The sequence below is a fragment of the Pelodiscus sinensis genome, chromosome 1, assembly GCF_049634645.1.
Source record: "Pelodiscus sinensis isolate JC-2024 chromosome 1, ASM4963464v1, whole genome shotgun sequence".
In the NCBI taxonomy this organism is placed as follows: Eukaryota; Metazoa; Chordata; order Testudines; family Trionychidae; genus Pelodiscus; species Pelodiscus sinensis.
Genome location: NC_134711.1, coordinates 219,019,383 through 219,091,471, shown reverse-complemented (window position 1 = coordinate 219,091,471; position 72,089 = coordinate 219,019,383).

Genomic DNA, 72,089 nt, shown 5'->3' with positions numbered 1-72,089 from the left:
AACTTCCTAACTGTCTGGGTGGTTAAACACTGGAATAAATTGTCTAGGGAGGTTGTGGAATCTCCATCTCTGGAGATACTTAAGAGCAGGTTAGATAGACATCTATCAGGGATGGTCTAGATGGTACTGAGTCCTGCTGTGAGCACCTCTGCCACTTCTAAGTTTCCGGTTATTATTTCTCCCTTCTCACTGAGCAATGGGCCTACCCTGTCCTTGGTCTTCCTCTTGCTTCTAATATATTTATAGAAAGTCTTCTTGTTACCCTTTATGTCTATAGCTAATTTGAGCTCATTTTGTGCCTTTGCCTTTCTAATCTTGCCCCTGAATACGTGTATTGTTCACTTATATTCATCCTTTGTGATTTTTCCTAGTTTCCACTTTTCATATATCACTCCTTTTTTATTTTTGTATCATGCAATATCTCCTGGTTAAGCTAAGGCGGACTTTTGTCATACTTTCCATCTTTCTTATGCAGCAGAATAGCTTGCTTTTGGGCCATTAATGATGTCCCTTTAAAAAAACTGCCAACTCTCTTCAGTTGTTTTTCCCCTTAGTCTTGCTTCCCATGGGCCCTTACCTACCAGCTCTCTGAGCTTACCAAAATCTGTATTCCTGAAATCCATTGTCTATATTTTGCTGATCTCCTTTCTACCATTCCTTAGAATCATGAACTCTGTGATTTCATGATCACTTTCACCAAAGCTGCCTCCCACTTTCAAATTCTCAACCAGCTCCTCCCTATTTATTAAGATCAAATCTAGAAAAGGTTCTCCCCGGATAGCTTTTTCAACCTTCTGAAATAAAAAGTTCTCTCCAATGCAGTCCAAGAACTTATTGGATAGTCTGTGTCCCACTGTGCTAGTTTCCCAACATATGTCTGGATAGTTGAAGTCCCCCATCACCACCAAATGCTGCGCTTTAGATGATTTTGTTAGTAGTTTAAAAAAGTGTCATCCACCTCTTCTACCTGAGTAGGTGGTCTGTAGTAGACTCCTAGCATGACAACACTCTTGTTTTTTATCCCTTTTAACCTAATCCCGAGACTCTCATCACATCTGGTTCTTACGTCCATCTCCACCTCAGTCCAAATGTGTACATTTTTAATAAATAAGGCAACACCTCCTCTCTTTTTCCCCTGCCTATCCTTTCTGAGTAAGCTGTACCCTTCTATACCAATATTCCAATTGTTTGTATTATCCAAGTCTCTGTGTTACCAACGATGTCATAGTTGTGTTTATTTATTAGCACTTCAAGTTCTTCCTGCTTATTCACCATACTTCTTGCATTTGTATATCTAAGATACTGATTTGACCTTGCCTCCCAGTTCTACTTTGTCCCTCTTTTTTCTCTGTTATTATAGCCCACTTTCCCTCCCATTTTGGACTCATCTCCCAGGTCTCCATGTTCTTCACGTATCTGTAGGCATTGGTCACCTGCCTCGTCGAACCCAGTTTAAAGCTCTCCTCACTAGGTTAGCTAATTTTCTTCCAAATACGGTCTTCCCCTTCCTCAAAAGGTGAACCCCATCCCTGCTTAGCGGTCTTTCCGTTGTTGAGGAAGCCAAAGCCCTCCTGGTGACACCATCTTCAGAGCCAGGCAGTCAGCTCCAGATTACACCTGTCTCTACTTGGGTCCCTACCTTTGACAGGAAGGACTGAAGAGAATACTACCTGCACTCCATACTCTTTCACCCATACTCCCAGAGCCCTGTAGTTACTCTTGATCTGCTCAGTGTCACACTTGCAGTATCATTAGTGCCCACATGGATGAGTAGCAGGGGTACTAGTCAGAGGACCAGATAATCCTTGAAAATACCTCCATAACATCTTGGCTATGGGTCCCTGGCAGGCAGGATACCTCCTGAGATGACATGTCAGGGCAACAGATGGGTGCCTCCATCCCTCTCAGAAGAGAGTCTCCAACCACCACTACCCTATGTTTCCTCCTCGTAGTGGTGGTAGCAGACCTCCCAGCCTTGAGGGTATAAGGCTACTACTCCTCAGCTGTAGGGGGTGATTCCTTATCTCCTGTATCAAGAAGAGTGTAACTGTTTCCCAGTACCACAGTGGGAAAGTTGGGAGCAGGGGTGGAGCACTGCCTGCTGCCAAAAGTAACCAGCTGCCAGTGTCCTCCCTGAGTCATCTCCTCCTCCATCAGTGGCGTGTCAGCAGTCTTGTGTAGTGGGACAGCTACCTCAGCTGTTTCAACACGAATACTGTCCAAGAATTGCTTGTAGATTCGAATGCTCCTCAGCCTAGCCACCTCCTCCTGTAGCTCTCCCATCTGCTTCTTGAGAGATCCCACTAGCAGGCACCTTTCACATTGGATGATCTCTGCAACCTAGATTTCAATAAGTGGGAATTGCAAGCCACAGTCCCTACAAAACCACACCAGGAGCTGGGTAGAGGCATCCATGGTCAGATGGTCTGTCTGGCTACAGGCAGAGAAGACAGAAGCATTGCTGGCACAGGCGTTGCGGGCTGATTAGATAGATTAGATAGATGGATAAAATGTCACCAGTGTTCTAGGAATTCTCTGCAGTTAAGGTAGGGAAGTATAGTGCAGAGAACCACTCAAATTCTGGAGTAACTATCTACTTATATTACATAATGCCAGGAAGTATCTTCTGTGTATTTTTAGCTTATAAACATAGTTAAAATGTGGCGTTGAGTCAGAGTTTGCCACCCCAACAAGGCAAAATGGAGCTGCATTGACCCAGAAGCAGCTATCTGAGGTTGGCCCAGTATAGATCTCTTCTCGTTTTTAGAAGTTGCATCACACACTCCTTTCTGCATGTGGTTTTCTTTCCTGGTAGATGTAGAGAGGGAAACCTCTCCCATATGAGAAGATTAGCACTACTGTAGGCAGGGACTGTAATATACAGACAAACCAGCACTTAAAAGGCTATCTGTAGTTAAACTATTGTATCTTTTATATGAAATGCTATCCTAATGTAGCTGTTAACTATGTTGTATGCATTATTAAAATGATGTATAATTCATTGTGGCCTCAAATTTACTTATATCATAAAATCAGAATTTTAAACAGAATATGAAACTCATCATTAATGAGGAAAACCCTAAGTACAATCTGTTCGCTCAACCTGCAAAATGGGGCATATTTATAAAGTAGTCACCTTTGTAGCATATTTATGGGAGACACCTGTACCACCAGGATTAAAATACAACTTTTCTGATACCCCCCTCCCCCAATGTAGAGCTGTTTAAGCCTTATAATTTTTTTGCAGCAGAGACTAACTTGATTATATGTCATAAAAATACGTTTTTCATCTTGACACTATTCTTAATCAGACTTCATGTGAAAAAAAGCATCTTTATACTTGTGGCATTGAACCTGTTCTACTGTGATATGAGGATTTATGCAATTATCATCTTATTGTCCATTCCCACTTAAATGGATGGTATCAGCACACAGTTAGTTCAATAACTAATTTAACCTCCAATTTAATGCCTTTGAGGTTTTATCATTCAGATTGCTTTTAACTTCTGGAGATTCAAGTGTTCTCCCACAGCGTGGTATGCATGCAGTTCACATAAAAGTAATTCCATTTTACTATAAATATACTTACAACATTAACAAGCTCATTAACTAGATGCATGGTGATCCACAATGTTTTGACCCAAACTTCTCCATCATCTGAGTGTAGGTGAAACTAGAGTTGTGGTCTCGGTCCATTTCTCTGATTAACCTCTTTTTTTACACAGTCATCATGATCAGACATGCAATGCTTGGGTGAAACAATCTTCGTTTCTTAAGAATCTCACACCTTACTAAAAACATGCATCTAAAATAAAAATAGAAAAGAAGTACTTGGTCCTGAAATCTCAATTACTTGTATTCTGGCAAAAAAACAAACAAACAAACAAACAAACAAACAAACAAAAAAACTAAAAAAACAAAAAACCCTAGCTGACAATTTTTTATATTTCAGAAATGTCTCACTTTCTGTCAAAATTGAAATGTTTCCAGCCATTGCAAGCAAAGAAACCAGTTACAAATGGCAGACATCTAATTATGTAGGGTTAATTTTATTTAACTCCTTGACATTCAGGTGCTCACACCTTCAATTTTGCTTAGTCATCATTTAAAGCAATGTTAAGGGTGATAATGCATCACTCCCATTCCTTTAGAGATAAGACCAGGTTCTACAGTTGAATGTTCATTCGAGTCACACTGAAGACAATGAAGTCATATGTGTGTGGGTGAGGCTGGAATTTGATAAGTGCTGTGAAAAGAAATGAGTGAATAGATTCCAGCTTCTGCTTACTGACAAATACTCAAGGTACTTTCAGAAGATGGAAGGAGAATGCTACTTGTTTCTGTCACTGCATGTCATAATAACTTATTTTCTGGGGGCGACTGCATGTCACAATAGCTTATTCTCCTCCCTTACTTGCAGGCAGGATTGTGTTAAGAACAAAATACACAATATTTTCTTATTTAATATATATTTTACTGGTAGAATTCCTAGAAGTAGCTGATGGAAGCAAGGTTGTCAGATTTAGCATGTCACACATAAGTCAACATGTGGAAAGTAATTTAGAATAGTGGCAACAACCCAGGGAGCATTATGCTTGTTTGCATGTGACACAAAGGCAACATGATGAACAACAACTTTCGAAAATGGGCTTTTTATATATACACTTCTGGAAGAATGCTACAATGCATTTGGATTTTTTGAAGAGGAATTCATTTGGGTATTACAAATGTTTATACCATAATTATTGTAGAGTGTTAACAAATATATACACAAGGCCATTTCCTGCTGAAACTTTGCCTATACTCGTCTCTCTTGAATTTTAGGCTAGGTCTCTAGAGGCTAGATAAAATACCATGAAGACTTAATACTCTCATGCCCTGAAGGAGGGAGTGTGTCATGTCACTCAATGGTGGTCTCTCTGGATGATTAAAGCTAAACACGGATAAATTCCAAAACAGTGTCATCCAGTCCTCTTCCCTGGACTAAAATGCCCTTATCCAATCTCTGTTTATGATCTATTTGTATGTATGAAACATCTGTCTTAGGCCATTGAGGCTATGTCTACACTGCAGTGCTATTTTGGGATACCGGAGATATCCCAAAATAGCTATTCTGCATCTTTTGAGCATGCCTGTTATGTCAAAATATAATGGGCTTGCTATTCCGACGTCCCTGTAAACTTCATTCTACGAGGAGTAAGGGACATTTTGGAATAGCAATTTAATTTGAAATAAGTGCTGTGTGGACAGCGCTATATTCCAAAATAAGCTACGCAATTTGCGTAGCTCAAATTGCATAGCTTATTTCGAGCTACAGGGTGCAGTGTAGATGCATCCTGACTGAGGAATTTACATATAGATTTATTTCTATGGTTAAGCCCTACACAGTTAGGTTAATGCTAAGTAAAGCACCTGGTTTTACAGAGAGGGGAATATAAAACAGTATTTACCTTTATTTAAGAAAAGTATTCTTAGCATAGCTTCCCACTCTTTGGGGATATGCTACATAAGTCACTTGTTGCTTCACTGCCCAAGAAACCATCTCAAACACCAAACTTATGTCAATAAAGTTGCATACCGTGCCACACCTATCATGGCTCCCCACGATTTAAGAAAATTGGCTTATGAATAAGAATATGCATAACTTGAAAATGCTTTATAAAAACAGGCCATGTAACCTATCATTCAAGAGCATATGATCCCCTGAATGTGTATATTCTATTTTGTACATGACCTGTGAATGATTTTGTTTCTTCTGTAAACCCAAATTGTGTTTGGTTCTACAAAGACAGGTGGCCATGCCACCTGGTACTGGCACCCATTTTGGATCAGGTATTTTCCACTCAAGTTGAAAAAAGTTTGAACTTGAACACAAAGAATTCCTGCTTTGGACAACAAGAATATAAAGGGGGAAACCAAACAATACAGTGGTAGCCAGAGTCCTGTAGACCCCACCACCACCACCACCACTTACCATCCAAAATACCTGCTGAAAACAGATAAGACTGACCAGGGGGAAGGATTGTGGCCATGACATTAGGCCTGTCTCAAACTAGGACAGATCCCTCTGATTTTTCCATTTGCTTTTTATTTCTGTTTGCAGCCATGCAGTAAGAGGCTTGAGGAAAAGTTTGTTAATGCACATTGGGATGTACCTGGAATCCTCCATAGAAATCACTCAGAAACTTTCCTGAGGGTACTCTGTTATCCTTTGCTGAAGGTTTATAGGTAGAGCAGTTTTGTTTCTTCCCATTGTTGGGAATTTTGCTTTGCCAGTTGGCAATTATTTCTGCGGGAACCAATGCAGTACACACATGAGTAGTATAATACAGAACCAGTCTGAAAGCACTTTGGCAAAGTTCTGGCCTCTCGTGCTACTAGCAGATAACATTAGCCTCAGAGACTTGCTGTGGTCCTTTACAAGAGGCAGGCTCCACAGCTTAGTGAGCCATACTCATCACAGGTTTTGGGGTGAAACCCCTCTGATAGTCCTGGTCTCCCTTCTTGGGACAGCTGTGTGTTGTCATGGGGGAAGGTTTGCGGGGAACCCAAGCCCAGTCACTACTCCAGGTTCTGGCACAGGGACCCTAAAGTAGCAGCGTCGTCAAGGTTGTTTTTCCTTCCAACTTGGCAGCTTTTTCCCTGGGTCGTTTCCTCAAACAACCCCTCCAAAATGTTTCCTCCTGTTATCTGTTAACCAGCTCTCAGCTCACACACAGCTTCTTCTTGTTCCACCCTTTCTCCTTCCAGTCTGTCATTCTTTGTTTACCCCTTTCCTTACCTAGGAGGGGATTTTTAAAGCAACTCCATTGGTTGTAATTGGCTGCAGGTATTGAGTGACTTGCCTGAGGGAGCAATCTAATTAATTAGCACCAGGTATGTCTTTACTGTATTGCAGCAGACTCAAATAGTTTTCTCTGGAAAGAGAAAACCACTTATCCAGTTCCCTGTATACCTGCCTACCACCTGAGTGTGGCAGGCTGATGGCTTAGGTCTGTCACAGTGCACACATGCAGAAAATGTGCCCTCAGTTGTATCCTCAGTTACACTTAGTAGTGAGATACCAGCTTTGATCACCCACGCTATAGGAAATGGGGTGGGGCCTGTATTCAAAACAGTACCCCTAGGCACTTGTAGTGATCCCCTTCTGAAACCACTCTGACACTTTATCTCATCTTGTATCTTTCTCTCTTGGCAGAACTCACCATTTTTAGTGTTGCTGCTTTTGCTGTATACTTGCCAAGAGAAAATGAGAAGGAGATGTACATGACTACAGGCAGTCCCCGACTTACGCGGATCCGACTTAAGTCGGATCCGCAGTTACAAACGGGGCTGCCCCGGAGTACACGGACTGTGGGACCTCGCAGTCCCGCCGCCCGTGTACTCCGGTCGAGAAAAGCTGCTCCACGTCTCCCTGGTCTGCAGACCAGGAAGACGCGGAGCAAAGCCGCTGCCCGAGCCACCCCCTTCCCCCCCCCCCCCCGCGGCTTTGCAAAGCCTCGGGGAAGCCGGCAGCGATGCAGCCCAGGCGCGCCTGGGCTGCCTCGCTGCCCGAGCCCCCCCGCGGCTTTGCAGCACCCCAGCAGCACCCCAGCTGCTCTGCCCCAGGCGTCCTGATTTAGCCGCTGCTGAAACTGACCAGCGCTGACTACAGGAAGCCCGAGGCAGAGTTGCTGTGCCTCGGGCTTCCTGGAATCAGCTGCTGATCAGTTTCAGCAGCAGCTGACTTGGGGACGCTTGGGGTTCTTAAGTTGATTCTGTATGTAAGTCAGAACTGGCGGTCAGTTTCAGCAGTGGCTGAATCTGGACGCCAGTTCCGACTTACATACAGATTCAACTTAAGAACAAACCTACAGTCCCTATCTTGTACGTAACCCGGGGACTGCCTGTATTATAATTCAAGACTGTGTATGCAATCAAAATAGTGTATTTTCTGTATTTTTTTCCTTCTGCAGAGGTGGCCTTGAGGGCTCACTCCTACACACTGGTTGAACAGCTGCATAAAATGAGGAAAAGTAGGAGGAGTCAGAAGGTCATGTTGTAGGAAGTACTGTAATCATCTCATCATACAGGGAGCAAGTGTAAATTATGGAGAGAGACAGTAAATGTAAAATTAAAGATGAATTGCCAGGGGAGATAATAGAAGGGCAGCAGTAGATAATAGATGGGCAGGAGAAGATGATGAGACTTACAGAGGATCAAATAGAGATGCTCAGGTCTCTGATAGCTCTACAGTCTGAATACATCCACATACAACTCCTCCGGCAGCCCACTTACAACTGCCTTCCATGGCTTCCTCAAATTACCCCCATGTTCCTTGCATATTCCAAATCCACCACAATACCCCATGCACTCAGTTTCTGTGTTCATGGCTTATAATGACAGTTGGACTTACTCACCACTGTGAGAGACTTGTTTCACAGAATGCTTCTCAGTGTCATCTCCCTTGTAAGAAATGTTAATCTGTACATTGCTACTTAATACAAAATTAGGCTTATATAATGGTTCTTTATTTCTGTCCCACACAGAGAGGTTGCAGCAGAAATCCACACACAGTGGCAATTGGTACATCTGCTTACTACAATTAATGCTCAGGCAGCAATAATTTTAAGGGTAGATCAAGGTAGCAAGTAATCAATGTGTAGTTGAATATACCACAGAAAAGCACACCCTTGGGCTATGTCTACACTATGGGGGTTTTGTGGAAAAGCAGATGCGCTCTTTCAGAAGCCCTGTCTTCCTCGTTCCATGAGGAAGAAGGGTTTTTCTGAAAGAGGCTTTTCCAAAATTTGGCCCAGTGTAAATGGACCAAATTTTGGAAAAGCATCTTCTGAAAAAACTATCGGAAAATGTATGCAAATTGCGGCGCACAATTTGCGTACCTTTCTCTGATCGATCAGTGTAGTCTAGACATAGCCTTGGGCTCATTGTCAAAATTGTCATTCAAAGCCTCCCTGATTCTAGTAGCTCTGCACTGAGTCTCCCTAATAGCTCTGGTACCTAGCTACTTAGCACACCACCCTAAGGGAAACATCTCCTTCTTGGCTTTATAAATCTTGTGCAGAGTACAGCAGGCCGCTATTGTAGCATGCTAAGATATATCTTTCCTATCCCATCCCTTTCTTTCCATATTTTAATAGTAATGCAAAGCCTACAGGACTTAATTTATCCTGTATGAATTAGCTTTAGCAACAGCATTGTGATAAAGTAAAGCGTTAAATCATTTTTCTATTTTTCTTGTTATTTTATGCTTGATATGTATGTATGTATTGTGTAAGTTTTATGAAGATTCTATGGCAAAACTTTCAGCTGGACCGGACACAGATGGACTATGACTCAATATTGTGTGCATATAGATAAGTCCAAAACTGCAGAGCCCAACAAAACTTTATAAAACAGATTTCCTGATACCTAACCTCAAGACTACCTGCCTTTTCCTTGTGCTGGAAATCAGTCCAAGGAAACATCAAGTGGTTCTCCTATACATATTCATAGATCCCCCTCCCCCCGATATCTTCTCCAATCAGCTGCAGGTAGCCACAGAAATCTCAGGGTGCAAAGTCCAACTTTGGTTAGGAGGCTGGACATCCTGGAGTGCCCACTGTTCTTTCTTGAGGTCAGAGAACAAGCTTTATTCTCTTTTCAATCTCTGTATCTCATCTTGCTTCATTTATTGTGTCTAAGACTTGCTTCTAAGTTTTCCATACTCTACCTGACACCAGCGTCCCTCAGGCAGAGGGAGTCTGTTCCTTCTAAGCTCGGCCTTTGGAGACAAGATTCTGTGAGTACGAAATCCTATTAGATAATTAGATCTGTATACTTAGATAAGTCCAATCTATAACACAAATTTTGTTAATTTTATCCACAGAGGAGATTCAACTAATCTGTATACTCAGTGCTATATTCTTTGTTGTGTTTGCCACCTTAACACCTGTACTAATAAAACTTGTTTTAATTGGATAGCCTGATTGAAAGTGTGACTGTTGTTGGGGCCCCTAAGATGCTCTGGAGGTAGAACCAGTTTGTAACCTGGGTGGGATAGGGAGGGTGAATCTTTGATCCGATTGGTGAACCTTACCCACATACATTTCACTATAAATCTTCCTGGGCTACATGATGGTCAAGGAGATATTTTCCTCACTGAGGTCTAACCTGCCAAAAAGGCAGTGACAACAAGCCTTAGTTTGCCAAACACACATTCAACCATCATTCTGCATCTGTGCAGTCTATTGTTGATGGGCTCCTTACTGCTGTCCATATTTCCAGTGTAAGGCTTCCTGAGACGTGGCACAAGGGGAAGGCTGGGTCTTCTGGGATCAATATGAACATTTCCATACCCCCTAGTGAAATCTTCTGATCTGAAAAGAAAGTATTTTCATGGAGATCTCTTTATGCAGGGCAGTGTTTCTGAAAATGTGTTTCCGACCACCCAATGTTGATGCCAGTGAAACATCCCAGTGATCAACCAGTGCCTGCAGTGCCATAGAGAATTAGCCCTTTCTGTTGAGGCACTCCATCATAAGGTGGTCTGGGACAGAAATTGGGATGTGTGTGCCATCTATCACACCGTCACAGTCAGGAAATCCCATTGCAGCAAAGCCATCCATTATTTCCTGTACATTGCCCACGGTATGTCTACACTAGCCACCCAAGTTCTAACTAGGGTGGCTAATGTAGTCATTCGAACTTGCAAATGAAGCCTGGGATTAAAATATCCCAGGCTTTATTTGCATGTTCCCGGGCGCTGCCATTTTTAAATTCCCGGTAGTCCTGCTATGAGGAGTAACGGTTGTCCAAATTAGGGGCTTTAGTTTGAAGTATCTAGCCCGTGCCTCATGTAGCCGCGGGCAGGGAGTCTGAACTACCAGGCATTTAAAAATGGCAGCGCCCGGGAACATGTAAATAAAGCCCGGGATATTTTAATCCCGGGCTTCATTTGCAAGTTCAAATGACTACATTAGCCACTCTAGTTCGAACTAGGGTGGCTAGTGTAGACATACCCCCAGAGTCACAGTCCTTCACAGCAGGAGGCAATTCATGTCCCTGCATGCATCACCACGGTCCCCAGTGTAGACTTCCCATCTCCAAACTGATTTGCAACTGACCAACAGCAGACTGGAGTTGCCAGCTTCCATTCTATAATCACATGCTTTTCTAGCTTGAGTGCAGCTCTAATTTTGATTTCCTTGTGCCAGAAGGCGGAAGTGTACACAGATCAGCGAAGGTGGCTTTGCACATCCAGGAATTCTTCAAAAGCTGTTCATCATTCCATACCTGCATCTAAATCTGATCCTACCATTCAATGTTTGTTTCCTGAGTCCAATATGGTCCACCCTGCATAGGTGCTCCATGAATGCCAACACCAACCTTGAATTATTTCTTTCCATGGCACATAGCAGAGCACTCACCATGGATTGCTGCTCAGATTCACAGCTCATGAAAAACTGCAGGATCAGTTGTGTTGTGTTTAAAATGCTCATCATTTGATTGGAGAGCAGTTCAGATTCATGCTTTCAAGCTGGCAGGTGCAAAATTTACAGAGACAATATAAAAATGGGGAAAACTGCATCATGGAGTGGTAAGTTCATTCCCACGATGCAGGGGAATCCTTTCCCAGAACTCCTAGCAGTAGAAGGTGAAGCCAGGCTCCCAAGGGCCCTCATATTGCTGGAGCCTGGGCATCATGGGCCCATACAACTCGCCGCCTATGCATTGCACTGAATGATGACATGAAACCTATCATCCTAGTGGTTACTAAGGGATACAACCCATGTTTTTCTTCCCGTGAACTGCCGGAAAACAGCATTCAATCCATATCTCTGTATCATAGAGTTAACTGCAGCTTCTACTATAATGTTATCATTCAGTGGACTAAAGTTACTTGTGTGTTTGTGAAACTTGAGAATGTAGTTTATCAACCTAGGTATTTATAGCTGAAAAATGGAGGAGAGAAAGCTGAACGTATTTCAGAAAGTCCAAACAAAATCCCTGTCAAATATTTTGAACTATGGTAAAATGCTGGTGGGTTTTAGAAAGAAATAGGCAACATGTGACTTTTATGACTAAATGAAGTAGCTTTTAAAACTGAGGTCTCAATTTCTCTCAATGAACAGTATGGAACATAACATGTATTATATAAGTAACTATTCATAGTCCAAATTTCTTCTCCTTGAAACTATCACACAGCGATGTGGTACCAATTAGCCAGTGGGCTTGTGTGCATAAACTCCATTCCTCAGCTCCTCTCCACAAAGCTGGCTAGAGGTTTGGATCCTTTCTCTTTGGGGACTACAGCTCATTTCTACTGAAGTAAGTGGCAAAACTCCCGTTGGCCTCAGTGATTATATGCTCAGACTCTGAAGAGGTGTTCCCTAGAGGTTTTGGATCTTAAGAGTCTCTCTGACTGCTATGACAGTTTCATGCAGTTTTTTGAAAGGATGTCATCTTTTTATGTGTGCCTTGTTTCTTTTTCTGGAAAAGATGGCTGACACATACACACACATACTGATAGATGGGAAATGTGCATGCATCCTCCTGGGACTAGTGAGCACTCAAAGATGACCAATTCCTTCTCATAACCAAATATCACATGTGTGTTCCAGGCATTTGAATTTTTCCACTGCTGGATTCTTTTTAAAATTAAAAAAAATAATAATGAAATCGGCCTCCTTTCTGATGATAGCTCTTCCTTAATCTCTGTGTTGTGCCAGATATAAGGGAAATTCTTTGACATTTGGCCCCAGCAACAAGGTTGAGATTTGCCTCCCAGAATCTATATATGCAATTGGAAAGTGATAGAACTGCAGATAAAGAGTCTGGAAAGATATATTTCCCATATTCAGAGAGAGGGCTGTTAGTCTAAGGTACATCCCAGAATCCTGATAAACAGTGCTGATAGAGAAAGTGTTCGGATTTTTTTGATAGGCAAAACATGTTGCTCATAGCCCCCAGTGGCTAAGTGTAGAAGTCCAGCATATTTGGCCTGCAGAAATTATTAGAATATCCACTGGAGCATGGTGTTTGTATTGTCTTCACACTGGGAATTTATGAAGCCACAAAATGAAGCAGGTGTAAGAATTCAAATATCAAAGTACTAGAAAGAGCAGATAGGCAAACTGGGTTTTTGATGTTCAAACAACCTATGGTGCCATTTCTGTGAATGATTCAGTATACTTAACATTAATCATCTCCATACTGTTCATACTAACTGACAGTATATTCAGTTTGATAATCTTACCGATAGAATAGGCTCTCCCCTACACACACAGACATGCACAGGTAACAGTAATAAATCCAATCGCTTAGTTTTGTACAATGATTGTGCAGTCTGTCACCAAGGCAGGGAATAGAATGAAAGATTAAGTAGCACTGAACAGTAACAACTGGACCGTTGCTGCTGGAGCTTCATGAATTGCAGCAATCTGGAAACAAGGTGGCTCAACTATATACACAACAGCATGGGTCCTCGTTCTTCTTAAGATATTTTACTGATCCCTATCCTAACAGCATGGAAGTAGTTCTCAAAAGGTGGTTAGTATCAGCAAAAGTCTCTAGAGACAGTGCTATTGACTTCTATGTGTAAAGAAATCAAAGCAAAGATGTTTTAGAAGGTAAGATGTTTTGAGGATTTGCTATATACGTGAAGTTTGCATTTTCTATTCACCTTTAATTATACAGCAGAAAATCTGCTAAAAAATAATGAAGGGCTCAATTCAATTTGGCTATTTATAAATTTAACCAAAAAGCTAGAAGGGAGCAATAACTAAACCAAAGTCTATTGCTGACTGGTTTGAAGAGGGAAAACCTGAAAATATTGTTGACATTTTCAACCCTAAAGCAGACACTAGGCTGCATCTCTTAATTGGGATGTCTGGGCCCTTGTCCTCTCTTACATAGCAGTTAAGTTCATCCATTCAGCTGCATAAATCTCCTATTGCTGACATTTACTTCCTTACCAAGGAGACAGGTTATAGATTTCCTCCTTCCTTCATTTTCTAGATTGCTGTGAAGCTTTCCAACATTCTCACAGAACCATTTTTATATGGTCAAAAAAGGTGAAATGGTATTATGAGCTTAATGTACCAGCCTGGGAAATATAATTCGTTCCTGTACAGTAACAGCACTAGGTGCTAGGTCAAACCTGTTGTCTTGTTAGAGGAGACAAGCATAGCTTTAAAAAAAATCATGCAAACCAAATTCATTTACCAGCATTTTACAGAATGAATTGTAATCAGATTTTATACATAGAACTAAACAAAACAAAAATACGAGCTGGTATCTTGGTGTGGTCTTTCCCCTCCCCTCCCCCTACTTTATGTATACATATTATATGTGAATGCCTGCTAATGAAGAGTTAATGTGATCGAACCTTAAGTATGTTTGAAACCTTCAGGAGTTTAGCAAAACATTATTTCTTATTAAAAAAGTCAATATTTTCTCCTTGTGATTAAATGAATTCTCAGGGTAGGAAAAAACCCACAAATATCATTAGTAATGTTTGTTAAATATGTGTTTTGCCTTGTTAATAGATCTGTTGCTCTGTTCTGCAAATTAAAACAAAAAGTATGATCAGTTGCCTTAGAGATTGGATCGCTTCTATACATCAGTCAATAATGAGGCTCTCTGGGGAATGTGTACGAACAATACAGTTTAATTATGTGTTCAGAATTGTAGTAGGAACACACCCCGCATAAGTGCAGTTCTTCATAGTTCATTCTTATCAATTGAAATGGTCCCGCCACACCTCCCCTCCACTAATCATCACTTGTAAAACAATTCTTTCTGGAAGATTAGGTGAATCTGTGATGGGAAGCTCTCCTGCATGTGTTGCATTCTGAGCAAGAGGGAACATTGGATGAAACATAGCCAAAGAAGCATTTGCTTGCATACCTCTTAAATGTAGGGAACTTTGTGACTGAAATCAGATGTCTCAAAATGAACTTATTTTGAGGAATCTTGTTTTTGTTGGTGCCACAATTCTCTCAATTGCATACAAATCTGCTGTCCTCTGAATTATTGCTGACTTTTTTTTACATAGCAAATAAAAGTATTATGAAAGAAAACTTACAGGAAGTTAGCTACATTAAGCAATGTGATCCCATAGTATTACGTCTCCTGCTAAATCATGTCAGTTTGGGGAATTTGCCATATATCATGTCTACTAGAGGCTTGACAGACTGAGAAATATGCTTGCTTTATAAACCAAACAGAACTTCAGCGAAGTTAGACTGAAATATTCAGGGACAGTAACTTCTCTAGTCTTCTTGCACATCCCTTTCTGTATAGAACTTTCTGAAACTTATTTCCTTGTCTTTCTTAGACTTTCCTGACCCTCCAATAACTAATGTAATAAAAAGCCACAAGCATTCCCGTGGTACCTGAGGGTATATCTACACAGCAAACTTATAAGCATCTACACAGCCAAACCACTATTTCAAAATTAAATCAAAATAGCAGAGTGCTTATTTCAAATTTGGTATACCTCATCCCAAAAGGAATAGCACCAAATTCTAAATAACTAAATCGAAATAAGCGCTGAGTAGGTGCTTATTTCGAAATGGGGGCCTCCAGCCCTTCCCAGGGTGCCCTGGTAGCCACTCTGGGCCAAACCAGGAAAACTCTTCTGCTCCCCCCCAGCCTCGGAGCCCTTAAAGGGGTAGACTCTGGCCACAGTGCCTGTGCCAGCTGCAAGCCTGCCAGCACAGAGCCAGCAGTCGCTGCCCTTGGCCCAGCATGAGCCAGCAACCCATGACACCCAGCCCTCCACTGCTCCCCAGGAGCAAGCTGGCAGCTCCCAGGAGCCTGCCAGAGGTCGCAAAAGGCAGGCACCTTCCTGGTCCAGTGTGGAGATCATGGACCTGATTGAGGTTTGGGGGGAGGCCTCCAATGTCCATGATCTCTGCACTAGATGCAGGAACACGGCCGTCTACAGGCGGATGGCTGTCAGCCTGGCCACCAAAGGCCACATGAGCACCCAGGAACAGGTGCGCATGAAAATCAAAGAGCTGTGGCAGGCCTATGCCAGGGCCACAGGGGGCAGCTCCCAACCAGGAGCTGACCCAGATACCTGCCCCTATTATGATGCCCTGGACCACATCCTGGGGATCAGATGGTCCATGCATCCCAGGTGGTCATCGACCCTGGGGCAGAGGGCCCTACGCAGGGCACGGAGGAGGAGGAAGAGGAGGAGGAGGAGTCGATGGCCAGGAGTCGCAGGAGCCCAGAGGGAGCGTGGCGCTCACCCAGGACCTCCGAGGCATCACAGCAACCATGTCACCGGTGTCATCCGAGGCCGGGGAGGCCTTGATATGTGAGTGCCATCAGTGTCCCCTTATGCGGGGCAGGTGCCGGGGGGAGAGGGAGACCAGGGACCATGCATGTGAGCCTTGCTGACCACAGAGTATGCAGCAACCTGTGCATGCGCTGTGCCACCCTGGGCATGTGGACCTGGCTGGCTGCCACACAGGGGCCCTGGCCTGTTACCCACACACATGTATGTATGAAGGCACATGACATACTTCTGATGCCCTCCCTCCACAACCCCCTCTACACAGACGTAGGGCACATCTTCCCTCTCCCCCACCCCCATGCTAGATACAGCACAGGAGCATAGGTGCAGTCCCAGACCAGCTCACACTTCCGGGGATAGCAGGACATGCCAAACATGGCCTGTGTACAAGCACATCAGCTCCGATGGTGTGGAGACCTACCGTCCTCGCCCTTCTCACCCACTGTGTCCCCAGGGATAACTGACCACTGTCTTTTAAGAGCCCAGTAAGCAGTGGAAGTGTTGGTAAAGCCACTACACAATAATGACCTCCCGTAGTTTGGCAAATTCTCTGGTTCATCAAGGGTCTGGTCCCCAAGGTGCCAGACTAGAGGGGTTCAACCAGTACACTCTCAGGGTATGTCTACACAGCAAAGTTATTTCAAAATAACTTTCCTAGCATCTACACAGCCATTCCATTATTTCAAAATTAATTTGAAATAGCGGAGGGCTTATTTTGAAATTGGTAAACCTCATTCCACAGGGAATATTGCCAATTCTGAAACTGCTATTTTGAAATAAGTACTGTGTAGATGCTTATTTCGAAATAGGGGGCCTCCAGCGCTTCCCAGGGTTCCTGCTGGCTGCCCTGGCCACAAGGCAACTTCTGACCTGATGCCCTGCTAGAACTGGTTCCAACCAACCTTAAATGCGATTCAACATCCACTCAGTGTGGACGTGCTATTTCGAAATTGAAAAACAATATTTCAAAATGTATTTTGTGTATAGACGTGTTATTTCAAAATAAGATATTTTGAATTAACAATTTCGAAATAGCTTATTAGAAATAATGCTGTAGTGTAGACATACCCTCATTCTTCTTGGGACCTGCATATATGCCCTCCCTGCAGGTATACACATGGTTTGGTTATATAGGCAGGATCAGGGAAATGTTCAGTTTTTCATGTCTTTTAGGGGAGAGGGAAATTAGGCTATCTATATATATTTATATAAATCTGTTCTATTTTTTGAAGGGTTGGTTTGTTTATTGTGATTTGTGCAAAATAAAGTCATACATTAGGGTACGTATAGATACCAAGTGTTGCATAAACATTCCTGCCGCTTAAATTAGCTGAATGCTCTAATTTTTACACTGGAATATGCTAGGAGAAAGGTTTAAATAATGTTTTTCTTTTTCACCAGAAAAAGTCATGACTATTATGATTAGAATTTATAAAAATATTTGCGAACAAAATTATAATCAAGTCACCTATTCAACTATTATTTTAGCACGAAGAAAATTTTTACTGTTACAAATCATAAAATAATTCAAATTAGTTACCAAAAGAGTAACAGAAGCTTTATGAGTTTCTGATTCAAATTTACCAGGTATGTTAATTATTCAATAAAATGAATAATGTTTGAAGTTGAAATCCCACAAATTTTAAACCGTTCTTTTACTCTCCTTTTGCAAAGACATTAATACAAATTCTATTACATGTATTTAATTTCTTGACTTTTCCTATAAGTGTAATGTATGCAAAATGGTTTTGCCCAGACAACGACAGGCCTCACCTGCTGGTATATAATATCTCTGACCAAAGTGTTCTCCCAACAGAAGCAAAACAGAGAGTTGGCCTTACTCAGTACTCATCCACTGAGTGCTTCAAAGAATAAAGGAGAAGGTGTATGAAAAACAGAAAAAATTATGAACCTTTGTGATTGGTTCCCCATGGATTAATGTATGAAAAGTATAATTTTATTATATTTAGAATAATGGCTATTCTTGGGCTTGACAGAATTCATTTGAATATATTTTTGCCAGACTAAACATTGAAAAAATGCTTAAACAATCAAGTTCAATTTTCACAGTTGTGGGAAGTTGTGTTTTAGATAAGTATTTAGTGAAAATAGACTCAGGCATGAATTCCCATGAATATCTATGGAATTGCAGGGTTCTATACATTTTGGTGTCAGGGTAAATAATGAAGACTTGTCCGCTCATCAGAATGAACTGGATAGCATGGTAAACTGCACTCTCTTGAACATGTATTTCAACACAGCTATAGACAAAGTCACAGATATAGGAACCAAGATTATAGGTCTCTTTTATAGGATGGTGAATTGAACAATGTAATTTTATTGTGGGTAAATAGTTGAATTTGAGTCTGCAATGAAATGTTTTGTCTAGGAAAGCAAATGTAATCATCCAGAGGAATACTGAATAAAGAAGAGGAAGTCTTACAGCAGAGACCTTTACTGGATCCTAACCATTGCCACAGTGCATTTGTGGTAGACTTCCTGTGATTTTGCCCTGCACTCAGGTCACTTCAAAAGTCTCTCCCTTTCCAGGCTAGGCAGGAGAAATTAAGACAAATAGGCTGATCTAGTAAGAGAGAACAATGACTTCCTCTCAGAGAGCATTGAGATCTGATCTCTCTTCCCTCAGGGAGGGGCATTGAGGCAGTGGTTGTCTGGGACCTCATGCTTTCAGTCAGCCCTTTCTTCAGCAGCTGAGTTTTGAAGGTCTATTCTCTTCCCTAGATTGCCAACAAGTGAATGTGTAGACTAGTGAAACTTCTTGGGACTATTGTTCTTGGGTCATCAAAATCCTGAAACAAATTGCTGGTAAGAATCCATGAGCCTCAACAACCTTCATACTTGTTTCCTATTGGTTGAAGTAGGGCACACTTTAAGAACCATGGATTTGTCAACAAGGGGCAAGAGATGGCCCTTCCCCAAAGTATATCCCACATAGTTGGTCTCTTTCTCAGTCTTACACTTTTGCTGGGTTTGCATTTAGCCAAGCACCCCCATAGGGACTAAGGGTATGTCTACACTACCACCCTAGTTCAAACTAGGGTGGTAATGTAGGCAACCAGAGTTCCAAATGAAGCCCAGGATTTGAATTTCCCGGGCTTCATTTGCATCTTGCCAGGCGCCGCCATTTTTCAATGTCCGCTAGTGTGGACTCCGTGCCACGCGGCTACATGCGGCACGGACTAGGGAGTTCGGACTAGGCTTCCTAGTTTCACGAGGAGTAACGGTAGTTCGGAATAGGAAGCGTAGTCCGAACTACCTAGTCCATGCCGCGTGTAGCCGCATGGCAAAGAGTCCGCACTAGCGAACATTGAAAAATGGCGGCGCCTGGCAAGATGCAAATGAAGCCCGGGAAATTCAAATCCCAGGCTTCATTTGCAACTCCGGTTGCCTACATTACCACCCTAGTTTGAACTAGGGTGGTAGTGTAGACATACCCTTAGTCCCTATGGGGGTGCTTGGCTAAATGCAAACCCAGCAAAAGTGTAAGAACCTAGTTTGAACTAGGGTGGTAGTGTAGACATTCCCTAAGTTAGGGCAGCAACTAGTGCTAGATTTTTCCACAGCGTTGGCCATAAGTGATCATATCACCTAAATAGTCTGCTGCATATGGGTATGTCTACACTACAAAGTTAATTCGAACTAACAGACGTTAGTTCGAATTAACTTTGATAGGCGCTACACATACAAACCGCTAGTTCTAACTTAATTCGAACTAGCAGAGCGCTTAATTCGAACTAGGTAAACCTCATTCTACGAGGACTAACGCCTAGTTCGAATTATGCAGTTCGAATTAAGGGCTGTGTAGCCACTTAATTCAAACTAGTGGGAGGCTAGCCCTCCCCAGCTTTCCCTGGTGGCCACTCTGGGCACCACCAGGGATACTCGTCTGCCCCCCTCCCGGACCCGGAGCCCTTAAAGGGGCACGGGCTGGCTACGGTGCCCGTGCCCGGTGCAAGCCTGCCAGCACCCAACCAGCAGACACTGCACCTGGCACGGCTCGAGCCAGCCACCCGCTGCCACCCAGCCCTCTGCCTCTTCCCGGGACCAGGCTGGTGGCTCCCAGGAGCCTGCCCGGGTCCGCAAGAGGCGGGCGCCCACCTGGTCTAGTGCGGACATCGTGGACCTCATCCACGACCTCCGCACTAGGCACAGGAAAGTGGCCGGCTAGGGCAGGAGAGCTGCCAGCCTGGCCATCCAGGAGCAGGTGTGCATGAAAATCAGGGTGGTCCAGTGAGACCCCTGACCCTGAGCCCTGAGCTTAGAATGTCCGTACTGGGTCAGTCCAAAGGTCCATCTAGCCCAGTAGCCTGTCTGCCGACAGCGGCCAACCCTAGGGACCCTTGAGGGGATGGACCAAAACAATGACCAATCCATTTGTCTCATGCCATCCCTCTCCAGCCTTCCACAAACAGAGGCCAGGAACACCATTTCTACCCCCTGGCTAATAGCACTCCATGGACCCAGCCTCCATGAATTTATCTAACTTCTCTTTAAACTCTGTTATAGTTCTAGCCTTCACAGCCTCCTGCAGTAAGGTTGACTATTTGCTTTGTGAAGAAGAACTTTCTGTTACTAGTTTGAAGCCTGCTACCCATTCATTTCATTTGGTGTCCTCTAGTCCTTCTATTATGGGAACTAATGAAGAACTTTTCTTTATGCACCCTCTCCACACCACTCATGCTTTTATAGACCTCTATCCTATCCCCCCTCAGTCTCCTCTTTTTTAAGCTGAAAAGTCCCAGTCTCTGTAGCCTCTCTTCATATGGGACCTGTTCCAAACCCCTGATCATTTTAGTTGCCCTCCCCTCTCCCACCCTCTCTCTTCCCCTCTCCCACCTCCTTTTCCCAGTCTCCCCGAGTTTTGTTCAATAAAGAGAGTTTCTATTTTTGAACACACGTGTCCTTTATTTTGTACATCAGGAAGGGGGGTAGGGAGGAGTAAGTGGAAGGAGGTGAGGGAGGAATGGGGTACGAGCCTCCAATGGGGAGGGCTGGGGTGGCTCTGCGGGCTCCTCCGGGTGGAAACTCTCCTGAAGCCCCTTGATTGACCTCCCCTCCGGATGGCAGCCTGCGGCAAGTGCAGCCGGGCTGATGGCCGAGTGCTGTGATGTGCCCAGTGTGGGCACTCAGGGCACTCCAAGCCAGGACTGCTTTGCAAGCGGGGAACCCCTGAGAACTGTCTGTCCGGGGTGGGGGTCGGGTCCCTTTAAGCACAGCCCTCGGCTAGCCTGAGACAGCAGCTCCACGCTCTAAGTCCTCATCTGATGCCCTGCCGGCACTGCTTCTGGCCAGCCTTAACCTCGGTTCAGGGTCCACAAAGTGCTAATTCGAACTAGTTTTTAGGTCTAGATGCACTAGTTCGAATTAGCTTAGTTCGAATTAACTAATTCGAATTAAGTTAGTTCGAATTAGTGCTGTAGTGTAGACATGAGCCATGTGGTAGAAGAACTTAATCCATGACACACTGGAACAATATTGGGGCATTGCAGAGGCCAAAGAGCATAATCTTGAAACAGGTCAAATGGCTTTGGTAAGTTGGTTTTTTCTCCTGTGTTTCCTTGACCTGGTTGCCCACATGAAAGTGAGCCCTAATTAACCAACTAGACCTACTGTTTGAGGTAGCCTTTCCCTATGTGGCTTGTCTGCTTTCACCCCCTGACTTTCCAGCAGAGGAATCTTCAGGGGTCCAAGGGCCTGAGATACTGAATTTTTCCTGCTGGCCCTTTAGAGGCCAATGCTTGTGAGAGCACACTATCAATTGTCCTGGTTGGGTTCTCCCTTGAGTAAAATGGCCTCCTTACCACAGGCAGCTGTTTGTGTGGTATTGCCAGAATCGTTTCAGCAGCTAAACAACTTTCCACAAGCTGGACAGCATAAGCCAAAGACTCTGGCTGGTGTGAAAGCACCATTCCTGATCCTCAGCCAGAAGTATGTGAGTGAACTGTTCCAACATGATCTCAGCTACCTTGACTGCAGTCTGTGTTTCTGGCTTTCCCCACCTCCAGCATAGGACTCTTCATTTCTGGTGACCACATAGGACCTTGTTCCCCAGATGTATTTCTGTGAGCAGGTCTGTTCCATGATTTCAAGGCAGTAAAGTATGACAGCTCTCACCTGAGCATAGTTGTGGGCAATGTTCCCTCTAATTGTTTTCAATCTGTGGATGGAATACATTTTGTTATGTGCACTGAAGCATGTGCAGATGTGTATCGTCAATAGAAACACATGCTGCCAACTGTGAGCTGCTGTGGGTGCTCTGCTAACCAGCTTAGTGGCACTTGAATCTCTTCTGGACATCCGCTCAAGTGCTCAGCTTGTAGGAATAACTGGTCATGGGCAGACACTGCATCCAGCTTCCAATATGCAGCCTGGGCTGCTTCCATCAGGTAAGGTGTCAGTGGGGTGAAGTCTCCACTCACTCAGATGTTATCAGGACAGCTTCTGGATCATTCTCAGGGCCCATTTTTGTAAGTTTCACCAGCATGGGAAGAGCCATCAGCCCCAGGTGTACAGCCTTTGGTGGAGGTACCCTGAAGCCATATCAATGCCACTACCTGTTGGGCCAGCCTTTGTTCTTGTTTCTGCTATTGTACTCCTAAGTGCCAGAGTCTACATTGTTGCTGGGTAGTCATTGGCTGTAATAATTGTTGCTGCTGTCTGCTGCTGGGCTGCCTATTGCTGTTGATGCTGGTTTTCAGGCATCCACTGGAGAAGATATTCTAGGTCCATGTTGTTTGACCAATCAACCCACACCTCTCATTCATCTGAGTCAGTCAGTTCTCCTGCTACTCTGCAGAGGTCGGAAGTATGCCCACATTCTCTACCAGTTGTGAAGGGGGATCTCTATGATGGCACCTCTTCCTAGCAGATCCCTCCACTGGTGACTCCAGCTGGTTGTTACTGTGTCTCTTTGGAGGCATATCAATTCTTCTAATTTGGCTGTCCAGTCAGGTCTCTTCAAGTTTTTTTCCCCGTTCTGGGTTATTCCATGAACAAAAAATCAAGGGGAGTTCATACAAATAGACTGAATTAGTAAGTGATAGAGAGGAATGACTCACTTTACTGGGAGTATCATGATCTGTCTCGAGGCCACTGGGGCTTTGCAGCTCTGGGCCACCAGGGCTCTGCTGTCCCAGGGATGCTAGGGCTTCACTGTCCTGGGGCTGCCAGAGTTCAGCTGCTTTGGGGCCACTGGACTCCATGATATCTGCTGTCCTGAGCCAGGTCTCTCTGGTCTAGGGGCTTTCTGGTCCAGCAACATCCATGGTCCTACTGGACCATGGATGTTACTGAACCACAGAGTCATGAATCAGAGTGGTTAAACCTGTAAGACCACCAATAGGCTACATCTAGACTGCAAGCCTCTTTTGAAAGAGGCTTTTTCGAAAGATACTTTCGCAAAAGCCTCTTTCAAAAAAAAGCATCTAGACTACAACCGGTACTTTTGAAAAATCAAGCTGCTTTTTTGAAAGAGAGCACCCAGGCAGTCTGGATGCTCTCTTTCAAAAAAGCAGTTTGCATTACATAGCACCTTTTTTAGAAAAAGCAGTTTTGAAAAAAGGCATTATTCCTCATAAAACGAGGTTTTCCTCAGTTGAAAAAACTGCAGTGCTCTTTCAATTTACTTTCAAAAGAATGCGGCAGCAGTCTAGACGCAGGTGACGTTTTTTTGAAAAAAGGCCACTTTTTAAAAAAAAAACCCTGTAGTCTAGACACACCTACTGTTCTAAATCTTGTGAACATTGGCATATGGTCAGTACAAGTGTCATGTTTAAAATATTGATGCAAATGTTTTTAAATAGCAATGTCATTTATCAGACTTCATACATTTTTGTCATTAATACCTTTATCAGGCTTGATACATTGTCACTTGAATTCATTTTTCTGTTGAGATATTTAAAAAACACGCCTCATTAAAATGCTTCTGTGAGATTTTTTAATCAACACACTATTGTAACAAAGAAAAAACCAGAGACATTAAAATAAGACTCAACATAGCTCTCAGCTTTAGAAATAAAAGATTTCGCATGTTCTAATTTAATCCAGGAATGCGCCAATATTTTAATTAGCTAGATGAACAAATATCAACATCAAAAGGTTGATTTGCAAAAATTTATTTTGTAAAAGTATCTCATAATAATTCAAGTTGTCTACAAATTTTACTCCAAATCTTGCAAATATAGGACTTCTTTGTGAGACTTCCAGTATTTTCTGTACATCCATGAAACAGAAAAACACACATACATATTTTCAGACTACCGAGGCAGAAAAAAAGGAATACATATTTATTTTAAATCATTTAGACCAATGGCTCACCCACATTTTACAACAAGAAAAAGCTATTATGAAGGCCAAAATTATTATTTGTTTTAGGTGTCTAAGTCCAAACTTAGACACTTAAACACATTGACTCATTTGAAAAAGTCCTGAGTGCTCAGAATCTCATTGGGTACGTCTACACAGTGGCATTATTTCGGAACAATTCATGTTATTCCAAAATAACAAATGTCTACACTACAAAGTTAGTTCGAACTAACGGACGTTAGTTCGAACTAACTTTCATAGGCGCTACACAAGCGCTCCGTTAGTTCGAATTTAAATCGAACTAACAGAGCGCTTAGTTCAAACTAGGTAATCATCATTCCATGAGGATTAAGCCTAGTTCGAACTTACTAGTTCGAATTAAGGGCTGTGTAGACCCTTAATTCGAACTAGTGGGAGGCTAGCCCTTCCCAGGTTCCCCCTGGTGGCCTCTCTGGGCACAACCAGGAAAACTCTTCTACTCTTCCCCGGCCCCGGGCCCTTAAAGGGGTAGACTCTGGCCAGACGGCACTGGAGACAGCCAGCCCTGCCAGCAGTCTCTGCCCCTGAGCCAGTGGCCCCACGATGAGCCAGGCAGCCAGTGGCAGCGAGCCATCCCCTGCCCAGTCCCCCAGCACTCAGGGGCCGTAGACGGCGCGCGGCCCCCTGGACTAGTGCGGAGGTCATGGACCTCATTCAGATTTGGGGGCAGGCCCCCAATGTCCATGATCTCCGCACTAGGAGGAGGAACGTGGCCATCTACGGCCACATAGCGACTGCCATGGCCCGAAAAGGACACAGGCGCACCCAGGAGCAGGTGCGCCTGAAAGTGAAACAGCTGCGGCAGGGGTACGCCAGGGCCACAAGGGGCGGCGCCGCTGCAGGGGCTGCCACCTGCCCTTACTTCCCCGCCCTCCACCAACTCTTGGGGGGCGGGGCGGTCCGTGCCAGCCCAGGGGACAGCGAGCTGCTACCGGAGGGCCCTGACCTGGGCGCACTGGAGGGGCCACCGCCAGCTGTTCCAGCAGGGTCGTCCAGGGAGACCGTACCGGGTAAGTAGTTTGAATTAAGTAGTTCGGGGGGGGGGGGGAGGTGAGAGGGAGACCAGAGACCGTGCGCGTGGGCCATGCCTTCCACGGATCATGCAGACACCAGTGCACGTGCAAGCACGTGCCATGCCACCCTTGGGCAGGTGGCTCCAGCTGCGTGACACCCAGGGGCCATTGCCCAATAGGCACATGCTTGTGCAAAGAGACGTGACATGATCCTGACCCCGGGGCAGGACCCAGCAGGATGCTTTCCCTTCACATGTCCCCTCTACACGGAGGCAGGGGACATCTCCCCCACGCCCCCGCCGCCCCGGCCACACTATACATGGCACAGGGACATGGGTGCGGTCTTGGGGCAGCTCCCAGTCCTGGGGAGAGCCAGACATCCTGACCATGGCCTCTGTACAAGCACAGCGGCTGTGACGGTGCAGGACATGGTCACCCTCACATTGCGGGGTGGGGGAGGGGGCTGGGCATCATCCTCTGAGTCCCCCCCAGTTTCCCCGAGTTTTGTTAAATAAAGAGAGTTTCTAGTTTTGACCACATGTTTTCTTTATTTTGTACATCAGGAAGGGGGGCTAGGGAAGGGTAAGTGGAAGGAGGTGAGGGAGGAATGGGGTACGAGCCCCCGATGGGGAGGACTGGGCTGGCTCTGCGGGCTTCTGTGGTGGAAGCTCTCCTGCAGCCCCACAATTGCTCCTTCTCCCCAGATGGCAGCCTGCGGCAAGTGCAGCCGGGCTGATGGCCGAGTGTTGTGATGTGCCCAGTGTGGGTACTCCGGGCAATCCAAGCCAGGACTGCTTTGCAAGCGGGGCACCCCTGAGAACTGTCTGTCCGGGGTGGGGGTAGGGTCCCTTTAAGCACAGCCCTGGGCTAGCCTGAGACAGCATCTCCACGCTCTAAGTCCTCCTCTGATGCCCTGCCGGCACTGCTTCTGGCCATTCTTAACCCCGGTTCAGGGTCCACTTAATGTGGACATGCTAGTTTGAATTAGCAAAACGCTAATTCGAACTAGTTTTTTAGTCTGGATGCGTTAGTTCGAATTAGCTTAGTTCGAATTAACTAATTCGAACTAAGTTAGTTCCAATTAACGTTGTAGTGTAGACGTACCCAAAGTGTGTATCTACACTTCAAGCCATTATTTCAAAATAATGTCAAGCTGGAGGACTTCTTACTCCAACTTCTGTAACCCTCAAATTTTATGAGGAGTAAGGGAAATCAAAGGAATGGTGTTTTTCCTTTGACTTCCTGCTTTGTGGAATGTGCCAAAAGCTGAAGTAAGCTCTTTTGACTTCATCTACTCAACTGACATAGCTCAAGTTGTGTAGCTTAATTTGATTTTTTCCCTGCTATGTAGATATGCCTATATTGACATAAGAAGCAGGAATATTCAGAAGTGCTCATCATTGGCTTGGCTTTGCTCCTATTGAAATCAATGGCAATAGAGTTAGAACAAGGTTGAAGACTCTTAAATTCTACAATAGAAGCTGAAATAGGTTTTAGGACCTTAAGATTAGGCACATATATTTGTACATTTTGCCTTAATTTGTAATATATTATTAATATTTTAATAACTTACATTCATACTGATGGCTCTTTATTGGTCCTTATAAGTAGTGAAGGCCTGAATAGATAGAATTAGTGGATATATTGCCATTTCAGCCTGAGACCAGGAGTCTTTTGCACTTGTTATTCCTTAATATATCACTATTTTCATTCTTATTATGGGGTCTGTGTTCAGACTGCAGAAACCAGGATTACATTGACACAGACTCACTGTTAAATGAACATAATACTCAATTCACTCTTTGTCACGGATCTTGCCTGCAGACATTGCAAACAATCTCTCTGAAGCAGGCAAAAATTTAAAATTAAAGTTCTATTTAGTAGGGTAAGTCAAGGAAACATTCACACATTCTTCGGAGGTATTATGTTAAAGAAAAATATTTTTTTTCCCTATGTATTAAAAATAACGTTTCCTACTGCATGACAGAATGACGTCATCATGTCACTCTGTATCCTGCAGTCCATCCCCCCTCAGCCACCTGGCCTCCCCCCACCCACCATGCTAAGAACATGGCCTGTGCCACCCCGGCCCTTCTCCGCTAGCTGGATTGGACCCAAGAGGCCTGGGTTGACTGCAGGAGAGGGGCACAGGAGGCCCCTGGGGCCTCGGCTGTCTACGGGGCGGGGGGGGAGGGCGGGGAGAGGCTGAGAGGCCTGGGGTGGCTGTGGGGCGGGGCAGAGGCCCCAGGCTCCCCTCCCCAGCAGCTGGGAGGGCAAGAGGCTGAGACTGGTGTGGCCCTGGCCCTCCCCTCACCAGTGGCTGTGGGGAAAGCCAGGCCTGCCTACACCCAGAGACATGGGGTTGGTGAGCTCAGCGAACAGGAGGCACAACCCCTTAGTCCATCTTTAAAAATATTTCTTACATGTCACTTTAATTACTGGACCAAACATCATGCCAAGCCCAATGCAGTAGGCTTAGCATACTATCACTTAGTAGAACTCTTTCCCGTTACTGAACAATTTCTCCTCCAATTTCTTCTAAAGAAAGTAATTAACTTATAAGAATTGCTATTTTAAGCAAGTTTCAAACTTCTACATAGGTATCCAGCTACTGTCTTTCTAGAGATCAAACTACTGTGACAAAAATCACAAATTCTCTTTACCATGTTCTTTCAGCTCTATACTGTACTTCTCTAACTGAATACACATCAGTATCTTCCATCAAGAAATAAATGACTTGTTGGTAACATTCAGTGTCTGGGGGGTTTTTTTGTTTGTTTTTGTTTGTTTGTTTGTTTGTTTTTTGTAGGAACATGAAACAGCAAGGGTGTGTCTAGACTGGCAAGATTTTGCGCAAAAGCAAATGCTTTTGCACAAAAACTTGCCAGCTGTCTACACTGGCCGCTTGAATTTGCGCAAGAGCACTGACGTTCTAATGTAAGAATTCAGTGCTTCTTGCGCAAATACTTTGATGCTCCCACTCAGGGATAAGCCGTCTTGTGCAAGATTACTTGCACAAGAGGGCCAGTGTAGACAGGCACCTTAATTTTTTGCACAAGAAAGCCCGATGGCTAAAATGGCCATCGGAGCTTTCTTGTGCAAAAGTACATCTACACTGGGCACGGATGCTTTTGCACAAAAGCATTCATGCCAATCTAGATGCTCTTTTGAGGAAATACTTTTAACGGAAAAACTTTTCCGTTAAAAACATTTCCACAAAATCATGCCAGTCTAGATGCAGCCCAACAGTATAAAGGTTTCTAATGGGAGTTCAGCTGCACAGAAGTTTGTTTCTTTTGAAACTACACAAGTTTAAAAAATAATTATACATCGTTCCTTTTTTCATTTCTTTTTCCAACAAATTCTTTATATAAAGATCATGAAACTAAAAATATGTGAGAATAATCCATATTCTTCAAAAATAATGTTTCTGTATGCAGGAAGAAACATGGTTCATGAAATGGAAGACATGAGTTGTGAATTCTGTTCTTGCGTCTAATAATCATCTGTTGAGTATCTAAGACAAGGTGATCTAAGTGGATCTAGAGTGATCTAAGACAAGCGACTCATGAACTGGGGAAAATAATTCTTTTCTTCCTTTTTAAAGTAATTCCAGATTGACAGATGAAAAACTAAGTCTGGTATAAATGTATAACTATATACTACCACTCTGATCAGTCCAATGTTAGGTGTACTTACTTGACTTTGCCGCCTGTTCCAATTAATAAACCTTTCACAGGCCCACATGCTACATATACAACTTTTCTCTCCAGGTGAAGGAAAATGAGAAAAGAGATAAGAATCAAGTTTGATAGATATTAGACTCAATGTTTAATTTATTACATTGACAGAGTTAGCTAATATCATGGTGATAGGCACAGGATAAGGACTTGAAAAAAATAAATTCATTTATACATAGAAAAGCAATTACACATTTTTTAAGGAGGTAGATAAAATGTATCCATTGCTGCTTTTTCCTTTTCCTCTGAGTTTGGAGTCAAAGTGCTCAATTTTCCAGCACAGGCATAGAAAAGCTGGTGGTAACATATCTTTTAAGACTCCCTGAAACATACCTAAGAGCATTTCTATGGAATAGGTGACACAGAATATGTGATAGCAATGGAGTCATATAAAGGTTTTAAGGTAAGAATTTGGAATGACCAGTATATCTTTCAGCTTTGTTGCTTTTGAAAAATATGGCTATTCTAAACCCATATAACTCCACCACACAATCATGTTTATGTATACATTGGTGTATTCTGTGTGCCTGTGTACATATATATGTTATATGATACCAAAATGTAGTTGTCTTTGGAATGGAATGTGAAGGCCACATTACTGTGCACAGGTGAGGACAGAATATGACGAATGTCCTACCTAACTCAAAACTGCTATTAATATTTATAACAGAATGTAACAATGCATAAACCTAAACTCTAATCAGCATCATGTACTTCTTTAACTGTAAATGACCCTGTATAGAAAGAGTAAGCCATCCCCTGAATTGAAAACAAAGTTTCCTTTTATCTTGTTCATTTTTAGGCCCACTAATGATCACTAAATCCTTGGCAACTAATGGTGTGAAGCAATTTAAGTGCTAATCAGACGTCAGTAAGAGGAAAAAGCTTACTGCAAACCTGTGCTTCTGAGGTCTAATCTGTGTTCATTTATTATCAAATTCTACTGTGACTTTCCAGACTTGTCATTGAAAAATTGAGAAATCTCTCATGTGCAATATTAAAACATCATTTGCCTTGTTTTGAGGGCTTTGTGCAAGATCAAGCACTAGAAAAAGGAAGGTATGAGAAGAAATTAAGAACTGGAATGTGTCCCTGTAGATTATGCAACAGAATTACAAAAGTTACTTAACTATAGTGTAGATTTTCATTCTATATATGCCAGCCTGTGAGTGTCGATATTAAAATGTTCAAAACTAAGGATAGAGGGATTCAGCTCTGTATCATTGTTGTTATGAATTTCTTCACACTCTTTCAATGACCAACTTCATTCTTGCACCTTATATACCCCTTTAAACCTGTGGAAAGCATGAACAAAGTGAGTGCAAACTGTTACCCTTCTGTTAAATTAGGCTATGTCTACACTGATGCAATCTTGCGCCAGAGCTATGCAAATGAGGCTAAGCGTGCAATATCGCAGAGCCTCATTTGCATATCTAATGATCCATCATTTTTGCAGAAGAGGCTCTTGTGCAAGAAGGAGCTGTCTACTCTGCCCCTTCTTGCGCAAGAAAAACCCTCTTGTGCAATGCCGTTATTCCTGAAAATAATCAGCATAACAGCATTGCGCAAGAGCATTTTTCTTGCGCAAGAAGGGGCAGTGTAGACAGCTCCTTCTTGCGCAAGAGTCTCTTCCGCAAAAATGGCAGCTCATTAGATATGCAAATGAAGCTCAGCGATATGCCACGCTGAGCCTCATTTGCATACCACTGGTGCAAGATTGCGCCAGTGAAGACATAGCATAGTGTTTTAGAAAGACTTGGTACAGATGTAAATGACTGTGCAAGGTTCATGGCAGATATCTAATAGGGATGGACAAGTCCTTCCGGAAGGGTAACTAAAGGTCAAGCCCAGTGAAGTCCCAGACAGAACTAGAGTTTCAAGGGAAACAGCAAAGTTTCAAAAGTTACTTGAGTCGCTCTAAGTGTGTCTTGCTGCAAGTTATTGTATTTTAATGAAATTAGGTTCAGGGATCTATATGGCCCCCAAAATCCATTACCTGTGGTACTAATGCTAGTTCCTTAGAAAATGCAACAGCGGTGGGGGTGGTATGGAGCCCTGCATGGGAATTTTTAAAATTCCTCTTCTATCTGCTCCCACTATTAAGGTGGCAGTCCTGTGGGTCCTTTGGAATCTAAGATCTGCTGGAGGGCTCTCAGTTAGTCCCTCATGTGGCTTTACTGAGGTATAAAAACCAGAATAGAAATAAACCAAACAAAGTAGCACACATATTACAAGTCTCACTGGAACACTAACATCAGGGTTTTTTTTAAAAAAAGAAACAATAAATGCATTTTCCATATGTGAAAAGTCAGCTCTTTGTACAGGTTGAAACTTTTAACTGGGAGTCTCTGTTCCATTCACATCTGAGGTCCAGCAGGACCACAGATGTTCAAAAACCAGAGAGTCCCAATGGAGAGCTAGTGCCTGGGGGCTCTGAAGGCTGGCAGGGCAGCAGGAGCTGGACACTGCAGCAAGAGCCTGACATGCAGAGGAAATGGGGCTGCCCAACACAGCAGTGAGAGACCAGTATGTGGAGGTAGTGGTGCTACCTGGTGCTGCAACAGGAGCACAGCCAGCAGAAACAGTGGAAGTCGGATGCGGCAGTGGGAGCTCAACAGTGGGAGCTCGGTGAGTGGAGCTACCCAGTGTGGCAGCAGGAGCCAAGTGCATGTTGAGGAGGTGAAACTACCTGGCAGGACAGCAGGGGCTAGTGAGTGGGAGGAGCTGTCTGGGAGGCTCAGAGCTGGAGGGGGCTGGTGGCAGAGAGGGCCAGAAATGACTTCCCTTGGTCTGGAAAATCCCTCATCTGGATCTATTGGGGTGCCAGACCAGGAAGGTTCAACCTGTAATTTGAATCAGAATGTCTGATCATTCTTGATCCAGTAAGGGATCATTTTCCCAGGCGTTTAGACTCAATAAGGACCACGTTGTGAGGCAGAAAAAGATGAGAGACATGTTGGAAAAAGCATTCAAGGGAAGCTTACTCATTTCATCCCCATCCCTTCTTGTGGATCAGGCTTGGCAGAACACTGGACAGTTCTCCTATTGTTCACCCCTAAGGTCACACATGGCTACTTACTGGGAAGGGAGAAAGCAAGATCTCAGTCTCTCTGCTTTCAGCACTGTCCCATGGAGTAGGCCCAAATGCAGAAGAATGGTGCTAACAGTGCAGTATCTCTGAATTCTGGGAAGGAACTGTGGGAAGGAACGTGAAGCAGCACTGCTCCCAACATGGCTATGTGACCTATAGTGCTAAATAAAGAGGGTCATTCTTAATAACTCAGTTTCAGACCAGGAGACGTCTGAGAGGTCCATTTTTCAGAAGCACTTTTATTTATGTAAGTCATGGTGCTACTTTGCAGTCCTAGACTCTAGCAGCATTTCTGAGATGTTGATATCAATTTCACTGTTAACCATAAAAAAGTAGAATACTAACAACAGTAGATGCACATAGTGTTTAATATTCTCAAAGCAGAGATTGTGTGTTTCTTCAGCAAGCCCAGTAAAAAGCTTGATATTTCAAAGTAGCCAATTTCTTGGGTCTCAATAATAATTTTTATGGCAAGGGTCACCACTGAAGTTAGGACACCGTTTTGCTAAGAAATAATATATTCTGGAGAGGGGGGAAAGCAGCATTCAGTCTGGTGTTTTGTTGTTTTGTTAATTTGGAGTAGATTGGGCATGAAGCAGAGGTCAATTGTCTGAGCTCAGGCAAGTGTTCTTATTATGAGTTTGGAATCTGAGCTATTACAGAACTGGAGGCAGGCAATTTTGTTTCTACTATAGATTTTCTGTTATTGGCTTTGGAGGAAACCCTCGCTCAAATAAATACAAGCTAATCTTCTAATTTGCATATGCAAATAAATGCTATTTTATTTTGATACTTGACTTATCTTTTAATACTTGTCTATCCTTTAAATACACTTGGAATGGGGAATGCAGAGAGAAAATGGATAGGTGTAGCAAGAAAGGACAGAAGGAAATAGAAAGGGGAAGCAGAGAGCAATACACTTTTTAAAAAATATTCCTGGGCTGAATTAGTATGACAAATATTTTCATTCGCACAGAAAATATTTCATCATTTTGATTGTGTTGTGCTACATTTTCTAAAGGCCTGCACATTCATTTGCCATCTTTGGCTGATATAAAGAAGATGGAAGAGTTTGTAGGTCAATAGACATGATTTAGTTTTGTGACAATAAGGTCTGAAACACCCAGGCCAACTATTCTGAAAAAGAATTGCTTCCTGAGGTAAGGTTTCTGAGTCCATAGATAGGAACATATATAAATGTTTCTATTTACACAGTTACTGATTACCCATCAGGTGTCATTGATTTAAAAATGCTTTAAATATTAGAAGCAAACTTTAGGCATCTGTTTTTTTAAAAAATGTTGGCTCTAGAGCAGACTACATCAGAATATTTTAAGGAACTAAAATTGTTTACCACACAGTTTATTTTATTGGGAGAGGGAAGAGGATGTTAGCAATGATACTATAAAAACATTTGAGACCAGATTCACCAAAAGATTTAGGAATCTACTTGTAACTTCAGGCGCCAGAATCAGGTCCCACTGGGATTCACAATGGCTTCACTTAGCTACTCCTAGGCCACATAGGCTTCAAAAGTTACAACTTGCCTACATTTTTACAGTGAAAGCACCCTTGGTTCCTTTGTTTTTGCCCCTGAACATGTGCACTTCAGACCCACGCCTTATAAATGGGTGCCTAAGCCCCAGATTGATGTACAAATCTGGGACTAAATATTATCTAGATCCTCCCTTCAACTAGTTTTCAGCCAGGGTAACATATACCCATGCAGATGTCTTACAGGATTACCTTGGTATTTGTCTAGTTTTACAACAGATAACATAAAAAGGTCTAGCAAAGTCAGTGCAAACTAAAATTTAATATAAACAAAATTAGAAGGCAAGTAAATTGTTAGCAATAGTGTGCTGTTACTCTTTTATATTTTTATGTCTGATTTTGTCAACAGGTAGTTTTTAAGTGAGGTGACACCTGCATCCACAAGACAAAGCTGGCTTTCAAAAGTGTTACAGTAGTCTGGAAGGGTTGAGACGCATTGCTCTAAACTGTTCTTTCAAACCTCCAGTGACAGAGATTCTAAGACCTCAAGGTGATTTGTTCCAGTGCTTAAGTACCTCATAGTTACAAAGTTTTTTCTAATATCTAACCTAAATCAACCTTGTAGCAATTTGAGCACATTAATACTTGTCCTGTCTTCAGTGGCTAAGAAGACCAGTTTATCATGCGCCTCTTCATAACAAAAGGCAGGACTATGTAGCACTTTTTTTTCAGCTAGACCAGACTAACACGGCTACATCTCTATTACTACTCTTCATAACAACTTTTTCTATATTTAAAGGCTATTATCTTTTCCTCCCTCTGACTTCTCTTGTACAGACTACACAAAGCCATTTTTTTCAATCTTTCTAGAATTTTAATCATTTTTGTTGCTCTCCTTTGGACTTAATTTTTGTCCATAATTTCCTAACCTGTAATGTCCAGAACTGTACTCAAAATTCTATCTGAGGCTTTATCAATACTGAGTAGAATGGAAGAATTATTATGTTTTTCATGTTTTACTTACAGCACTCCTGCTAATATGTCTAAAAATGATGGTTGCTTTTTTTTTTTGTAATAGTGTTACATTCGTTACTCATGTTTAGTTTGTGAACATAGCCTTTTCTGCTGTACTGCTTCCTTCATAGTCATTTCCCATTTTCTATGGGTATGGCTACACTACAGAGGAAGATCAATGCTGCTGGTGTTGATCTTCCAGGATTTGAATTAGTGGTCTACTTAAGACAGCTAATTTGAAGTGAGGGAGGCTTTCTGGTCCATGCCAGTAACCCGGATTTCACAAATAGTAAGGGAAGTTGAAGCAAGAGTGCTCTTCCTTCAACATCCTGCTGTGTAGACAGCGCCAAAAGTCGAGTTAAGGTACTTTGACTTCAGCTACACAGTTAACATACCTGAAATTGAGTATTTTAATTCGACTTTGTCCTATAGTGTACACATACCCTATGTGGGCAACTGTTTATTCTTTCCTAAGTGGAGTTATTTGCATTTGTTCTTATTGAATTTTGTACACTTTAATTCAGACCATTTATCCGCTTTGTCCAGATCATTTTGATTTCTAATCCTGTCCTCTAAAGTACTTGCAACCTCTGCTCAGGCTTTCTGAGGGCTTCTCTTCATATACAGCACAGCAACAGCACAGCTGCTCTGGTGCATTTGCACCAATGTAGCACATTAATGAAAACACTACTATACCAAAGGGAGACCATCTCCCATCTGCATTGTTAATCCCCTTCCTTAAGAGGCAGTCGTTGTGTCAATGGGGGAAGCTCTCTCATTCATACAGTACTGTCTGTTCTGGTCAATATAAATAACTAGTTTAGGGATGTGATTTGTTACGTATCTGAGTGTCATAGTTATATAAGTTTGTTGTCTAGATCTAGCCCGAGCCCCAGATTTCCCAGGTAGCTGAAAGTTAGACATGGCAATGTTCATCATTACCACCTCTTCATTTCATTGTAAATCTAGCTATTAATGGGCAATAAAAGCCCCATAGTTCTTGTAGAGGAGAAATTTGGACTGTATTATTGGTTAAATCTTCTCCTTTCCACCCAGTGTTCTACACTTCTGTGCAATTATTATCGTCATAGATTTCAAGATGAGAAGGGACCGTTGTGATTATCTAATCTCTGCATTATTCAGGACATCAGGACATAGTAATAATTCTCTAGAGCATGTCTTTTAGAAAAAAAAATCAAATATTGATTTAAAAATTGTAAATAATGAAAAATCCACCATGACACTTGGTATATTGTTTAAACGGTTGATAACTCTCTCTGTGAAAAAATATATTCCTTGATTCCTTTCTGAATTTATCTGGATTCAACTTCCAGCCATTGGTCTGTTTTTTACCTTTCTCTTATAGACTAAGAAGCCCATTATTAAATATTTGTGCCTCATGTAAATATTTATAAACTTTAATCAAGTCATCCCTTAACCTGATCTTTGTTTAGTTAAATAGACTGAGCTCCCGGAGTCTATCATTATAAGCATGATTTCTGATTCTTTCATCATTCTTGTGGCTTTTCTCTGAACTCTCTCTTATTTATCAATCTCCTTCTTGAATTGTGGACATAAGAATTGGACATGCTATTTCAGCAGCGATCCCACCAGTGCCAAGTACAGAGGGAAAAAAATAGCCTCTGTTCTTCTACTCGAGCTTTGCCTGTAGCAAATCCCAGCATCACAGTATTCCAGAAGCAGTTGTTCCTATGGTGAATACAGAGGTCAAATAAATTCTTCAATGCAACTGAATATTCCTCTCTTTATGCATCTCAGAATCACAATAGCTCTTTTGGCCACAAAATCACATTGGAAGTTCATGTTCAGCTGATTTTGGCCATGATCCCCATATCTTTTTTCAGTATTACTGCTTTCCCTATCCTGTAAGTATAGTTTACATTTTTTGCAAGATTTATATATTTCCATGTAGACATATTAAAAAGTTCATTATTTTTTCACCTAGTTTTAAACTGATTCAAATTGCTCTGAATCTGTGACCTGATCTTGTCATTATCTATCACTCCCCAATTTTTGTGTCATCTGCAAAATGTATCACTAGTGATTTTGTTTTCTTCAAAGATCATTAATAAAAATGTTAAATATTTGACCAAACAGGAGTCTGTTTCTAATCAATTCAATGCATGCCATGTTCATTTTGTATGATTCTATTTTTCTGTCAAAATGTTGTGGCATACTAACTCAAACCCTCTGCAGAAGTCTAAGCATATTCGGTTAACACTATTATCTTTACAACAAATTTGTAATCTCATCAAATAAAACATCCAGTCAGTATGACAAGATCTATTTTCCATAAATCCATGGTGCTTTGCATTAATTACATTACCCACATTTAATTCTTTATTAATCAAGTTCTATATTCATTGTGCCATTATCTTTCCTGGAATTAATGTTCAGATAACAGGCCTATAACTATATAGGTCATCCCACTTTCTCTCTCTTTTTTTAAAAGTGCACAATAGTAGCTTTCTCTGGAACCTCCCCAGTGTTCCTAGAACCACACCCGGCAAAAGAGTTTGTGAGGACCAAGGAAGCATGTTGTGGTTGATTGCACGGCGTTGCCGGGCGGCCCCCAGCTAGGGCAGCGAGCAAGCCGCAGAGTGGGCAGATGCCAGGCAGCATGGGGCCCTGAAGACATGGAGCCCAAGGCAACCACTTTGCTCTCCTTGCCCTAGGATGGGCCTGCCTAGAACTATTAAAAATCAACACTAACACTCCAGTAACATACACAGCCAGCTCTTTAAAAACTCTTGGATGCAAGTTATACGGAGCTGCTAATTGAAAAATGCCTAAGTTTTAATAATCTTCTGCTTAACATTCTCCAGCAATAATGATGGAATAAAAAGATTGTTATTATCACCATATGATCAGATTGCATCATCTGTTTTTTTCCACAAATACAGACTAGAAGTATTTATTGAAAACCTGCCTTTTCTGCATTGTTATTGGCAATTCTAGCATTTTCATCTAATAATTGAAAAGTGCCATGGGTTCTTTTTATACCTAATATTTTTTAAAACTTCTTATTATCCTTAATTCCGCTGTCAATAGATTTCTTTTTGTGTCCCTTGGATGTCCCTACCAATTTTCCAGAATGCAAAACTGATGATTTATATTCATTACTATCAACTTTCCTATTCTTCTATTTGATTTTACACTGTTTTTTACAGTTGTCTTCACTTCCCCTGTAAATCAGATCTTTTTTTAACTAGTATTGCTTTCTTTCCCTATTGTGGGATCTGGATATTTGGGTGTTTAATATGGTGTTCTTAAATTATTTCTTATTATTCACATTTTTCTGTTTAAATTCTTTATCTGAACTGATTTGGTTCATAATTGTTTTTAGCTTTGTGAAACTGGCCCTATGAAAGCAGCTAGTGTTGTACATTACGGCTACGTCTACACTGGCCTCAAATTCCGGAAAAGTCATGCAAAGCAAGTAAGTCAGAATAGGGAAATCCACGGGGGATTTAAATATCCCCCGCGGGTTTTAAATAAACATGTCCGCCGCTTTTTTTCCGGCTTGGGGAAAAGCCGGAAAAAAGCATCTAGACTGGCGCGATCCTCGGGAATAAAGCCCTTTTCCTACTTGCAAGTAGGAATAAGAGATCCTCTGGAAAAGGGCTTTATTCCGGAGGATCGCGCCAGTCTAGATGCTTTTTTCCGGCTTTTCCCCAAGCCGGAAAAAAAGCGGCGGACATGTTTATTTAAATCCCGCGGGGGATATTTAAATCCCCCGCGGATTTCCCTATTCTGACTTACCTGCTTTGCATGACTTTTCCGGAATTTGGGGCCAGTGTAGATGTAGCCTTCAAGTACGGTCTTATTCTGTTTACACATTATAAATGTAATAAAATCAAGATTACTTATACCTATGCTAACATTAGTTTTTATTTCTGTGATCAGTTCCTCTTTACGTGTTAATATGAAATTTTTCTCTTGTTTTGGCTAAAACAGTTTTTGAGTTATGAAATCATTATCTGTAATGCTGTGAAATTCCAAGGATGTTTTCGTAGGGGCAGCACGAGACTCCAGCATGTCACTCAAACTGATGTCTCCCATGATCACATAGCTATTTCCCTCTATACATTATAGATATGTAAGTAAAGAGGTGGTCATCCTATTTCAAAGGGTACATCTAGACTACATGCCTCTGGTGACTGAAGGAATGTGGATTAGATTACCCGGCAAGGAAAATGAAGCGGCAATTTAAATAATCGCCGCTTCATTTAAATTTAAATGGCTGCTGTGCTGAGCCGATCAGCTGTTTGTCGGCTCAGCGTGGTAGTCTGGACGCTCTGCAGTTGACATCAAAGGCATTTGTCAACCTCCCAGGTATGCCTCATCTAGTAATACCAACCCTAGATCAAATTTATGATCACAAGTGATCAATTCCAATTCCTCTTTGTTACCCAGGCAATTCAAGATTTTTTTTCTTTTATTGTCCTTTGGTTCCTTGATTAATTTTGTTTTCAGTAACTCAGTTTTATGCTGAGTGCTTATATTTTACTTCTGTTTTACCTTCCCTTCTTGCAATTAGTTTAATCCCCTCCTTACTACTCTAGCCAACCAGTCCCTGAAGAGATTGGTCCCCCTTCTGCTGAGGTGAAAGTCATTCAAACTATATAGCCTCCTTACCCCCACAGAAGGCGGGCCCATATTCCACAATCCCCAAACTTCCACCTTATACCACTTACCTTACCAGATGTTCAAGTCTTGAATCTTCTGCCTTCTTCATTCATAGGACAGGAAGGATCTCAGAGAAGAATGCTTCAACATTCTTTTTCCTCAGCATATTTCCAAGTTCCCTGAAGTTTTCAACTGTTTGTGAGATAGACCACAATGCAGAGCTGTACTGATCAAAGCTCTAAAACCTATAGGCCTTGTGGATTTCAGCAAGCTTCCCTGTATACTTAGGGGCCAATGGCCAAGCTACCAAACCTGTACACAAAGAATAAACAAATAACCATCAGACAGACCAAACTCACCACTCACCAAGTCCTGTTACTTCAGATCACAGGCTCTACACCTGCTCCCCTCAAAATTCCCCTAGGAGATATTACTGATGGCACTAGTAACACACCATCTTAATTGCACGGAATCTCTCTCAAATAGATAGATGCTTTGAAAAAATCAGAAAAAAACTTGATAAGAAGGACAACAGCCGTTCACTTTTTTGGTTTGAAAATTCTTGAGTGAAAATTTAGGTCAGTTCACAGTTTCTGCAAAAGATTGAATTCAGTCCTTATATTACTTCATTGTTTGTCCAGACCTCACCTAGTGTTAATGATCAAAATCTCTGTTCTCTTATTGATTGTATTTTTCTATAATGCTTCTACACTAGTGGTGCATGTTCAGTCAAGAGACAGAGGAAATGTATCTCAGCAATTGTGAGTACTAGCCATACCCTACACATGTAACAGTATCCCCCACACAGCCACTTCCACTTGCCATCACTTGGCTTCCTAACATACCACCCAGTTAGCTGCAAATTCTAGCAACAGGAAAAGTATCACTCTTTTTGCCACAGACTTGTGATCACTGCAACATAGGTTCAGTTAATACACTGACATTGCTCCACTAGAACTAGCCAAGACTAGCTTGAGTGAGAAGCGAGTAAGAGTGACCACACTGCACAACAACACTCTGCTATTGGTGTAATCTGAGCAGCAGCACAGTGTGATTGTACTAGTACACTATTTGGATTAGCAGTTGAGGAGATGTAATTTAAGATGCATGCAACAGCATTACAAGCTCCTGCATCAGCAGCACTTGTGCTCCAGCCTGCTGTCACCCAGATTGGCTCACCAAGTCAAGCTCAAAACACCACTTAACTCACGCTATCTATTTTTTAGAGCAGACCAGAGACGTGTTGCGGCAAAATTCAAGTTACAGTTTGAGCTAACAAAGCTCAAAGAGCTGTGGTGAAGACAACCTTTAGTGTAACTTTTACCAAAAATGGGATTGTGTCTTTAACTCTTAGCCGAACACCTAAGCTACGTCTACACTGGCACCCTTTTCCAGAAATGCTTAAAACGGAACAGTTTTTCGTTATAAGTATTTCCGGAAAAAGCGCATCTACATTGGCAGGATGCTTTTCCGGAAAAGCACTTTTTCCGGAAAAGCGTCCGTGCCAATGTAGACGCGCTTTTCCGCAAAAAAGCCCCAATCGTCATTTACGTGATCGGGGCTTTTTTGCAGAAAAGACTACTGGGCTGTCTACACTGGCCCTTTTCCGGAACAGTTTTTCTGGAAAAGGACTTTTGCCCGAACGGGAGCAGCATAGTTTTTTCAGAAAAACAATGACAATTTTACATTAGATCGACATTGCTTTTCCGGAAAAGCAAGTGGCCAGTGTAGACAGCTGGCAAGTTATTCCGGAAAAGCGGCTGCTTTTCCAGAATAAGTGGCCAGTGTAGACACAACCCTATAGTATGTAAGATCCACATGGATACAGTAGGGTTCCCAGGTAATAATGCTTATCAAATATAGCCAAACATGCCAGATCTAGCTCCAGATAAGTTGGCATTCAGCTGGTTCCAGGAGGCTTCTATGACACAGAAATAAAGAGGGTTCACAAAATATTTAAAGGGATACTACCCACTCCCTAAGCACTATACATACTAATCCACTGATATCTGGTGAAATTTCAAGTCCTCTCCATGAAATATTTCTCTTTCTCAAAACAGCTGTTCCTATGGAAGTTTCAGAGTGAAAAGTGATTATTGGCTTTATCAGTCTTTCAGTGGCTCCGCCTACATTTGCCCATATAAAACAAAAGAAACAAGGTCAAGATGAAAGAGAATGTCACAGCCTTGATAGAGATCCCCTGCTGAACCCTCACACAGCTGTTGTGTTCTAGACGTATATGCTTCAAGCCTTAGAAAGTTCCAGCACTCTTTCCTGGCCTCTCTGGTGCACTTCCTGGGTACAGGTACTCTAATTCTTTTACAATCTATGGGACTTCATGATCCAGCTGCTCTAGACCTGCAGAACAAGCACTGATGCCACCCACACACACCAATTGCTTAAAAGCATTCTTTCCCAGGAACCAATCTGCTGGGCACTTTGAATTTGCAATCCACCTTTTCATGGATGCATGGTAATGAAGTACACAACACACAAACTTTGCAAATGGTCCCCAAAACAGTCAGGCTGTGTCTACACTGGCCCCTTCTTCGGAATAGCCATGCTAATTTAGAACTTTGGAACAGGGAAATCCGTGGGGGATTTAAATATCCCCCGCGGGATTTAAATAAACATGGCCGCCGCTTTTTTTCCGGCTTGGGGAAAAGCCGGAAAAAAGTGTCCAGACTGGCGCGATCCTCCGGAATAAAGCCCTATTCCTTGCAAGTAGGAATAAGAGATCCTCCGGAACAGGGCTTTATTCTGGAGGATCGCGCCAGTCTGGACGCTTTTTTCCGGCTTTTCCCCAAGCCGGAAAAAAAGCGGCGGCCATGTTTATTTAAATCCCGCGGGGGATATTTAAATCCCCCACGGATTTCCCTATTCCAAAGTTCTAAATTAGCATGGCTATTCCAAAGAAGGGGCCAGTGTAGACACAGCCTCAATGTTTGCTTTAGATAGAACAATAGATATACAGATCTAGACAAAACATTAGAACACCTCTACAAATTTCTCTTCCCTGGCTTCCTCAGCACTCTTCAGCATTCTTTAGACTTATGCCAGAGTCCTCTGAAGAGTTCAAGATCCATTTTATAGTCCATGGCTTTTTTTTTTCTGAATTATGGAATATCTTTATCCCTCTCTCTGTGTCTCTTTCTCTCTTTCTGTCTCTCTCTCAGGCTATGTCTAGACTGCAGGCTTCTTTCGGAAGAAGCTTTTCCAGAAGAGATCTTCCAGAAAAACTTCTTCCAAAAGAGAGCGTCCACACTGCCAAAGCACATCAAAAAGAGACTTGCTTTTTTGACAGATAGCATCCACACTGAATGGATGCTATCTCACATTTAAGCTGTGATTACTATGGACGGATTAGCCACCAGGGCATCTGTATTTTTTCCTCTTTCCTCTCCTTGCAAAATAACTCCCTTTTCACTGTCCACACATGCCTTTTTCTGAAAGAGCTCTTTCGTAAAAAGGCTTCTTCCTCGCAGAATGAGGATTACCAATGTCGGAAAAACCCCTCTGTTCTTTCAAATTTCTTTTGAAAGAACGTGATTGCCGTGTGGACATAATTAAAGCTTTTTTTGGAAAAATGGCTGTTTTTCCAAAAAAAACCCTCTGTTGTGTAGACATACTGTCAATCTCCCCACAGATAGCTTCCTTCTTCTTTGGTAAGAACAACTAGAAAATGTGATTACACACACAATGCTGTCAAATGAAAAAAAAACAGAAAAAGTAGGGCAAATTTTCTTCTCTAATCTGTCTCATTTTTTGAGGAGTACAAGATCTTTCAAAACAGGGCATTTCTGTTGAAAATGCCTTGTCTAAACTGCCGGGTTTTTTCAAAAAGCCCCATTTCGAAAAAAAGTAGCAGACGGCATTATGCAAAAGAAGCATGGAATATTTAAATCCCGGCTTCATTTGCACTTTCAATACATCTAATATGCATCCTTCTGCTGACAGAGGGGTGTAGTTTAGATGTACCCTTACTGTAATTGTATGTATTATTTGAAACAATAATATTAAAACCTTGTCATATACAAGTAGGATTTATTTTTAACCAGATGGTGTTTTAATTGATTTCTGTTATATTGGTTAAAAAGGTGGTAATAGTGGCACTACTTCAGAAAGGAGGTTGTGATGGTTTTGAGGCAAATCCCTCCTATTATTACTACCCATGTGTAGTGCCTTACTCTGAAAGTAATGTTATCCTGGGCTGTGTCCAGACTCAGGGGTTTTTTCGAAAAAAGTAGCCTTTTTTCAAAAAAAATTCACCTGCATCTAGACTGCAGCCGCGTTCTTTCGAAATTAAATCAAAAGAACGCGGCTTTTCTTTTGATGGCGGTAAACCTCTTTTCACGAGGAAGAACGCCTTTTTTTGAAAGTGCTCTTTCGAGAAAAGGCATTCTTGAATGCCAACAAGGCTTTTTAGAAAGAGAGCATCCAGACTCACTCGCTGCTTTCTTTTGAAAAAGAGGCTTGCTTTTTCAAAAGTACTGCTTGCAGTCTAGACGCTCTTTTTCGAAAGAGGCTTTTTCGAAAGATACTTTCGAAAAAGCCTCTTTCGAAAGAGGCTTGCAGTCTAGACATAGCCCTATTGTCTTCAATACTGCTTCAAATCTCATTGAGATAATTTAGTCAATTTAGTCTTTGGGTTTTGAATTAGTGTGTAAGGGACTCTGCCTAAGGATTGCAAAATCCTTCCCTTTGTGATATGGTTGCAAACTCCTAAGTCAAAAGGAAGAATTTCTCTTAAATAATCATTTTTTTTAATTACAATTGGCAGCAAGCCAAGTTCTATGTGCCCACTCTCTCAGCCCACCTTCTTTTGTCTACTCTGTACCATTTCTGAATTAGATTTATTTTCAGGAAACAAAACATAAATGCAATATCACCAACTGGCTTAACTTGTTAGAAAACTTAAAACTCACTTTGTTCTTAAGAAATAATATATTAAAATGTGTGAGCACCAGCCGTATGAACAGCTCTATGTGCCTGCAGCACCTGCCAGAGCTGCATAACGGCTTTTGCAGTCATACTGGCTTGTGAGGGAACACACAATAAACAGGTCATGGCGATCTGCAATATGCTGTTAAACTTAAAATTCCGGTAGGGCTTTTTCAATAAGAGAGTGGAAAACACAATAAGTGGTAGCTGAATCATGCACAGCTCTCTCTGCACCTGTTAGATCCCTCCCAGGACCTCTCCAGTCAAAGTCAGTTACGCAAAGGTAAGAGAAGCTGCCTCACAAAATGACCTGTAATAAAACTTTAAATTCAGTTTGTCCAACTATAAGGGTTTGGTTTTTGTAAGCAAACCATTAAAAGGTAAGCTGGCAGCTGGCAAAGATAGCACTGAAGTGCCACACACAGTGACTTTCCCACAAGCCCCTGCCCTCTTCACTGTAGTTATTTATTGGGTAATTTAAAGTGTCTTTCAGAACAAGCCTGGCTCACACCATCTTTCAAATGCTCCATGCAATACGTTACATCTGCCGTCATACCACACTGTAGCACCCCTGAGCTGTAATCTTGTTAGATATCATAAAGTAAACAGGCTTGGGCTGAGCCAAAGACAATCAATGTTGCCAGACAAGAAGCTAGTGATCCAGAAAGTTGGACTCTTCCCTTTGAACCAGTGTTTTGACACGATATGAGTAGGCACTATGGTGCTGGAGGTCACTTCTTTCAAATGAGACATAAAAATTAATAACCCCACATGTCTGGAGCCTCAAAAATCTTATACAACATTTTGGAGAGACTGGCTATGTTCGAATAAGCAGATTGGATGAATTCTGTGCCGGGGATACACACTCTGCACATCTAAAAGTTCTCCCTTTAATTACAATGACTTGCAATACTCTCTTCTTCGCTGCTTGCCCTAGATGGTTTGTACTGAACAGGTTTTAGCGGGGATCCTGTGTACAATTTGTAACTCTTCTCAAAGCTTTTAAAGCATTTTAGACTTAATGTAAATGCTTTTACCTTCTTGCCAGCATTAATGATGGGGGAGGCAAGAGAGAATATGACAGAAGATGAGGACTGGCAGAGCCTCCAGCAGCATAGCTGAAAATGTCCTAGTCAAGTGTTATTATGTTAATATTATGCCATTTACACTTATAAGAAACTCTTGGTATTAGCTTGCTGTCTCTCCATCTTTAATTTTTTTAGTGATCTCAGTACTTCAGGTGGATGGAGTGTGAGAGAAATTATCCTGACAGCTTTCCCTAAGCCACACGATCACACATGCAGAAAAACATCCCCCAAATCTCGGATGATTTACTTTTTGTAAAGTGTTGACGTTTTCATTAAATTTTGAATTACAGGCAGAAAAAAGGAAAGACAAGACAATGCATGACATTTTCATTATCTCTATGTTCCTGATATATTGAGAAGGGAGAATACTTTGGCGATTTGGGACACTTACAAACTACCGAAAATAGAGCATGATTACAAGGATAGTCGTCTCACATTATATATTATTAAAGGAGCAGGTGTATACCAAGACCAATCAACAAAGGAAAGACAGGCAAAGAGAACAAATGACAAGGCAGGGAAACATCACAAAAGCGGGACAAGGACAAGTTAAGGTCAAAAAGAAAAGCAAATGGTCTGAGACGGTTTGATCACTAGGGGTTTTCAGAAGGAATCTGTCTACTCTGTATGGACTAACAAGACATTTTACCACTATGTGCAATTATAAGGGCTTCGGCAGAGATAGTGACTTCACAGGAGTATTAGAGCAATGTGATATGAAGAATGTTAAATACTCTTGCTCATTCCGTGTAATCCACATACAGTGAATAGTTGCCAAAGCAGAATCAAGTATACATGGTCAGATAAATGGTAGTTTCAAATGATGTAATTTCCTTTAATAGGATGCTGCTGCTCCAGGGTTTGCATTCAGTGATGAAAATCTTTTACATATGAAGTGTGAAAGTTCATTGGTAGTCAGAGTCTTGCTGAAGCAACATTTCTTTTGTTACTGTTTAAGTTCTCTTTGATACGTGCTACCAAGTGATTCAAAGTCAGCCTGAAGAATCAAGGCCTTGGACCTGAGCTGGTATAAATTGACATAGCTGCATTTACTGCAATGGAGCTCTGGTAATTTATACCAGATGAGGATATGCCCTGAGTACAGAACTAAATAGATTATAAATAGAGGTTAGAAAATGGAGCATAGTGGTTAGTATGGATTTATGTCCTATAGGAATAATTTACATTTTCCTAGGCTTTGCAATGCTGAGCTGAGCAATATCTAAGTACCTATAAGGATCTGGGCTTAGATGCCTTAATTTTTGTTAAACAGAGGATCATTTAAATAACCGCAGTATTTGACTTACAAGTTCAAGCCTTAAGCACATAGAAGAATTCCCCTGCTTTGATAATAAATTATAAGAGCCTTATCCCGCTCCTATTGAAATCAATTACAAAACTCTAATGACTTCACTGGTGCAAAACAGGTTCTAATTTAGTAAAGGAATAAAGAATCCTGTTGTATTTGAAAAGAATAATTGTATAGAACACGTGGATCCCTATATTATGAATTAATCCTAGACTCTGGACAGGCCCCTTCCTCTATATCCCCTTTCAAAATAAACTAAAGGGTTGTTTTCAATTCCTGGGGAATTTCTCTAAAAATGTCCTGAGTATGAGATATGTAATTAAGAAGTTTCAAACATTTCAGATGAAAAACCATCTTCAGAAGTGTCTTCCCTTATCTCTTCATCACATCAATTATACACTGTCAAGCCTTTCTAAATTACCTTTGATTTTTGCAAAATCAGGTAGATTAAATCTCTTTCAGTAAATATCAGGACTAGAAGACTCAGAAAACTGCTTAGATATATCTAGTTGGTATAAAAGCCCACAAGTAAGTGAAAAACCTAGAGACCTGAGAGATGGGTCAGAAATGGGAGGCAACATGAGCTATAATAGCAGAAATAAAATCAGAACTGTGGGGGCAAAGTCAAATCAGTATCTTAGATGTCTATATGTAAATGAAAGAAGTATGGGGAATAAGTAGGAAGAATCTGAAGTGCTAATAAATAAACACAACTATGACATAGTAGATATCACAGAGACTTGGTGGGACAATACACACGATTGGAATATTGATATAGATGGGTCCAGCTTGCTCTGGAGGATAGGTAGAATAAAAGGGAAGAGGTGTTGCCTTATATATTAAAAATGTATATACTTAGACTGAGGTGGAGATGGACTTTGTACATTACAAAGTCAGTGCTCTTGCGCAAATTCAAGCGGCCAGTGGAGACAGGCGGCAAGTTTTTGTGCAAAATCTTGCCAGTCTAGACGCACCCCATAGGTATGCAGGGGCAAGATTAGAAAGGTGAGAGCACAAAATGAGCTAAACCTAGTTAGAGACATAAAGGGTAACAAGAAGACATTCTACAAATATATTATAAACAAGGGGAAGACTAAGGACAGGGCATACTCTTTGCTCAGTGAAGAGGGAGAAACAATAACAGGAAACTTGGAAATAGCAGAGGTGCTTAATGACTTATTTGCTTCGATATTCACAAGAAGTTTGATGGTGACAGGTTGCCTAACATAATGAATGCTAGTGGAACTGAGGTAGGTTTAGAAGTTAAAATTAAAAAAGAACAAGTTAAAATAACTGAGAAAATGTAGATGTCTTCAGATCACCAGGAACTGATGAAATGCATCATAGAATGCCCAAGGAACTGGTAGAGGAGGTATTTGAGCCTTTAGCTATCATTGAAAAATAATGGACATTGGGAGAGATTCCAGAAGACTTGAAAAGGGCAAGTATTGTGCCCATCTATAGAAAAGGAAATAAGAACAACCCAGGAAACTACAGAGCATTCAATTTGTGCCATGGATGATAATGGAGCAAGTAATTAAGGAATTCATGTGCAAACATCTGGAAGATAATATTGTAAAGAACAAATCATGGTCAAACCAATCTGATAGCTTTCTTTAATAGAATATCAAGCCTTCTGGATAAAGGAGAAGTGGTGGACATGGTATACCTAGACTTTAGTAAGGCATTTGGCACAGTCTCACATGACCTTCTTATCAATAAACTAGGGAAATACAGTTTAGATGGGTTACTATAAGGTGGGTGCATAACTGGCTGGAAAACTATTCTCAGAGAGTAGTTATTAATGGTTCACAATCATGCTGGAAGTGCATAACAAATAGGGTTCCACATGGGTCTGTTTGGGACTGGTTCTGTTCAATATCTTTATCAATGATTTAGATGATGACATAAAGAGTACAATCATTAAGTTTGCAGATAACACCAAGCTGGGAGTGGTTGCCAATGCTTTGGAGGATAGGGTCATGATTCAAAATGTTCTGTAGAAACCAGAGAAATGGTCTGAGGTAAATAGGATGGAGTTTAAGAAGGACAAATGCAAAGTATTCCACTTAGGAAGGAACAATCAGTTTCATCCATGCAGAATGGGAAGTGATTGTCTAGGAAGGAGTAATGCAGAAATAATAATTTTCTGTAGAGAAATAATTAGAAGATTGCCTATACTCAGGATGGACAAAATTAGAATTTTCTGTTCTTATTCTCCCAAGTTAGGCATTCTCATCTCTGTTCCCTCAATCACATGCTGGTGAGACAAAGTAGGATATTGTGTTAGAAGATTAGCATGGAGGGGAGGATGATGTAGCTAGGTTCTATTTCTAGATCTGCCACTGATATACTTTGAGAAAGCCACTTAATGTGTTCTTCCGTTCAGTCAGCTATAAAATGGCTACTCTACTACATAGTCCATAAGTTTATTATGAATCTTCCTCTGGCAGGGTCTAGTCTGGGGCCCAATGGCTCTGGATGCAGAAGGCTGAAATCCAGGATGGAAGGGTAGGGATGGCCTTCTTCAAGCTGCCAAAGGTCCCTGACCAGTTCAGCATCCCTGCGCACTTGTGTGCTGCTAAGCAGGCATTTGTATAGCCATGCAGCTTACAGGAAACTTAGTTCTCCATGCCCATTTAGTTTATAACATCACTTACTAACTTTCTAATATCCATTTATTGTCAGTCATGTGTATATAAACATTCATGATACTTGGAGAGTGGAACTGCAAGAGAGAAAGGCTACGTTTAGACTACATCCCTTTTTCGTAAAAGGGATGTAAATTAAATTAGACGTATCTCAATTTCAAGAGGGATAAGGGATCTTTCGGAAAAGGCTTTATTTTCCGAGAGATCAGCTTCTAGACTGGCGTTTTTTCCCGGCAAAGCTCTGTGCGGAAAAAAAGCCATTTTTATGCTAATGAAGGGGGGGAGATTTAAATCCCCGCTTCATTAGCAATTGTGATACATCTAGTTTACATCCCTTTTACAAAAAAGGGATGTACTCTAGACATAGCCAAAAGTTTGGAAGAGGTACAAGGAAGTCAGTCTGTGTGCACATGTCTGGAATGGCTCATTGAAAAATCTCTGTAAATAGCTCTCATAATAAAGAACCACAGGGTTTTTGGGGGGGATGGAGTGAGGAGGGGTAAATGGAGACTTTTCATGGTATTGCCCATCATGTGGGACAGAAGTCATTCTAGTGAGAACAATAGCAAGAAAGAAAACATCATTAACAGGCAGAAAAACAAAAACAACAAAAAAAGGGAGCACCTAGAAACAGAAGAAACAGGCGACATGAGGAGATTCTGACCACTGGAAAAGCTGGATTTCCAGACAAAAAAACTCTTGCCTGCTGGCAGCAGGTCTGGCAGCTGCCAAGGAGCTAAAACCTTTGTGTTGAACAATTCACTGATTTGTCTTTTGAGATCATAAAATATTTTATTCCTGTCATGATCATGAGGGTTAGCCAGCAGCCTGGGAACTAAGAGGTTAACCTTACCTAAGCCAGGTGGAGAGGCCAATAGGAATATAGATAGACGTTTCAAACTGGGACAAAGGAATTTTTGGTTTTTCTCCCTCCTTTGTCCTGGGCAGTTCCTCTCCAGTTACTGAGAGAGACAAACATATCTCTCTCTCCAAGAAACCATTCTTCACTTTCTGTAAGTAGGGTAAAGTTTAGATAAATCCAGTTTTATTGTTTTATGGTTTGGGAAATGGGATCTGTTGTCTGTGTACTTTTAAAAAATGTTTTGGCTTCCCTTTGTAACTAAGTTCAAGGCCCGTGGTGGAGTTTCTCTATGAGTATAACTTTATTACTTTTCCATCTAGTCGTTATGCTTGCAGCAGGAATATTGTGGTAATAATAAAAGTTCTTTCTCTTTCCTTTTTATTAACCTGGTAGTGGTTAATGGTTGTGTCCTGGTTTGTACTTTAGGGGCGAGATTTCCCAACTGATCTCTCCCCTGATTTTCTTATTAATACTTGGGTGGTGGCAGTGGAGTTTTTTATCCCGAAAATCTAGGTTGTTAAGATTTTGGGGGAAGTTTTATACCAAAACCTGGTAGATAAGGTTTTGGGGTACTTTTGCTGGCCCCCACTTCTGCATTTATTGTGCCAGAGTGGGGAAGGAGCCTTGACAATCCCCCAGAAATATTTCTGTTAAATAAATAGAGGGGGGGAAATCACTTTAATCATAGAAGCGATGAGGAGTCCTGTGGCACCTTATAGACTAACTGAAGTGTAGGAGCATAAGCTTTCGTGGGCAAAGACCCACTTCGTCAGATGCATGTCTTCTTCATGAGGTTGATAGATTTCCACTCCATACGGCTAAATGCAGTGCCTTGCATGGTGTCAAGTATCAGAGGGGTAGCCGTGTTAGTCTGAATCTGCAGAAGCGATGAGGAGTCCTGTGGCACCTTATAGACTAACTGAAGTGTAGGGGCATAAGCTTTCGTGGGCAAAGACCCATGCATCTGACGAAGTGGGTCTTTGCCCACGAAAGCTTATGCTCCTACACTTCAGTTAGTCTATAAGGTGCCACAGGACTCCTCATCGCTTCTGCAGATTCAGACTAACACGGCTACCCCTCTGATACTTTAATCATACTCATCCATCCTAATTTTGGTGATTCAAAAAAAAAGGCAGGGCATCAGAAATGAATTAATATTATAAACCTCTTTGGGTATGTCTACACTGGCTCATTAGTTCGAGCTAGGTAGGCAAATGAGGACAACCGGAGTTGCAAATGAAGCCCGGGAAAAGAGTAAGTAATAGATAGAAATCCTTTCCATGGAAGCATCACTTGAATATAAACCCTGATGATGTGTTGCTCAATATGTAAGCTAGATATCTGGGGCATACCATTCGAGTGTCCAGCAATAACGAATATCCATTCTGTTTCCTATATCTGATTCCTGCCTCTCCTATTCCTTGAGAAATATCATACAGGGCCGGCTTTAGGCCGATTCATCTGATTCCCCTGAATCGGGCCCCGCATCTAAAGGTGCCGGGTACGCTGCGGGAGGGGGCATTGGCCCTGGAGGAGGAGTGCAGTGGCTGCTTGCGCCACAGGAGGTGTGAGTTGAGCACAGGGTTTCCCTGCGTCACGGGAGAGGTGTGTGTGTTGGCTACCTCCAGGGCTTTGTGGGGGAGATAGCTGGGGATTTTTTGTGTGCCATTGTGGGTTTTTTTGTTCAAATTGAAATTGTTCGAATTGGGCCCCGCACTTTCTAAAGCTGGCCCTGGTATCACAGTAAGTACAGCATTTGATCCCAAACCTATAGTACAAGAGAAAGAATACTTCACTCCACATAGATCCCTAGCATTCAATTGTATCTGACTTTGTTCATCCAGATTCAACAGTGGTACAACTGCACACCATAACAAGTAAGTACAGTATAAATCCTTAGTTTACATAAATGTGCTACTCTGTTCCTAGCCAAATACGAAAAAAAACCAGACAATCAATATCCTTTTAACTAAACATTCACATTTTCCTTGCTTTTTAATAATGGTTGCCAACATATTAGAAAGAGTTTTACTTATATAAGTAGCAGTTTATTCTCCACTGCATTTCTTTCATTTTCTCCTATTATCATTCACGTTCTTTCCTTGACCATAGCTCAGGATTGAAGACTCAAATTTTCAGGCATTAGTGTTGGTAGAAAAATCAATGGGATTTTCTGACCTCTATGCTCTCTGACAAACCAATTATTCTCCTATTACTGCAATGAGAATTGTTCTACAATTCATCCCATTTCATTTCTATTTTCTATTTAATCACATGGTTTCTGAGATTTTCTTCTCCTCACACATGGAACTTCAACACTTTGGCTCTTCATCTAAATATTCAACTCAGTCACACATTTATAATAATAAAGAAAATCCTTGATTGGCCTGTGGGCAGGGGGAGCACAGGAAGTCTCCTCCCTCCCTGACAGGTGCACACAGCCCTTCTAAGTGCCGCATACTCCTTGCAGGGCAGAGGCAGGGCAGAAGGACACTTGACATGCTTCCTCTAAGCCCTGAGTGGCCTAAGGGTGGCGGGGGGGGGGGGGTACTCAAAGTTGCCTCCCACCCTGACAGGAGCACGCAGCACTTCTAAGCACCACACACTCCTTGCAAGGTGGGGGCAGGGCAGAAGGAGACTTCACCCATTTCTCTCTGCCCCCAGGCTCTGATTGACCTGGGAGCAGGGAGAGTGGCAAAGCCTCTGTGGGCTGGATCAACTCATTTGGTGGGTTGGAACCTGCCCAAAGAGGCCCTTTTGCCCACCCCTGAGTTAGAGGATGCCTCAATCAAGATGGCTGTGCAGCTCAATGCTCTTTCTGTGTTTCAGTACAGGCAGTCCCCGGGTTACATGGATCCGACTTACATCGGATCCCTACTTACAAACAGGGTGAGGCAACTCCGCACTAGCTGCTTCCCCCCAGCAGACCAGGGAGACGCGAAGCTAGCGCCTCCCCCAGCAGACCAGGGAGACACAGAGCGGCTTTTCTCAGCAGACACCTCAGCTTGAGAATAAAGGACTGAGGGAAGTGAGGTGTGGGAGAATAAAACTGAGCTCTGGAGAAATGTTTGGCTAGAGTTTCCCCTACAATATGTACCAGTTCCGACTTACATACAAATTCAACTTAAGAACAAACCTACAGTCCCTATCTTGTACGTAACCCGGGGACTGCCTGTACTTCAGCTGCTTCTAATGTTGTTTGTTCTAGATTTTTCTTTGCTATTCTTTTATTTTGGTTCTTTCTTTGGCACATAGCTCTTTTTATTCTTTCTTTTTAACTATGGAGTATATAATGGAACACACATATCCATAGAATCATCACATACACACTGGAATATCCTTTGTTGCTGTTGTTGTTGTATAGATGCCATGTGATGCCAGGCCAAACAATAGACTGGTTATTGTCACTGTGGGTACATCTATATAGCAGCATTATTTTGGAATAACTGAAGTTATTCCAAAATAACGTAACGCGTGCATCTATACTACAAGCCTTTATTTCAAAACCATGTCAAGCTGGAGGACTTCTTGCTTCAACTCATGGTAATCCTCATTACACAAGGAGTAATGAAAGTTGAAGGAAGAGTGTTCTTTCTTTGACTTCCTGCTCTGTAGACAGTGCCAAAAGCCAAATTAAGCTATTTCAACTTTAGCTACACAAGTTGCCTAGCTTACTTTGACTTTAGCCCTTCTGTCTAGATGTACCTTGTTTTATTAATTGCTGTGAGACACTTATACAGGAGAGATTTACCCTTGTCTGCACTAATGCTATCTATTAATGTAAGTTGTGCTACTTAAGGGTACGTCTAGACTACATGCCTCTGGCTACCCGGCATAGGAAAATGAAGCGGCGATTTAAATAATCACGGCTTCATTTAAATTTAAATGGCTGACATGCTGAGCCGATCAGCTGTTTGTCGGCTCAGCGCAGTAGTCTGTTGCCAGAGGCATGTAGTCTAGACATACCCTAAGTTACTAAGGATACATCTACACAGCAGTCTTAACTTGAAATAAATTATGCAAATTGAGTTACATCAATTGCATAGCTTATTTCAAAATAGCTTATTTAAAAATTTAGAGCATCTACACAGCACTTATTTTGAAAGAGAGCGCTCCTCCAACTACTTCCCTTATTCCTCATACAATGATGCTTCCAAGAAGGATAGCTCAGTGGCTTGAGCATTGGGCTGCTAAATCCAGAGTTGTAGGTTCAATCCTTACAGATGCCATTTAAGTATTTGGGGTAAAAATTTGTCAGGGATGGTACTTGGTCCTGCTGTGAGGGCAGGGGACTGGACTTGATAACCTTTCAAGGTCCCTTCCAGTTCTAGGAGATAGGCAATCTCCATTAATTTAAGAGCTGGAGTACTAAGTCCTCCAGCTTGATAGTATTTTGACATTATTGTGAAACAACAGCCCACTGTGTAGATGTGGACTAGCATTATTTTGAAATAATGTTGCTGTGTAGACGTACCCTAAATTATGAAGAAAAGTCTCAGAGGCGTATCCATGTTAGACTATATCTGCAAAACCAACAAGGAGTCCTTGTTGGCACTTTAGATATTAACAGATTTACTAGGGCACAAGAAGTGGGTTTTCCCATGAAAACTTATGCCCCAATAAATCCATTAGTATCTAAGATACCACAGGATTCCTCATTATTTGTAAGTTACTTAGCTGACATTGACTTAAAGCAGTGATTACATCTTACTGTGTTGACAACATACACTCTGCTATTAACATAGTTTCTGTTACCCTATATTTGGACCTGGGACACTCCAGTGCTGCTTGCCTATAACTATATATTGATTATCAGTTTAGTCAGCCCAAATGGGTAAAAAGTGATGGCCTACCCTACAGGAATTGCTAGGATATTATCAGGGGGGTTGTCTCCAACCCACAGAGGACTCACCAGAACAGGCTAATCTTGCTAAACTTTGGGAGGACATGGATAGAGCCCCCTCCTCAAATGATTGACAAACAAGCATTTACTCTTTGAAAAAATAATATTGTTTAATGTAAAGAAATAGGCAGGTAGAATATATTTAACAAAACAGGAAAGAAAGCATTATAGCATGTACAAAGTAGTAAGGCACAATAATATTGTATACATTGTCAGCTTAATATTATGGACACTAGTCACATAGTTGCTACAATGTTGTGATATTGGTACACAATGACCCTTTATACATATGTGTAAAGCCCTGAATGGTATAACCAAGTATCATATACATTCTTGAGGTATACAAAACAGTACTACAGTGTACCAACCAACCAACCAAAAAACTGTAAGCAACATAGCATAATAGTATAAGTAGGAGACGTAGACTATGTATGGTTACAATAAATTGCTTAAGATACACAGACACTTCTCATAGCCATGTATAGAGTCTTCAATATTCTGTTAGTGTATGTCTAGACTACATACCTCTGCTGACAGAGGAATGTAAAATAAGCTACCCAACATAGTCAATGAAGCGGGGATTTAAATATCCCCGGCTTCGTTAAAATAAAAATGGCCACCGCGCTGTGCTGGCTCAGCTGATCGTCACCACAGCACATGAGTTAAGACGCGAATCAGTCGACAGGGGAAGCCTTTGTCGACCGCTCCCTTATGCCTCATGGAACGAGGTTTACAGGAGCGGTCGACAAAGGCTTCCCCTGTCGACCGATCTGTGTCTTGACTCGCGCGCTGTGCTGACAATCAGCTGAAACAGCACAGCGTGGAGGCCATTTTTATTTTAATGAAGCCGGGGATATTTAAATCCCCGCTTCATTGACTATGTCGGGTAGCCTATTTTACATGCCTGTCAGCAGAGGCATGTAGTTTAGACGTACCCTTACTGTCTAACAGGGGTAGGAAAACTGCAGCGTACCAGACACACATGGGTCATCAGGGTTAGATCATGGGCTGGGCCACCAGACAGTTTATCTGAACATCCACAGGAATGAAGTCCCATAGCTCCCAGTGGCTGAAGTGTGCCATTCCTAGCCAATGGAACTTGTGAGAATTGGTGGGTCAGTCCATCCCACTCCCCACAGCTCCTATGTGCCAGGAATGACAAACTTCAGCCACTGGAAGATATAAGCAGCCATGCCTGCAGATTCTAAGGTAAACAAAGTGTCTGGTAGCCCACCAGTGACTTGCCCTGGTGAAGGACATCTGGGCCAGAGGTTTCCTACTCTGCTACATAATATTGAATCTGCAATGATAGAACATGCAAAACCCAGTACAACTGTATAATAAAACATGACAAGATTACATATTAAAAGACATATCTATTTCTTAATATTGAAATTCTGTGGGTATTGGTCAGACAAACATAGAATGGGTGAGGTAGACAGCACTTCATCACAAACATCCAGCTTTATTAGCAGACACACCCAAGCAGTCTTTAAAATAGAAAGGAAATTAAATTGAGCTTATCTCAGGTTCCTCTTTTCTCTCAGTCTTTCTCCTCTCTTGCTGCTGGTTCTGCCTGGTTGCCTACTTCACTGCTCTTGAGCTTCTGATCTCCTCTGCTCGCACACACCCACACACACTAGCCTATCAAATCCCCCTTATATTCAGTTCTAGCCTCCTTTGATTGGTTGGCCTTTCAGGCTTGGATTAGCATAGCCTCCTCTGTTCCTTCTTATGTAGATGACAGCTCTCTAGCCAGTCAGCTTTGCCTTTCACTCAGACTGCTGCTTTTCCTACTCCTCCTTTCAAGTATTCTGGAATGAATTGGGTCATAACTTACTGAAATTTACTTTACCCCATCTCTTATCTGATGTTGGTCAGTTCAGTCTGTCCTCTGTCAGTGATATCTTCTAATAGAGAATCAGTGTGTCCACCATTTTGGATTTTTAGCTCTAAAATGATCATTATTTATAGCTTATCTAAAGCATCTGGTGTAAAACTATCACTGTTCTCTGTAAAATAAAATGCTCTTATGCTATCACTACCTTTGTAATGCTAATTGGGAGGGGTGAATTGTTGATGGTATTTCTCACTCTACTCCTTCCCCTTCCCCAGTATCCCTATCCAGGGTGTGGCAAATCTGGTTAAATATTAAATATTGTCTAGCAACATTTCCACCTCTTGATGAAGTGGATTAATTAAGTTGACAGGACAGAGGTCTCCTGTCGACTTTTCACGTCTTCATCAAATTGGCTAAATCCATGCCACTGCATCTATTGCAGAGGCACCGATATAACTTGAAGTGAAGACAAGCCCTATTATGCAGATACTTAACCTTATGCACTGTGAGTAGTTCCATTGACTTCAGTTGTTCATTGGCCATAAAGTTTAGTATGTGCTTACATGTATGTAAGATCCTTAGTTGTTGTAGATTGTTATTATATTCTGTCATGGTGAAAGAATGTCAGAATCACAGGGTTCTTTTGGTTTTTCTTCAGAATGGGAAATTTACCACTTTAAGACAGAAAATAGCCATTTTTTTTTCAAATAAATGAAGCCCACAAAAGCAATTATGTGATGAATTGAGCAAAATAATGTCATTTTTGAGAACATATGGAAAGGTGATTTTTATTTATCTATTGGTCCATTTGGCAGACAATGTGTCTTTAGTACATGAAATGTGCCTCACCAATCCACATTTTTGCCTTAGAAGTGAAGGAAAAGCTACACCATAAAAGACTCAGTAACACTTATTCTTACTTGCTGATAAGCTAAAAGAAATCCCCTTCTGAGCTCTGCAGCTCTTAATTATCCACTCACTCCTATAAAAATGAACACTTTAGCACAGAACCTGTTGAGCTCTTAAAACCCAGCTGAGATAATCTCTGAGTCAAAATTTAAGAAAAAATGATTAAAAATGATTATTGTACAAGTTTTTTATATTATAAATTAGATTGTAAAAAGCATGAAAGTTTACCACATAAGTGTGTCAGAAAATCTGTGATAGCTAAATTAGATTTATTCTTTTGCATTTGTTGTGGTTTTACTAGGCATTTTCATTGAAGAAAACAATATCTGAAATATGAGATTATTTCACTCTCTAGTTACATGGTTGTATGTAATACACTGTGATGTCTAATAAAGTCTACTGAAGATATGAATATTTTTAAATCTATGTCAATGAGCACAGTTTTCTAAGAGGTTTTATATGGGGAAATGAGACTAAATTACTATATTTGGATAGTTACCATCTTTTATACAATGGCGTTAGATGAAATGGTCACTATTTTCTCTCTTTAAGAGAATCACATATAAATATACCTACTGACATCCCCATATACTGCTATTATTGTTCAGGTCAGTATGGTGCATCCATCCTCTCCACTGCCATTTCATATATATATAATTTTTCATATGTTGTCCTTAAAGGATGCAGTCACACAGCTACAGTCAGCTTTGCTACTAATGGATAGATACAAGAATGAATTACTAATGTTGTATTTGGGAAACCATTGTAACTTTAGTGTTGACATCCTATTTATCCGTCTTGAGAAAAAATAAAGTATTTACATGTATTCTGTGCATTGCAATGATGAATTATAACTGTTAAACAAAAATGTACTGCAAGTGTTACAGCCACCTAGCAGACAAATTACCATTATGCTGCGTGAGTAATACTTTATAAACCCATTTGTCACACGGGAGAGGTGTCATATGCAGTCTGATTCACTGTGCTTAATGTATTAAATGAAACTCACTTTGATTTTCTGCAAAGGATATAAAACAACAATAACCAACTTACATTCCAGGACCAGTGGCATATATTTTCTTTTTAAAATCTACTTGGGACCTCTTGTGTATTTGCAAGAAAGAACTAGGGTTACATTTCATTTTAATTGGCATTAAGTGCACTGTTAGTTTCTAAGTTATCACACAAATCAAAGCAACTACCACATTACAGTTACCAAGTCAACACTGTTTTCTAAACTTTAAATAAATACAGTGGAGCAGATGCTCAGATGCTATCAATCAGGGCAGATTCATTCAATGTCAATGCAATTACACTTCTCTGCAACAGCTGAGAATCTGGCCTAGAATAAAAGTGCTACATAGTCCTGCATTTGGCCTAGAATATTTTGTCCCTATATGTACAGTGGCAGATCTTCAGCTGGTATATTTGGAATAACTGAACTCACAGCAACTCAGTATGTGGCCCACAATATCAATGTAATAAACATCTGATTTTAACAACAGGAAGAACACTATTTTTTTCAAAAGGATCGAAGTGATTTAGGAGCTGCATTCAATAAGATTAATAATGTCAATGGGATAGACTTTTAAAAATAGTTAACTATCTCAAGATGCAAATAGGTATCTACTAGGATTTTCAAAAGTGCCTATTGGGATAACTGTTAATTAACCCATTTGGCATCTATCTGCATCTTTATGTGCTTGAATAATTTTTTAAAACCTAGTCTTAAGTCATTTTTGAAAAATGGGACTTAGGTTCCTAAGACATCTGAGTGCTTTAGAATATTGCACCTATAATTTTTTATTTGTGGAAAATAAAACATTATTTTTTGCACATGAATCATTACCCAGCCCTTCAAATGACAGCTGGCCAGTAGAGCTACATTTCACACTCTCAATAAAATCACTGGAGCTCACTTTGAATAGTAACTACCATATCAGCATTAAGGAGTGTGAAGCAGACAACGCAAGAATAGTCTAGCTAGAATAGAACAGCATCTTCTGGTGGTCCCAAGTGGGAATAATAAAAGCAATATGTAACTGGCATACATATATTTAAACATATACAGCTGTATGAAACAAAATAACCACAGTATAAAAAATCCAAAACATGTTCCTTCCAAGACCATACAATTATGGTCAGTCTGCTCCTACTCTCACTGAAATGATCAGGAGCTTTGCTATTGATTTTAACAGGAGCTGAATTCCCAGAATATTAACAAATCAAATGTACCTAAAGAGTCCTGAGTTGTTCTTTCTTAACCTAGGCCTCTAGGCCCTGGTCTACACTAGAGAGTTATTTTGAAATAACTCCCCTGATTTCAAAATAACAAGTGGAGCGTCCACACTTGCCATCTGTATAACTAGGATCACTTTTTAATTCTTAATTATTGATTGATCAATTCCATGTATTAATGAAGATGCTCACTTGTCCTCACCAATGGATGTGTTGATCATCTCTACTGGGAGGGACCACAGATGTGGCCCACTACTTTTTGCAGGAAGGGTGGAAGTGCTAGCTGTTCCTGGCAGGGAGAACTTCACTGCCCTCCCGGTTCTAAATAAAGTTCTAGTTTTCTAATGGTTCTGTTTCTTTCCTTTGTGATTGAAGTTGTCCCCTCATTGTTCTTGAAGACTCCCTCTTCATAGTATACAAAGCAGCTAGGCTTCCTTTCCTGAAGAGCTATAGATGTCTTGAGCTCCCAATCTCTTTTACTAGGCCCCTGAAGCCAACAGATATGGGAAAGGGGAGGAATTTGTGAGAGGAATATTACTTTGGTGTCTTCTACCTCCAGAGTTGCCTCTAAGCCAAGACAAGTAGTTTATCCCTTCTCATTTACTTAGAAGGACATTTAATTGTCATGCACAAGTGTAAGGCAGGTCATTGTAGTTTTAGCCATGCTTTCCCTGTAAGACATACTATTGTGGCACAAATGGCATGTTTCTTTTACTTTCTCCTCCCCTTCTGCAACCACAAAGGGACGCTGAAGAACTTGGCTTTCAATAGAAACACAAGGAGTTAAAAATAATGAATGGTACATTAGCTATCAGATCTGTATCACAGAGCTTGTATAGATGTATCTTAAAAGGCATCTGGAAAAGTATATCAAGAAAATTAGAGTACAGTTGTTCACCCAGAGCCAGCTACTCCCTTGAGTCTTTGTTCTCTTTTTAGCCATACCAAATTGAAATCACAACACCAATGAGCCAGAGTAGCTGTTGTGAACTCTCAACCCTATGTTCACAGCACACTGCCTTCCCATCAGCTGGCTTCAAATTGGGCTCTCTCCTCAGTTTTCACTGTAATATGGATGATGTGCCATATATTGTGGCTTATTTCTAAAAGTGACACAGCACAATGTGACTTTTAGTGTATAATTACAAACAATACCAGTAATCCAAATGAACTGGCATTTTGGGATGTAAAATCAATAGCAAATTCACAGGGAGATTTAATCTGATTCCTCTCCGTCCTGCCCTATTGGTTTCCTATGATCCTGTCATTTACTCCCATTCTAGTCTAGATTGAAAATCAGACAGCATAAAAATGACTCTGTTTTGGGCCTGTGGATGAATAGCGTTATGTTGACAAGCACAGGAACCAAGTGCAATTGCTACAAATGCAGAAATATGAGTCACCGCATTTGACAAATGCCACATATCACATCCATGGTTTTAATTCAGAACATTTTACAGATGAGATGAGCTAGATTCACATCTGCCTTTGGTTTGGATTCTGACTCTCTCCTCAGCACTCCAGCTGTGTCTAGACTACATGCCTCTGTCGTCAGAGGCATGTAGATTAGACACATAGGCAAAGGCAAATGAAGCCGTGATTTAAATGATCGCGGCTTCATTTAAATTTACATGGCTGCCGCACTGAGCCAACAAACAGCTGATCAGCTGTTTGTCCGCTCAGCGCGCTAGTCTGGACGCTCCCCTGACGACATCAAAGCCCTTTGTCGGCAGCCCCGTTATTCCTCGTGGGATGAGGTTTACCGGGGTTGCTGACAAAGGGCTTTGATGTCGGCAGTGGAGCGTCCAGACTAGCGTGCTAAGCGGACAAACAGCTGATCAGCTGTTTGTCGGCTCAGTGCGGCAGCCATGTAAATTTAAATGAAGCCGCGATAATTTAAATCGCGGCTTCATTTGCCTTTGCCAAAACAACAAATCTACATGGCTCCGTAGACGGAGCCATGTAGTTTAGACATACCCTCACAGTCAGTTGTCTGGATCCTTGGGGTGCTTTCTCTGACTCATTTCTAGTAAAAAATGTTACATGGACTAAATTACAGTCAATTTAAGAAGGAAATTTGAATGTCTCTAAATTCCTACAGTTTATGAAAGTAATAAAAGAACAGTTCAGTGGATAAAAATCCCAATTAGAAAAAGCGCATACAGTTAACTCATAGTAAAATATAATTATATAGAAATCCTTTATGTTCAGCAACAACTGCACAGTAGATGTTGACAGGTTGATGAACAACAACAACAAAAGAGCAGGTGAGGCAAATGGTCTTTACTGCACTATTGGGTCAGTTCTGCCTAAACAGACATCTATTAGTAATAGAATTTTTTAAAGATAGGTAGATGGCCATTTTTTGTTACTAAGAACACTGATTCAAAAAGACTTTTAATGAACAATATCCTATATATATAGTGGAAAAGGTGACTGAATGCCTATGGGTACATCCATAGCCCATTTTCACATGTCTTAGTATTGTTTGAAGGTGCACAGCTCTCTCATTTATGGGTACGTCTACACAGCCGGGCTTAACTCGAAATAAGCTATACAAATTGAGCTTTATCAATTGCGTAGCTTATTTTGAAATAGTTTATTTCGAATTTGTGAATGTCTACACATTATTTATTTCGAAATAGAATAGTCTTCTTCTGACTTCCCTTATTCCTTGTATAATGAGGGTTACTGGAGTCAGAGAAAGAAGTCCTTCAGCTTGACAGTATTTCAACAATATTTTGAAATAACTGCCTGCTGTGTAGCTGCGGACTATGTTACTTTGAAATAATGCTAGCTAATTTGAAATAATGTTACTATGTAGACATACCCTAAGTATGACAACAGTTGGTGCTTATTAGGTGTAAAGAAAACAAATTTCCATAGTAGGATATTTGCCAGTCTTACAACGTGAAAAAGAAGATGCTGAAACAATTATTAGTTAGTAGAAAGAAGTTCAGGGTTATGATTTCATGTGCTCAGCATACAACACTGGGACCAGATTTTTAGAAAAGTTCATCTGTTATTTAGGGTACATCTAGACTATAGGCTTTTGTCAACAGAGGCTTTTGTCAACAAAACCCTGTAGTCTAGACACACCCTTAGGCACCTATCTAAAAGACAGAGATTATCAAGGTGTCCAGAACCAATAGAATCCAATATGACACTTTGGGTCAGATTTCAATAATTGTTCATCAGCAGCCAACATCACAAGATTTTTTGAAAATATGCACATTTATTTTGGTCTCTGAATGTAAGGTGAGCTCATTTGATAATTTGGTTCCACGTTAAAGATTTATTTATTTATTTATTTATTTATTTATTTTTGGTACCGGTTGGGAAAGAATTACAGAGAAAGAGAAAGCCTCTCCCAATGATTTCAAACCCATATTGTATTGGTTAGTGTTTTGGTATGAGATGGAAGAAGGGGAGCTGGTTGAACCTAGATGAAGCTACTATAAAGTGGGTGCATAAGTGGAAGGACATAACAAGTGGGGTTCTACATGGGTCTTTTTTGGGGCCAGTTCTGTTCAATATCTTCATCAACAATTTAGACGATGGCATAGAGAGTATGATTATTAAGTTTTCATATGATACCAAGCTGGGAGGGTTTGTAAGTGCTTTGGAGGATAGACTCATAATTTGAAATTATCTGGACAAACTGGAGAAATGATCCGAGGTAAATAGGATGAAGTTTAATAAGGACCAATGCAAAGTATCCACTTAGGAAGGAACAATCCATTTCACACATACAGAATGGGACATGATTGTCTAGGAAGGAGTACTGCTGAAAGGGTTCTGGGGTCATAGTGGACCACAAGTTAAACATGAGACAACAATATGACACTGTGACAAAAAAAAAAGCATTAAGAGGAGTGTTGTGAGCAAGACATGAGAAGTCATTCTTCTACTTTATTTTGTGCTGATTAGGCCTCAGTTAGAGTTTTGTGTCCAATTCTGGGCACCACATTTCAAGAAAGGTGTGGAGAAATTGGAGAAGGTCCAGAGAAGAGTAACAAAAATGATTAAAGGTCTAGAAAACATGACCTATAAGGGAAGACTAAAAGAACTGTGCTTGTTTAGTTTAGAAAAGAGAAGAATGAGCGGGGACATAGTAGTAGTTTTCAAGTATCTGAAAGGGTGTTACAAGGAGGAGGGAGAAAAATTGTTCTCCTTGGCCTCTGATAGACAGACAAGAAGTAATGGGCTTAAATTGCAGCAAGGGGGTGTAGGTTGGACAGTACGAAAAACTTCCTAACTATCAGGATGGTTAAACACTGGAATAAATTGCCTAGGTATGTTGTGGAATCTCCATTACTGGTGCAGAAGAGTTATATTTCAGAGCAGGTTAGATAGATATCTATCAGGGATGATCTAGACAGGACTTGGTCCTGCCATGAGGGTAGGGGACTGGACTCGATGTCCGCCAGAGGTCCCGTCCAGGTCTCGTCTTCTATTAATATTTTTGGACCAAACTTTTTGTCCCCGAATTAATCATATTTGGGTCAACCCGAACACTAAAAATTTATGTCAAATTTGCCAAAATTTTGATTATTCCTCTAGCTCCTCCCCCAAATTCTATTGTTTTATTTAGGCATTTACAAAAATATTTATATTCAAATCAAAATGACTTATTGTTTTGAATTTTAATTTCATTTCATTTTAATAAGGTAGAAAACTCAATTGAAATGAAATAAACAAACAAAACAAGATTTTTTAAAAGTCATTTTGAGTTGACCTCAAACAATTTTTTTCAATATTTTAGTTCTTTCAGCAAACAAGACAAAAATCAATTATTTGCCCAGCTCTTATACTCCCTAGAAACAAGAGTGAAGACAGGGACTGCACCTATCAATATGCAATCAAGATCTGATCCAATATCCATTGAAGTGAGCTAGAGTCTTTCTGTCAATTTCCAAGGGTTTTGGCTACATCTCACTGAGGGGACTTTTGTCAGAATTGATTTCTTCCCTCTTTTCTGAGATCCAGTTCATTCTTAGATCAGCTGCCTTGGCAGTTAGCAGTTGGCAGTTTTACATTTCTCTCTAATTTTTTATATTTAGAACACACAGTTTAACTCCGGAGTAAATGAATTGGTTAGTGGACCACAGAAGAAGCTATTAAAAAGGAAACGGTAGATGATCACACATATCATTTAGTCTAAGTACATGGGGAAACTGCAGTAATTGTACACAATAATTTGTAACCACTGGTAAATGCTGAATTTTTATTAGTGACCATTGTATTCTGGTTTGGCACTGATGTAATAGAGAATAGACTTTGTACCAGCCAAGGACTGACATATTGTTGTTTCATTTTAATTTTGGGAGATCTAAAAAATTGCAACTGTAAAACAACTTGTTCACAGTTCATCTGCTACAGTTTATGTTATTTTTTCTTTTGGCCAGAGAAAATGAACTAAAATGAAGAAATTCTGAGACATTCTTACAACAGAAGTCACATCATCTCCAGTAGATGTTCTCCACACCAAAAACAACAACAACGGGCTTTTCAAAAGAAGCACAGCAACAACAATGGCATAGTATCTAAGGATATGTCTACACTACCACCCTAGTTCGAACTAGGGTGGTAATGTAGGCAACCGGAGTTGAAATGAAGCCCAGGATTTGAATTTCCCGGGCTTCCTTTGCTTGTTGCCGGGTGCCGCCGTTTTTAAATGTCTGCTAGTTTGGACTCCGTGCCCCGCGGCCACACGCGGCACGAACTAGATAGTTCGGACTAGGCTTCCTATTCCGAACTACCATTACTCCTCGTTCCATGGCGGCACCCGGCAACATGCAAATGAAGCCCGGGAAATTCAAATCCCGGGCTTCATTTGCAACTCCTGTTGACTACATTACCACTCTAGTTCGAACTAGGGTGGTAGTGTAGACATACCCTTATTGACTTGGGAACCAGAGACCACTATTGTCTATAAACTCTTTAGCAAAGTTGTGTTCAACAAGGATTTTGCAACTAGTGGTTTTAAATGCAGCCAGTTTAATTTACTGAGAATTAAGTATGTGATGGATTTAGCTCTTCTTTCTGCTTTTGAATCATTAGCTAAAAGAGGTGTATTTCTATTTGTTATAGACCAAGCAGTCTCAGTGAACACATTTCTTTTTGTTTATTTTTTTTCATAACTTAGGGTGACTAAGTAGTCACTAATTTGTTTCTAATATCTAGTATAACTAACTTTTTTACAAAACATGAAAATAGAGGATGGCAAATACCCAACTGTGAACAATGAATAATTAAAAACTTTTATGTGCCTACCACCATCCATGTTCACATGCAGACTTGTGTATTTGTATGACAAATATTCGTAAATATTACTGAGGAGAAAAACCTGTATTAATATTTACTTTCATGTATTTATATTGATTATTGATATGAAAGGACTCCATGTTTCTTAAAACAAAACTCTATATGAAGAGAACTACCTACCAAGGTGCTGAAAGTGCAGCTAGCATTCCAGACATGTGTACACAGATTGAATCCCTAGTGTTTCCACCAAACTTTTTCCCTCCTGCAAACAGTGTTCATTCTTTTAATTTCTAACAAAATGGTTACATTACAAACAATAAATAAAAAAGGCCATAAATAGTCATTTGCAATAAAATTATATTCCCAATACAATATTTGCAGTAATAAAACCAAACTTAATTCCCAGAAACTCACAAGAATAAGCACATTACACATTACAAGATACAGACAAGTGACAGATGGATAAATAAGGTAAAATGTAAGCTTTCCTTCCATGTAAACTTTACCTCTTTAAAATCCTTCATACTTTACATCTTTTTCAGGGTGCTTTAAAAAAAGGACAAGTTCTTGAAATTAGATATATCTTGGTAAATTATTGCTGTCAGAAGAGAAGCCAACAATGCATTATGACTATTAGAGCTACCATCAGGTTCTGCTTTCAGTTTTAAATTTCAACAAACCCCACATATCAAAATATAATTCAGCTGAAGAAACCATAGATTATTTCATTTAAAAATGGAAACAATGAGTTTTGATGTTGTCAAGGCTGTTCCCCACTCTGGCATGATGAATGCAGAAGTTGGGGCCTACAAGAGCACTCCAAAATCTTGCCTTTACAGGCTCTGGTACAAAAATTTCCCTCCACAAAAACCTAATACCCAGATTTTGGGGGACTAACTGCCACCACCCAAGTAATTCCAAGAAAATCAGGGAAGAGATCACTTGGAAAATCCCCTAAGGTAAATCCCTGACCACTACTCTAACCTCCGTTTTGCTTGGAGTTGGGAAAAACAGAGGGAATCCACAGACAACAATAGACTCTGCCTTTGTAACTAGACACTGAGTCCTAAGGACACAACAATCAACCAATACAAGTTAATTTAAAAAAAAAAAATCTTTTATTATCAAAACAAAACTACAGTGGCAAGCACAGTGAATTGGTAAGACGGAAAGAGCCACCATTTGATATAGATATTCAGGAAAAATCCTTGTAGTGCTTAGTTACAAAAGAGAAAAAAACAATTAACAAGCTCAGACATGGTTTCCAAATCCCCCAAACAAGGAAAACAATAAACCCTGATGGACTATCTAAACATTTTCCTACTTACACATTTTTAGAAATCCATTCTTGGAGAGAGAAGCGTCTCCCATCTCCCCAATACCTGGGAGAAACTGCTCTGGTTTTAAAACAAAGAAGAGAGAGAGAAAAAAACCCTCTTTTCCAGTTTGAAATTCCTACCTGCATTGTTATTGGCTGACTGCCCCAGCCCTTAGTTAGCGGGTTAATCAGCACTCCTGATTATGACAAATGTACAAGCATAAATTATTCCATCATGACTAAAATTCAGCCCAGGTTCTCCCAAAAGGTTTACAAGCAAACGTTTCACACAAAGTCTGATAACTCACTCACACTGAGAGGTACCTAACAACATTGTAGTCTCAATGATTTCAGTCACTTAGGGTATGTCTGGACTACATGCCTCTGCTGACAGAGGCATGTAAATTAGACATACCGACATAGTCAATGAAGCGGGGATTTAAATATCCCCTGCTTCATTAGAATAAAAATGGTCACCGCATTGTGCCGGCTCAGCTGTTTGTCAGCACAAACCAGCAGTCAAGACGGGGATCGGTCGACAAGGAAAGCCTTTGCCGACCGATCCTGTAAACCTTGTTTCATGAGGAATAAGGAATCGGTTGGGAAAGGCTTTCCTTGTCGACCGATCCCCTTCTTAACTGCCAGTTTGTACCAACAAACAGCTGAGCCGGCACAACGTAGTGACCATTTTTATTCTAATGAAGTGGGGGATATGAGGTTTAACAGCTAATTCGAGTTAAGGGGTTTACTTTGAATTCCTGTTTCACTGCCGTGTGTAGATACAGGCAGTTATTCCGGGCTAGTCAGTTTCCAAAATGGCGACCTCCCAGAAACATGCTAATGAAGTGCAGAATATTTAAATCTCGTGCTTCATTTGCAATTTCAATCGCTCTCATTAGCCTCCATAGCTTGAACTGGGGGGCTAATGTAGACATACCCTTAGGGTATGTCTACACTACAAAGTTAATTCGAACTAATGGATGTTAGTTCGAATTAACTTTGATAGGCTCTACACTAGTGCTCCGCTAGTTCGAACTTAATTCGAACTAGTGGAGCACTTAGTTCGAACTAGGTAAACCTCATTTTACGAGGACTAAGCCTAGTTCGAACTTACTAGTTCGAATTAAGGGGTGTGTAGCCCCTTAATTCGAACTAGTGGGAGGCTAGCCCTCCCCAGCTTTCCCTGGTGGCCACTCTGGCCAACACCAGGGAAACTCATCTGCCCCCCTCCCAGCCCCGGACCCCTTAAAGGGGCACGGGCTGGCTACGATGCCTACGCCAGGTACAAGCCTGCCAGCACCCAGCCAGAAGACCATGAACCTGGCACAGCTCGAGCCAGCCACCCGATGCCCCCCAGCCCTCCCCCTCTTCCCGGGACCAGGCTGGCGGCTCCTGGGAGCTTGCCCTGGACCGCAAGGGGCGGGCACCTGCCTGGGCTAGTGTGGACATCGTGGACCTCGTCCACGACCTCCGCACTAGGCACAGGAAAGTGGCCATCTAGGGCAGGAGAGCTGCCAGCCTGGCCACCCAGGAGCAGGTGTGCATGAAAATCAAGGTGGTCCACTGAGACCCCCGACCCTGAGCCATGAGCTTACAATGGCCGTCCTGGGTCAGACCAAAGGTCCATCTAGCTCAGTAGCCTGTCTGCCAACAGCAGCCAACCCTAGGGACCCTGGAGGGGATGGACAGAAGACAGTGACCAAGCCATTTGTCTCATGCCATCCCTCTCCAGCCTTCCACAAACTTTGGACAGGGACACTACTCCTACCCCCTGGCTAATACCACTCCATGGACCCAACCTCCATCACTTTATCTCACTTCTCTTTATGTCACTACTCTTTGCTTTGTGTAGAACAACTTCCTGTTACTAGTTTGAAGCCTGCTTCCCATTCCTTTGCTTTGGTGTCCTCTAGTCCTTCTATTATGGGAACTAATGAAGAACTTTTCTGTATTCACCCTCTCCACCCCACTCATGCTTTTATAGACCTCTATCCTATCCCCCCTCAGTCTCCTCTTTTCTAAGCTGAGAAGTCCCAGTCTCTTTAGCCTCTCTTCATATGGGACCTATTCCAAACCCCTCATCATTGTAGTTGCCCTCCCCTCTCCCACCCTCTCTCTTCCCCTCTCCCACCTCCTTTTCCCAGTCTCCCCCAGTTTTGTTCAATAAAGAGAGATTCTATTTTTGAACACACGTTTTCTTTATTTTGTACATCAGGAAAGGGGCTAGGGAAGGGTAAGTGGAAGGAGGTGAGGGAAGAATGGGATAGGAGCCCCCAATGGGGAGGACTGGACTAGCTCTGCGGGCTTCTGGAGGTGGAAGCTCTCCTGCAGCCCCCCAATTGCCCCCTCTCCCCAGATGGCGGCCTGCGGCAAGTGCAGCCGGGCTGATGACCGAGTGCTGTGATGTGCTGAGTGTGGGCACTCAGGGCACTCCAAGACAGGACTGCTTTGCAAGCGGGGCACCCCTGAGAACTGTCTGTCTGGGGTGGGAGTCGGGTCCCTTTAAGCACAGCCCTCGGCTAGCCTGAGGCAGCAGCTCCACGCTCTAAGTCCTCATCTGATGCCCTGCCGGCACTGCTTCCGGCCATTCTTAACCCTGGTTCAGGGTCCACTTAATGTGGACATGCTAGTTTGAATTACCAAAACGCTAATTCGAACTATTTTTTTAGTCCGGATGCGTTAGTTCGAATTAGCTTAGTTCGAATTAACTAATACGAACTAAGTTAGTTCGAATTAGCGCTGCAGTGTAGACATACCCTTAGAGAGTTTGATGTGAACATTTCACTCACCCGTAGCGGCTATGCTCTGTGTAACACATGTCTATAAGATTATTTTAGTATTCTGAGTCATTTGAGGCCAAATCCCTTGTCTTTTTTCCCAGTTCATGCTTGTGCACAAATTCCTATTTAAGGTAATTTGGTCATGGGTATTTTTCTTACAATGTATTACTATAGGAAAAGTTGCAGTAAAAGATATAGCACCAATTGCCAGCAGAACTGCTGAGTAATCTCTTTCTAGAGAAGAAAATCTTTTTTTAAATGTCAGATTTCAAAAGTGTATTCAACATGAATGAAAAGCCTGATGCAAATAACATATGATTTGTCCATTCTGTTAGTGAGTTGTCATCAGTGCGTGTGTACTTTGAGGCAGATGGATAGTAGATGGAATGAATATGAAGGATGTGTAAGCTGAGACAACCGTCAGCTGGTGAGAGAAGCTATAGACATGGAAACACAGAGATGAAATGAGAAAGTGTAACCCTATTGTTTGTGTCATTGTAGTAAACATTTGAGCAACCTTCACTAAATTACCTGCTATCATTTCTTTGAACCACTTATTTTAAAATGTTAGTTGCCTGGAAAGAAACATTGCACTGTGGACTGAAACCCATAGAGCATGAACATTTTTGACAAAGCGTATGTCTATGCAACTTGAGCTACCTCAATTGTATAGTTTAAGTCGAAAGAGCTTTATTTTAAATTTCAGCATAACCTCACAGGACTTATTCCAAAATAGAGCACTCTTCATCTGACCTTCTTTACTGCTCATTCTAGATCTACAGAAGTCAGAGTAAGAAGCCCGTTATTTCAAATTTATTTCAAAATAATGGGCTTGCTGCTTAGTGATGTTATTCCAAAATAACGCTGCTGTGTACATGTACTCTTAGGCTATGTCTAGACTGCAAGCCTCTTTCGAAAGAGAGCGTCTAGACTGCACGCGGAACTTTTGAAAGAGCAAGCCGCTTTTTCGAAAGAAAGCACCCAGTGAGTCTGGATGCTCTCTTTCGAAGAAGCCCTATTTACATTCAAGAACGCCTTCTTTCGAAAGAAGCACTTTCGAAAGAAGGCGTTCTTCCTCGTGAAATGAGGTTTACCGCCATCGAAAGAAAAGCCACGTTCTTTCGATTTAATTTCGAAAGAACGCGGCTGCAGTCTAGACGCAGGTGAAGTTTTTTCGGAAAAAGGCTACTTTTCCCGAAAAAACCCCTGAGTCTGGACACAGCCCAAATGAGCAATTGATTACTCCTTTGTTTCTGTCCTTCCTTTCTCACTGATGAAAGCCCCAAACACCTATCTCCACCTTCCCTCAGAAAAAAATGGACTTTACTC